Source organism: Rutidosis leptorrhynchoides, chromosome 5, assembly GCF_046630445.1.
Source record: "Rutidosis leptorrhynchoides isolate AG116_Rl617_1_P2 chromosome 5, CSIRO_AGI_Rlap_v1, whole genome shotgun sequence".
NCBI classification, from domain to species: Eukaryota; Viridiplantae; Streptophyta; class Magnoliopsida; order Asterales; family Asteraceae; genus Rutidosis; species Rutidosis leptorrhynchoides.
The window spans coordinates 414,137,361-414,209,449 of record NC_092337.1 but is presented as its reverse complement, the minus strand read 5'-3'; the positions used below and the strand labels follow the sequence as shown (position 1 = coordinate 414,209,449).

The 72,089-nt window shown below is 34.8% G+C and overlaps 3 protein-coding genes and 1 pseudogene across 3 annotated transcripts; 2 read left to right on the top strand and 2 right to left on the bottom strand.

The window, feature by feature from the left end:
- Positions 1-34,940: 34,940 nt before the first annotated feature.
- LOC139849947 (uncharacterized) lies at positions 34,941-35,516 on the bottom strand. The gene has a single exon (XM_071839556.1). It carries the CDS (start codon positions 35,514-35,516, stop codon positions 34,941-34,943), a length of 576 nt encoding a protein of 191 aa, XP_071695657.1.
- A 1,320-nt stretch (positions 35,517-36,836) lies between these two features.
- LOC139848112 (uncharacterized) lies at positions 36,837-40,970 on the top strand. The gene is made up of 10 exons (XM_071837843.1): positions 36,837-36,990; positions 38,307-38,661; positions 38,788-38,821; positions 38,954-39,181; positions 39,288-39,377; positions 39,474-39,539; positions 39,657-39,748; positions 39,861-39,908; positions 40,331-40,478; positions 40,761-40,970. The coding sequence occupies exons 2-9, from the start codon at positions 38,333-38,335 to the stop codon at positions 40,437-40,439; spliced, it is 996 nt and encodes a 331-aa protein (XP_071693944.1). The 5' UTR covers positions 36,837-36,990; positions 38,307-38,332; the 3' UTR covers positions 40,440-40,478; positions 40,761-40,970.
- A 184-nt stretch (positions 40,971-41,154) lies between these two features.
- LOC139849946 (uncharacterized) lies at positions 41,155-41,954 on the bottom strand. The gene is made up of 2 exons (XM_071839555.1): positions 41,780-41,954; positions 41,155-41,666 (listed from the first exon to the last, which is right to left on the bottom strand). Exons 1-2 carry the CDS (start codon positions 41,952-41,954, stop codon positions 41,155-41,157), a joined length of 687 nt encoding a protein of 228 aa, XP_071695656.1.
- Positions 41,955-42,051: 97 nt separating this feature from the next.
- Positions 42,052-46,335, top strand: LOC139849945 (ATP-citrate synthase alpha chain protein 2-like; annotated as a pseudogene).
- Positions 46,336-72,089: the final 25,754 nt, after the last annotated feature.

The following is a 72,089-nucleotide window of genomic DNA, read 5'->3' as shown; positions in this document are numbered from 1 at the left end:
GTATGATTAAATGTGTTAATTTCTGTGATTGAAGATTTGCATATTTGAAAATTATACAAAATGTACTTCATCTTTCATGTAGACATCATAGGCTAATTGTATCTAGATCTTCGGATAATCGTATGCGAATGTGACTAACGAAATGGGAATCGAATCTGTAAATTGAACACGGTTTTGTACTTTGTGAATTTTGTATATTGATTGAGCATGTATGCTTCTGGAAAATGAAACTTAACATGATATGTGACTTATTGTTAGTTTATGTCAATCTCTGAAACCTTATGCATTGGGCACAATAGATCCATACTTCATGTGAATTCTGGTTTGAGTTGAAAACTGAATGATCAAATTTCACGAATAAACTGTACAAATTGGCTAAACAAAAGTGGCTAGATTTTGGATATGTGTTACCTTGATTTGTCCTTGAACTATGGCCACTGGTCTTGTATCAATTTCATGTTCCTAACTCCGGTTATAGCCAAAATGAAATCAGTGCGCGGTCAGAAACTGACTTGGCAAACCTCAAATGTATCCCTTCTGATTCCTGACTTTTATTTGTCATATGAGTCCCTGGATGGACTTTTTGGAATCGATTTTAAGTCTAATTATGATCTGGAGTTTTTAATATTTACTTGAATTTTGTACTATGAGATAATGTGCTAAGTATGCTACGTGTTCATAAACTTTGTGCATAACGATAAACTGAAATTGTTAAAATGATCATTCATGACCTGAAATGTATTGTTTGATTTAGGTTTGAATTATTGATCAATATTTGATATGAACCTACTGATTTTGACTTTAGTTGACTACTTTGACCAAGTTTGACTTTCGATTTGACTTCGGTTGACTTTGTTTGACTTGCATGATATAGTTGACTTTTACTTTAAAACGCGTCGAGTCGAGCAATAAGACAACGTACACTATGAAGCCACACTTATTTAAGATACATATATTGACCAACCTACATACATATACTTAGGTTACATTACTCGGGTCTAAACCGTACAAGTCATTTGTCTTTCATTCCGAGCTTATTCGAAGGTGAGTCTACAGTCCCGCTTTTTACATGTTTTCAGGGATGAGAATACACGCTGTTATATTTACATTTTCAATTACTTTTATATTGACATGAGTACTACACATATGCATAATGAGTTTTTTCAAAAAGCCTCTAGCTTGAATACTTTTAATACCATCGGTGTAAGCACAATTTAGATGGACGGATCCATTAGGTTGACAACCTCACCCACTATAAAAGCAGTGGTGCATTTATTTTGAACATTAAATACATTTGAACAAGTGTATAACATTTTACGAGGTAAGGTCGGGTGTAGTGGTTTCTATACTCGGGTTAATGCTAGTATTCAGATGCTCGGTGTATGCAGCGATAGAATCTCGTGGTCAAGGAAATTAAACTATTTTTCTGATAGCTGTTTTTCAGATACTGTTACATTATTTTAAACCTGTAGATTCACCAACATTATTTGTTGACCTGTTTTTGCGTGTTGTTATTCTCAGGTCCTTAAGAGGTATGCTTCCGCTGTGTTTGCTGCATGTCTGGCCGTGGAGTCAGCATTTAATTTTAAAGAACATTATTTACTTTCGCATTTAAAACTTTTATACTGTTTAAATACTGTTGGCTTGTGGTTACGATCACAACAGTGTTTCTATTTTGGGATTTCTGACTTTTGTTTTTGAAAGTTATTAATTTAAATAAAATTAAATGCGATTGCTTTAAACGTCTCATATAGAGGGCGTAACTGTTAACTGTGGGACCGGAATTAACACGCCGTCAGATGGTATTTTGGCGGGGTGTTATATACACTTTGAATGATATAGTTTATTGATAATTTAAGACTATATTTTGACAAAGGTACGAGCTACAAAACGTAAATTGCGAGTTTTCTAAGCGTACGAAAATGCGTTCGAGAAACCGGAACCGGGACATAAGTCGAGTGACAATGTACGAGTCATCGGAATGAAAATTACAAGTCAACTATGCACATGAATTTAATATAATATATAATTAATTATTTAAATTATATATATTATATATATTATATTTAATTATGTCGACAAACAAGAAAACAAAAACATTTTGAGCTGAATCAGGCGGCCATGCGATCGCATGGAAAATACACTAAAAATCCATGCGATCGCATGGGCATCAGATTCCAAAAAGTTGCCTATAAAAGTCCAGTTTCTGCTCGAGTTCTTTTACACATATATTACTCTGTAAGTATTTATTTATTATAATTATTATTATTATTATTATTATTATTATTATTATTATTATTATTATTATTATTATTATTATTATTATTATTAAGATTATTATTATTATTAATCTTAATATTTTTAGTAATATTATACATAAAATATTACGACGAGGTCATGAGCGTGTCACTTTCAAAACAAGCTTCAAACGGGATAGAACTAAGGAAATTATGGGTTATAGCTATGGAGGTTATGGGTAATGTTCATGGGTATTGTTCGTAAGTCAAACCTAGTATTTATCATCTCTGTTGCGTCTACGTACTTTCCTGCAATATTGAATCTCAATATTGATACGTGAGCATTCATATCTTATCTTTTATATATTAATAGTGTATACATGTCTAGTGCTCGAGTATATATTTATACATGCTTGTATGCTAAATTTTGTCGTTAAACAGTTTATAATGAATCACGAATTAAATACATATATTACTGGTAAAAGGTATATGATATACATGTTTTCGGAAAGCTGGCGAAAAATCAATAACTTTTCATTTAGAAATCGCGTAATTTCGATGAACGAATCAAAATATATGGTCAACTGAATTATAATTGACGTTAATAGGAATTGCTTTTGAATCTGCAATTAATATTTAAACAACCTGTTTATGAGATTGATAAAATACTACTAGCCAAGTAAATGAATCCTTATATAAGGCACGTCTCGTTTTGTTGAACAATTGTCAAAATTGACTTTTTGAAATGACTTTTGATAACTTTTGTATGTCGATCTTGAGCATTAGGATTGTGATACACTATAACCCAACCTAGTTTATTAGACATGTATTGACCAACATATGTTCTCTAGGTTGAGATCTACGGTTAATCTTAAATTCCGAGTTACGGTCACTTTTTGATGAATGACCTTATGTGCTGCTAAGGTGAGTTTCATTTGCTCCCTTTTTAATTGCTTTTGCAATCTATATTTTTGGGCTGAGAATACATGCACTTTATTTTAAACAATGGACACAAGTACATACTAAATTCTATACTGAGTTTGAACCGAAAATCCCTTAGCTTTGGTAACTAGTAACTGCCGGTTATAAGAACTGGTGGGCGCGAGTAGTAGTATATGGATCCATAGGGCTTGATATCCCTGTTCGAGCTAGAGCGCTAGCCTTTTAACGGATGTATGCTATTTGAGAAGCGTACACGTTGGTTTGCGTGTATTATTAAGATGATTATACAAAGGGTATAAAATATATATACGTTAAGTTTAGTTACCAGGGTGCTCAATTTCGTAGAATATTTTGATAAACTTTTCTGGATGAAACAACTGAAAACTTGTGATTCACCTTTATATACAGATTATGCGCAACATTAAAACTATGAACTCACCAACCTTTGTGTTGACACTTTTAAGCATGTTTATTCTCAGGTTTCTAGAAGTCTTCCGCTGTTTGCTTATATGTGATACAAGCTATGTGCATGGAGTCATACATGCTTTATTCAAGAAAACTTTGCATTCACAAAATCATCACCGTGTATCTTATTTTGTCTTTATTGTCAACGGATGTATTATGGTAAACTATTATTTATGTTGATTGTCTATATGTAGAAATCATCAAACGTTGAAAACCTTAGAAATTGATATTCATTTATTGTGTACCTTTTGAAAAGAATGCAATGTTTACAAAACGTATCATATAGAGGTCAAATACCTCGCAATGAAATCAATGAATGACGTGTTCGTCCATATGGATTTGGAGCGATCGTCACAGTATCCGTTGTATAGCCGTTTGACTCAAATTTGAACACCACATTTTAGCACCTTTACTCCATCTAGCACCTGCAAAAGAAACTCAACATCCTATACAAGTACTATATGCATTAAGTGTGTGAGATTTGGTCTTATTGAGTGAAAGTAACATAACACTCCAATAGTGGTAAACTCAACATTCTTGGAGAAGTGTCTTGATTGATATTTTGGGAAATCTCAGTTTGGTCAAGACTTAGTTAGTCACATTAATGCATTTGGTTCAATTCTAAAGACTAGTCAATATGTCATTAACTTTCTAGTTTCAATTAATCACAAGTCATGTTCATTTTAAGATTAGGTAGAGATTAATTGAATGATGTCTTTCTAAGATAATCATTAAGTGTGTAGAGACATCAAAGTTAAGTCATACTTGAATAAGCAATCATAACTTGTTACTTAGAAAAGACCAAATAAACAATTGACCATAATACCATTGTGAACCTTTTTACACTTAATTTATTGAAGTAGGCTAGTTACTTGAATCCTAACTAGTAAGCACATAGCAAGCATATTAATTAAGTTGACAAATTTATAAGTATTAAATATATTAGCAAATAGCAAGTAATACTCACACATAGCAAGAGATAGTTACTCTAAGATCAATTATATAGATATTTGCACAAGTTATAATTTAAGCTTTTAGCAAGCTTACTTGCAATATAACATATTGCATGATTAACGTGTAAGCACACATTAATGTCCAACACATGCACAAGGGAAGATCAATCTCTAGTTGGGACTTGGTGACCATCCTAAATGTATCTAAGTATATTTTAGGATTACAAGTGTTTTACTAGTTATACTTGAAAGCATTGTTATTCATTTAGTCTTAATTAATCACTAAGTCATCTTTAATAGTAATTATTGTTCTATTGATATTGGCTTAAGTGTGTTGGTACTTGATGATCATACTAAGGATGTCTAGATAAGATTTAAGATCACAAGTTGTTGTTTAACACTTATGTGTTATGCCTAATTTTAGTTAATTTGTCATTACGATGTCATTAGGTGTAATTAACCATGATTAGTGTTTTTATGACCAAAACTCAATTAAGTATGGAGAGGGCATCTATTCTAAGCATGTTGAGAAAGGTTTCATGAATTATAGATGTTGGAAACTAATCAAACTTAATTTGGTCAAAATTGGTGACAGAGAAAACTGCGATCGCACTGCGGTTGACCGTGGTGGCGACAGTGCAACTTGTTTTCATAAAACTGCGTTGCAATTCAGTTTGGGGTTATACGGCTGGATATAAGGTCGACCGTACCTTAACCGTGTATTCTGCTGATCTTTAATTCCATTCTTTAAGCTATGTTTGACTTGGTCATTTACAAGATAAAGTATGGATTAGTGACCTTGCATATTTTATGTTAAGATGTCAGTCATCACTTATGCATATGTATGTGTCATCATCAAAACATATTCTTTGGTTAATCATCATACTTAACTTTGTCGTTTAGTTCATTAACCAACATTCAACCAACAGCACCATAACAAACCTCCCCTCAAACCCAAGTTCAACTCGGCATCCCCCAATGATAGTCAAGATCCAACCTTCTTTAGTACCTGCCGCAACCTTGGAACACAACTTGAATGGGACCACATCAAGTCTACTTACGGTACAAGGCTCCAAGATCAACTCATCCACTAAGGGTGCACAACCGCGTGTGCCAACCAAGGGGTTAAGCCAACCGTTGACATGCTGCAAATGTCACGTTGCGCTATCCACACATCCAGACTACAACCCGCAAGTATCCAAACTTTCACGATAACTCCCACTATCGATTTCCAAACGAATGTCCCACTGTTTGCTACCTTACCGCCCAAACCTGAGAGAAACCATTAAGCACACATATGTTTCTTCCTCATATTCGATGTATGACTTTGGTTTGCACCATAACAAACCTCCCCTCAAACCTAAGTCCATATGGACCTCCCTTCCAACGATAGTTCGGACCCAAACTTTACCGCCGCCAAACAGAACTCTTAAACTGTCTGTGTGCGGACCAGTGAGATTTCGATACAAGACTTCAGGATCAACTCAACGTTACCAAGGAAACGCACGCACGCTGAGAGGTGCGTCCATAGCGCCATCCATCACATCCGGAATATATTTTGGCTCCCGTAATAAAGCTACATCTCTGAATAATCACAGCCTTTATCGCCCGAATATTCGCAAAACATATCGTCTCGCCACTCGCAACATCAAAACCAAAACTCTCTCATAAAACTGCCACGACTTAAAAAATCGTATCTTAAGATCCAACGGTCCGATTATCACCAAAATTTTACCACTCTTAGATCAGCACTTCTAGAACCTACAGTCGAAGTTTCACGCCAATCCAACAGTAGATGAACTCTCTAATGATTTTTCTCTCACAGCAGCTCCAAACCCGAACAACTACAACTTCGAATAAACATAACTCCAGATCTAACGGTCTGATCACTGTCAAACTTTTACCATGACTAGATCTATACGTCTTTTACTTACAGTAAAATTTTCAAGGCGATCCGACGGTTAACGAACCCGTAGTGATTTTTTATCTCTAACAGCTCCGTAACAAAACTTTGAACAGAAGCATTCGAAAAATCATATCTTGAAATCTAACAGTCCGATCATCCTCAAATTTTTACGGTCACGAGTACTATGTATCTAGCACCTTAGATAAAAATTTCAAACCAATCCAACGGTTAACGAACGTGTTACGATTTTTCTCCTCCAGCTGCGCAGTAGAATCCGAATTTTTAAAGTTCATCATTCCCTCGAAAGAGACCGCAAGGAATGATAACTTAGATCCGATACCCGAATCTTCCCGAAAATCTCTCAGCAACAAGACTCACCGATCCGATCATCGACCCTGTTGACTGATCCCATGATCATGATACATGTTGCATCACATCATATACCCGTCGTTCATCATACTTTCAATTCGCCATCGTGCCCATACTCGAACCTTGAGCTCTGATACCACTTGTTAGGAATTCGGAAGGCCCTAACAAGACAAGCAATTGATCTCAATCACTAACCCACAAACGACAAACGAATTAAAATGAAAAATAAAGTACAAACAACACGGGTATTTAACGTGGTTATATCCCAACTCCCTCCACGGGAGCAAACCATAGATTTTCTACTATTAATTTTGTGCACACATTACAATGAGGCTAGGGGTTACAATTTATAGGAAGAGTTAAACTTGTCCACCATGTTAAACTTATTCTTCAAGCAAAAGACATTCCATAAATATCTATTACTTGCTCCATACTCCATTCTTACTAGAAGATTTAATTAAGGCAACAGAATCTCTACGACTTGTTCACCAAGTCAAGCTCCCTACGACTTGTTCACTAAGTCAAGCGTCTTGTTCATCAAGTCACGTCTTGTTCCTTTGATTAAATTCTTCACACCTTCAACAGGTAGCTAGTAGTTTTTAGAAGTCAAAGTGTCAACTTACCACTATATGAGTATCACTACAAGAAAATCAAAGTGTCAAGGAAAATCAAAGTTTTTTAGAAGTCAAGGATATGTATCACTACATATCAAAGTGTCAACTTCCAGAAAAAGATATGTGACTGGACGTTGTGGTTACACTCTCCTTTGTATTCTTTGTAATTTCATTCTTTTATTCTAATACTTTGTTTGGAATTTTTTTTAGCTTCTCGTTAGATTTTTATATAATTTCTGCCGTTCGGAAAAAAAAAACAAGAAAATCATCAAATCCGGGACACTTTTTCGAACTACATTAAGTCACTAAACGACCAAAAAAATCTGCTTTTTCGTTATCTGTTCTGAAAAGTTTGACATGATTCTTCCGGAAAGGTCATCTGGAACGACATATCGTCTGGAAAAGACAAAAATTATCGTCCCGAAAAATACTCTTTCATATAGTGCATCTTATTGTTTAATTGGGATGGTTTATACTTCTTGATCAATGTTTTCATCGTCAATGCCCTGTAAACCAAATGATCGACCAACTCTGATCAACGTAACAAGGGGTTATGATATCCTTGCAGGAAATTTTCATGTTCAAATCGTGCTAGCTAGCAATATATATCTTGAAGTGGCCTAGAAACATAAACCTTAGGTCGTGTACATCATCATCCTCCGGTAGCCTAAACACACACAAAAAAACTTAACCTTATTCGTTTTACGTGTAATTAATACGGAGTAAGCATTTGTTAAACTCTAGCATATAAAAAACCTTGCAAGAATATTGACACCAAGAAAGCTATATATATACAGTATATTATTATTATTATCAAACCTAAAATTCACTTCAGTTTATTCGTTTTTACATGTTTAGTTCACCATAGATTCAAGGTATCATAAGTATCATCAATCTATATATTCAAATAGATAATAGATAATAGTTAGCATGTTACATAGTTAGATGGACCACATGAATTAGAGTCATCAACCAGTATGATCATTTATTTCATCTTTGGATTCTTCTCAAAGCAGATCAAGTTTCCATCTTTATTGTAACATATATCATAAAAATAAGTTAAATGTCGTATTTTTACAATCTTATAATTAGATTAAAATGAAGTTCTTATATTAAAATTCATTGATTACCATGGGGTATAAATGTATAATACATAATTGTATATTGATGGTGGGAAAATGACAGAGCGGGAACCATTCAAGCTTGCCTGAGTGGCCACCGAGTTGCCCAATGAAGCACACCACTCGGGTTCAATTTCTGGTCATGCCAAATTGTTCAAAAAAGGGAGTGTGACTTGAGAGTGCGCATAATGCGCAATTCACCCGTTACCAGGTCTCGCGCTCGGGGGGCTTGATTACCCGAGGTTTTACCTTCTATGGGGGAGCCAATGTGCTCGTTCATAGGAGGGTTTCCTCGCTTACCCAAAAAAAAAAAAAAAGAGAGAGCGGGAGTGGGAAGTGTTTGTGAGTTTTACTTTATTTTATTGTTGTAATTGTTGTCATGTAATGTAATGTAATTGTAGATACACTACTTAATATTTTCAAATAATTATAAATATGAATATGAATTATGATTATGAATATGTTATTATTATTATTATTATTATTATTATTATTATTATTATTATTATTATTATTATTATTATTATTATTATTATTATTATTATTATTATTATAATAGTAAACTTAAAAGTTTTAAAACTTACAAAAAATTAGTGGGAAGCCTAGAGACAATCTGGGCCCCCACACCTCTAGCAATAGCAAAACCTATCCTAGTAAAAATATGAGCAGCAGCACCGGCACCAATATCTTGCGCCATCGAACTCTTCTGAACCCGCTTAAGCAAAGAAATAGCCTCCTTCTCTAATTCCCCAAGGGAAGAAAATTAGAAAGGAATGAAACCATAACCAATCGCCTGACAGCAAGATTCGTACTTGACCCACTTCCGACGAGCCGCCTCAACCACAGCACGTCCAGGGACAAAGTCAGAAAGCCCAGACTGTGTCAAAGGAGAAGACCCTATTATTATTATTATTATTATTATTATTATTATTATTATTATTATTATTATTATTATTATTATTATTATTATTATTATTATTATTATTATTATTATTATTATTATTATTATTTTGATTTGATATACGATTTTAATTGTAATATTTCAATAGGTTTTGTGATAGTTACTGATTGGGCTCACTAACAAAAAAAACTAAGCCCAATAATAAGTCCAATTAAAAAATATATTTCCCTGATTCCCTTTATCCTTAAAACCATAACATATTAACATCCACCGTATAACCTCAATTCCTTTAACAATGTCGATAATAACCCTAGAATCTTCTTTTCTCAATTACATTAATGGCAAGTATCAAGCAAAGAGAGAACAAAAAGTAGGAATCAGAGAAAAAAAAATAGGAATAGATGTCTCTGGTCGGAACTTAACACTCAACCCCCACTCCTTATGCTATATGATATATGATATGTTGATAATATAATAGGAGTAACTTATTTTAATACACAATTGGAATAACTTAGTTTTTTGAAAGTTAACCTCATTGTTGTTTGGGTGATAAATATGTTTTTGTTTTGTTATTGCTTATTTCTGTCTTCTTCATAAAATAAAAGTAACTTAGTAAATAAAAGAATTTAATGTTGAAAACAAAAGTAACATGGATTTGGATGTAGTAAATGTTAGAAAGATAGTTAAGGTAAGTTGTTCATGTGATGTCATTTAGTGTGTCTTTCAAATGCCATCACTTTCTCACTAACAATTACTGTATATTAATTTTTGCTCCATTTTTTAATGCTCATTTCACCCACTTTAACTGTGAAACCAACTTCAGTCGTCCATGTGCCCACACGTGACTTTTAACTCCCTTTTAAACTAGTTTTACTACTACGTACTTACTAGTAGTAGATATATATGTTGACTTTGACCAATTCATATTTTGTCGTTGGCTACATGAAAACGGGTCAAAGTGATTGAGAGCCGCTCAACGATTATTAATTTGAAGTTTAGTTATGTTGTTATTGTATTGTATATGTATATGTATGTATATATGTATATGTATATCAGTATATGTAAAAATATGTATATGACTTATTAGTTATTAACATTTATGTTGTTATTTTGTTCATTAGTAAGAACTAGTTATTGAACTCTCGCTTCGCGCCGGGGGTTCGATTTTTAATGTATTTTATTGCGTTTAGTAAAATTATTTTGTGGCTAACGATGATGTCGTTGAAGCGCAACTCGAGTCGAACTAAAAGGTATAACCCGTGAGAGATTTAAATGTTATTTTAAATTAACAATATATGTGCATCTCCGCGTTTTGCTATGGAATTGTCGACTTTTAAAAATTTTACGCAAAATCAACGTGTATGAAAAGTACCCCAAATATTTAACGTTTTTTAAAAAGCGTCCGTTTTGCGTATAGCTAGTGACATTGTGTTCCTAAAATTATTTCGAGTTTAATGATGGTGTCGGAAAAATTTAACTCGTTGCGAGCGAGAAGATATGACCCGTTGAATATTTGAGTGGGGTTTATTTAAGATTTTTTTTATGAAAATGGTTATATGACACTTTACCCCCTGTTTGGGGGGTCGATTTGAATTTTTTCAAAAAATTGTGAGGGCCTTTGTTGTTAAAATAAAATTTAATTAAAATTAAAAAAAAAGGTGAAAAGTCGAAAATGACCCTGGTACTATTCATAACGTTTGTGTGTTAGTTAATATGTAAATGACCGAGTATATACCGGCGAAAGGTGTATTTGCTTTTAAAATTTATGTCAACGGGTCAACACAATGTTGTTATTGTGGCCTCTCTTTTGTTGGTTCTTATCGAATAACTTCTTGTGGCATTTCATAACTCAATAACTAATCTGAAATTTTATAAGATGTCATTAAAATTAGTTTATAGACCATATAATATGTTGGTTTAAACTTTAAACATGGATTTGAATTAAGGCACTGTTTTTTTATTTATCATTAATATAAGTGTTATGTTATTGATGTGCAGAATTAAATAAAAGTTTAAGTGTGTTAAGATTTAAGAAGCATGCCAATTGTGTAATTAAGTGTAAAACCTAATTATCCCTTTTTCTAAACATAAAGTTCGTGAACAATAATTCATTTTGTGACATAAAATATCTGTACGGCATGCTTATAAATTTGTACCATCAACAACAAATACTAAAAATTGTCAGTTTAATTGATGGGCAACTTTCTAAAAGGAAAAATGCAAAGGTAACTTTTTCATTTAATAGAAAATCCACCAACTAAAATTCACCTAAATTTTTTACAGAATTTATCTTTTTGCTCGGTTAGAGTTATGTTTCACCGTCATAACCAGTAAACTCAAAATAATTTTACGAACTAAACACAACAAATTATATTCGAAATGGAGCTTCCATGCACTAACAACGGAGCTTTATTTTTGAGAAACAAAATGAAAGTGAATTACTTTTACACTTTAAGTCCCTACATCGTTTATGAACATACAAATATAAATAGCATAATATTAAATATACATGATCAGTTCCCGAAATACCCTTATGTTGCTGAAATGACTAATAACTTTGCTAAAGTTAAACTTGAGGAATCAATTGAGAAATTAAACTATCAAAAACTCACGAATTCGGCGCGTAGCCAGGACGTTACACTAGTTCATACTAAAATTCAAAGTACTTTTATTTATATAACATATTACGTATACATATTTAAGACTGAAGTTTAAATTTTTGTCAACCGGTATGTTAGCTATTAACATATGGAATTATCATATTGTGGCATAGATTTTTTAATTTGTTGATTCCTTTTGTAAGTGGTTGTCTTCTTTAGGGCTGATGATTCACGATACGGCTTGAAACCCGTGTTGAAAATAAACAGGTTTTTGTCAAGATTTATGACAATTTTACCCATTCAACCTCTTAACCTTCTTAGACAAAATTGACTTGTTTAAACAGTAACCTAGCAGTTTACCCGAAATTGTCCTGCCAACCGAGTTGACCCTGTTGGCTAATTACGTTACGTGCTTTGGGTTCGGGTTAGTAGTTTAGCGACCAGTCTTGATATTTTCAACTTGTCTGTTAATCTGGTTGGGTTAGGGTTGATTAATTTTTACCAACCAATCAACCCGAACCTGTCAGCCAAACATGACCCGACCCGAATTGACATCCTTTATCTTCTTAGTTGTAATTTTTCTACGCAATAATTGGTTTGAATATGACTCGTTGTTTATTAGGTTCACTCAAATAACATTATTATTGTAGTTCAAACATTGATGTTTCTTGGTAAAATTTCATAACTCAAATAACTTTCTCCATCTTCCTTCATATATATATATATATATATATATATATATATATATATATATATATATATATATATATATATATATATATATATATATATATAATCTAATAAATCTTCATTATTATGATGTCAATAATAAGAATTATCTAAGCTAAAAAAAATTAAAAATACAGAGAAAAATTATAAGGCTCATGATGATGTCATTAAAATAATTAATTATATTTAATAAAAATATTAACATGTTAATTGTATAATATATGAAGCATTATGTACAACATTATGATAAAACACCACATGATCATATGTACAATATTTGAAGCATTATGTACAACATTATGGTATAACACTCTCATGATCATATGTACAATATTTGAAGCATTATGTACAACCTTATGATAACACCCTCATGACCAATGTACAGACTTTAAAACAATTTGTACAATCTTTTACAAAACACTCCATAAGCACATGTACAAACTTTGAAGCATATTGTACAACCTTCATATAATAATTGAATTTTAATAAAAAAATTCAAAAAAAATTTGTTATTACTAATAATTATTATTAAAAATATAAATATTCAATTTTTAAGCAAACATCATTATTATTATTATTTATTATTATTATATTTATAGTTATTATTATGTTATTATTATTCAAATATGAGTTCTCTTTACGGGATTAATTACGTTACATATATATGCGAAATACATGTCTCAATAAAATGTTGTAAGGACTCCGTGGGTTTTTATGCAAAGGAAAATAGTAATTGTGATAAAAATTGAAAGGGGTGGTGGGAGAATAAATGACAAAGTTAAATAAATCAATATGTTTGTAAAAATAACAATAAGTTTCTTAGTCGGTGAAATGTCCCGTTCTTATTGATTAAAAACGTTCCATATTAATTGATTTCGTTGTGAGGTTTTGACCTCTATATGAGATATTTTTCAAAGACTGCATTCATTTTTAAAACAAACCATAACCTTTATTTCATAAATAAAGGTTTAAAAATCTTTACGTAGATTATCAAATAATGATAATCTAAAATATCCTGTTTACACACGACCATTACATAATGGTTTACAATACAAATATGTTACATCGAAATCAGTTTCTTGAATGCAGTTTTTACACAATATCATACAAACATGGACTCCAAATCTTGTCCTTATTTTAGTATGCAACAGCGGAAGCTCTTAGTATTCACCTGAGAATAAACATGCTTTAAACGTCAACAAAAATGTTGGTGAGTTATAGGTTTAACCTATATATATCAAATCGTAACAATAGACCACAAGATTTCATATTTCAATACACATCCCATACATAGAGATAAAAATCATTCATATGGTGAACACCTGGTAACCGACATTAACAAGATGCATATATAAGAATATCCCCATCATTCCGGGACACCCTTCGGATATGATATAAATTTCGAAGTACTAAAGCATCCGGTACTTTGGATGGGGTTTGTTAGGCCCAATAGATCTATCTTTAGAGTTCGCGTCAATTAGGGTGTCTGTTCCCTAATTCTTAGATTACCAGACTTAATAAAAAAGGGCATATTCGATTTCGATCATTCAACCATATAATGTAGTTTCAATTACTTGTGTCTATTTCGTAAAACAGTTATAATAACAGCGCATGTATTCTCAGTCCCAAAAATATATATTGCAAAAGCATTTAAAAAGGGATTAATGTGTAGTGACCCGAACTTTTCCATGTTTATATATATTAATTGAGATTGATATTTACATGATTAAATGTTTCCAACATGTTAAGCAATCAAAATTGTTAAGACTTGATTAATTGAAATATGTTTCATATAGACAATTGACCACCCAAGTTGACCGGTGATTCACGAAAGTTAAAACTTGTAAAAAACTATATGATGACATATATATGGATATATATATAGTTAACATGATACTATGATAAGTAAACATATCATTAAGTATATTAACAATGAACTACATATGTAAAAACAAGACTACTAACTTAATGATTTTTAAACGAGACATATATGTAACGATTATCGTTGTAAAGACATTTAATGTATATATATATCATATTAAGAGATATTTATACATGATAATATCATGATAATATAATAATTTAAAATCTCATTTGATATTATAAACATTGGGTTAACAACATTTAACAAGGTCGTTAACCTAAAGGTTTCAAAACAACACTTACATGTAACGACTAACGATGACTTAACGACTCAGTTAAAATGTATATACATGTAGTGTTTTAATATGTATTTATACACTTTTGAAAGACTTCAATACACTTATCAAAATACTTCTACTTAACAAAAATTCTTACAATTACATCCTCGTTCAGTTTCATCAACAATTCTACTCGTATGCACCCGTATTCGTACTCGTACAATACACAGCTTTTAGATGTATATACTATTGGTATATACACTCCAATGATCAGCTCTTAGCAGCCCATGTGAGTCACCTAACACATGTGGGAACCATCATTTGGCAACTAGCATGAAATATCTCATAAAATTACAAAAATATGAGTAATCATTCATGACTTATTTACATGAAAACAAAATTACATATCCTTTATATCTAATCCATACACCAACAACCAAAAACACCTACAAACACTTTCATTCTTCAATTTTCTTCATCTAATTGATCTCTCTCAAGTTCTATCTTCAAGTTCTAAGTGTTCTTCATATATTCACCAAGTTCTAGTTACATAAAATCAAGAATACTTTCAAGTTTGCTAGCTCACTTCCAATCTTGTAAGGTGATCATCCAACCTCAAGAAATCTTTGTTTCTTACAGTAGGTTATCATTCTAATACAAGGTAATAATCATATTCAAACTTTGGTTCAATTTCTATAACTATAACAATCTTATTTCAAGTGATGATCTTACTTGAACTTGTTTTCGTGTCATGATTCTGCTTCAAGAACTTCGAGCCATCCAAGGATCCGTTGAAGCTAGATCCATTTTTTTCTTTTCCAGTAGGTTTATCCAAGGAACTTAAGGTAGTAATGATGTTCATAACATCATTCGATTCATATATATAAAACTATCTTATTCGAAGGTTTAAACTCGTAATCACTAGAACATAGTTTAGTTAATTCTAAACTTGTTCGCAAACAAAAGTTAATCCTTCTAACTTGACTTTTAAAATTAACTAAACACATGTTCTATATCTATATGATATGCTAACTTATTGATTTAAAACCTGAAAACACGAAGAACACCGTAAAACCGGATTTACGCCGTCGTAGTAACACCGTGGGCTGTTTTGGGTTAGTTAATTAAAAACTATGATAAACTTTGATTTAAAAGTTGTTATTCTGAGAAAATGATTTTTATTATGAACATGAAACTATATCCAAAAATTATGCTTAAACTCAAAGTGGAAGTATGTTTTCTAAAATGGTCATCTAGACATCGTTCTTTCGACTGAAATGACTACCTTTACAAAAACGACTTGTAACTTATTTTTCCGACTATAAACCTATACTTTTCTGTTTAGATTCATAAAATAGAGTTCAATATGAAACCATAGCAATTTGATTCACTCAAAACGGATTTAAAATGAAGAAGTTATGGGTAAAACAAGATTGGATAATTTTTCTCATTTTAGCTACGTGAAAATTGGTAACAAATCTATTCCAACCATAACTTAATCAACTTGTATTATATATTATGTAATCTTGAGATACCATAGACACGTATACAATGTTTCAACCTATCATGTCGACACATCTATATATATTTCGGAACAACCATAGACACTCTATATGTGAATGTTGGAGTTAGCTATACAGGGTTGAGGTTGATTCCAAAATATATATAGTTTGAGTTGTGATCAATACTGAGATACGTATACACTGGGTCGTGGATTGATTCAAGATAATATTTATCGATTTATTTCTGTACATCTAACTGTGGACAACTAGTTGTAGGTTACTAACGAGGACAGCTGACTTAATAAACTTAAAACATCAAAATATATTAAAAGTGTTGTAAATATATTTTGAGCATACTTTGATATATATGTATATATTGTTATAGGTTCGTGAATCAACCAGTGGCCAAGTCTTACTTCCCGACGAAGTAAAAATCTGTGAAAGTGAGTTATAGTCCCACTTTTAAAATCTAATATTTTTGGGATGAGAATACATGCAGGTTTTATAAATGATTTACAAAATAGACACAAGTACGTGAAACTACATTCTATGATTGAATTATCGAAATCGAATATGCCCCTTTTTATTATGTCTGGTAATCTAAGAATTAGGGAACAGACACCCTAATTGACGCGAATCGTAAAGATAGATCTATTGGGCCTAACAAACCCCATCCAAAGTACCGGATGCTTTAGTACTTCGAAATTTATATCATATCCGAAGGGTGTCCCGGAATGATGGGGATATTCTTATATATGCATCTTGTTAATGTCGGTTACCAGGTGTTCACCATATGAATGATTTTTATCTCTATGAATGGGATGTGTATTGAAATATGAAATCTTGTGGTCTATTATTATGATTAGATATATATAGGTTAAACCTATAACTCACCAACATTTTTGTTGATGTTTTAAGCATGTTTATTCTCAGGTGATTATTAAGAGCTTCCGCTGTCGCATACTTAAATAAGGACGAGATTTGGAGTCCATGCTTGTATGATATTGTGTAAAAACTGCATTCAAGAAACTTATTTTGTTGTAACATATTTGTATTGTAAACCATTATGTAATGGTCGTGTGTAAATAGGATATTTTAGATTATCATTATTTGATAATCTACGTAAAGCTTTTAAACCTTTATTGATGAAATAAAGGTTATGGTTTGTTTTAAAATGAATGCAGTCTTTGAAAAACGTCTCATATAGAGGTCAAAACCTCGCAACGAAATCAATTAATATGGAACGTTTTTAATCAATAAGAACGGGACATTTCAGTTGGTATCCGAGCGTTGGTCTTAGAGAACCAGAATTTTGCATTAGTGTGTCTTATCGAGTTTGTTAGGATGCATTAGTAAGTCTGGACTTCGACCGTGTTTACTTGAAAAATGATTGATTAACAAATTTTGTTGGAAACTATATATTTTTAACATGTGAATATTATGTGATATATTAATCTCTTAACGCGTTTGATATTATGTGATAGATGTCTACCTCTAGAACAAGTCCCATTGACTCACCTAATAATAATGAAGAGTCAAATGTAAATTGGAATGATTCGTGGACTGATTCACAAGTTCCCGAAGAGGAACTGGAAGAAGAGTCGGAACCGGAAGAAGAATCGGAACCGGATGAAGAAATAGAACCGGTGGGGGAAATAATAAAACGGTTAAGTAAAAGAAAATCCTCAACCAACCGACCAAGGTTAATTATGGTCAATGGTGTTTCCGCCAAGGAAGCAAAATATTGGGAGGATTACCAATTCTCCGATGAATCGGATTCCGACGAGAATTCCGATGATGTTATAGAAATTACCCCAACTGAATTTAAAAAGGCAAAAGAAAATAATAAGGGAAAGGGCATAAAAATAGAGAAATCTAATTCCAACCCCGATGAACTTTATATGTATCGTCAACCCCCGAAGTCCTTAAGTTGTAACAATGACCCGGGAACCTCTAAACCACCAGGTTTTTCTAAACCGTTGTGGAAAACGACAGTTAGTATTAGGGGAACATCATATATCCCTAGAAACTTGGCAAAACGAACCAAAACCGAAGAAGAAGAAATGAGCGAGTCGGAATAAGATAGTTGTATTCGTGTGGTGTAATATATGTAATATAGTGTGCTTATGCTTTATGATATATGTAAAAATTGCTTGTATTAATAAGTATTTTTTTATGAATCTAACTCTTGTCTATTTTACAGTTTAAAAACACAAAATGGATAGACAACCCAATATTTTAAGAGACCTATCCGGAGACATGATTGATGAAATCTTGTCTAGAGTCGGTCAGAATTCCTCGGCACAACTATTTAAGGCGAGATCAGTTTGTAAGACATTCGAAGAACGTTCCAAGAATGTCTTGGTTTATAAGAGACTTTCGTTTGAAAGATGGGGGATATCACATTGGGAAACCCATAAGTTACGATGTGTTTACTTTGACGCATATATTGCGGGGAACCCAAATGCTATTTTACGCAACGGGTTAAGAAATTATTTTGACTCAATATATTCGAATATTGGACTTCGTGATTTAGAAAAAGCGGCTAACATGTAACATAAAGAAGCATGTTATGCTTACGGATTAGTAATGTTCGCTTCTCACCAAAGTGAGAACAAGAACATCGGGCTACAACTATTAAACAAAATGTTCCCACAAGTGACGGAGTCGGTAATTGGGGTAAGAAATGAGGTTTTTAGATTGTTACGGGACTGTTGGACATTACGTAACCCTTGCCCCTTTGACGACGTTACAACACGCTGTCTTATCAACGGCCATAACGGTTATGTTCCACAAGACCAAGGATGGGAAGTAATCCTAGTAAAACCAGAATGCATGACTTGTTTCTGGACGTATGAATTACGCGTTTTATTGCCTTTGCTGAACGACTTGTGTACTAGCTAGAATTATCTTCACAACCATCTTGTATCAAATTTATTGTATGCTATATTTCATGCTATATGTAAAATAAGCGGTATTGTAAGCTTGTAAAATATTGTGTAAAAGTTTGAACGCGAAATATTATTATAATCAGTTTTTTATATAGAATTGTAGTAGTTGAATTGTATATTAGCTACTAAGTATGAACTTAACGGGTAGGTACTACCCGAATTTAAACTTATAAAATGCTAATATGAAGAAAAAGCTTTTATAAATGAGTTCATATTATGCTACGAAATACTATTAACTACTCTTAATATTCTGTATGATTAACTTGTTCCATTTGACTATTTTGAAGAAAATGGCACCGACTACTCGACACACCGTGAATATGAATGAAGAGGAATTCTGTACTTTTCTAGCTTCAAACATAGCCGCAGTACAGGCTGCGCTACATACCAACAATAACCTTGGATCTAGCAGTACCGGAAATCGTGTAGGATGCACCTACAAAGAATTCACTGCCTGCAAACCTTTGGAATTTGATGGAACCGAAGGACCGATCGGATTGAAACGGTGGACCGAGAAGGTCGAATCGGTGTTTGCAATAAGTAAGTGTACTGAAGAGGACAAAGTGAAGTACGCTACGCATACATTCACAGGTTCTGCGTTAACATGGTGGAATACCTATCTAGAGCAAGTGGGACAAGACGATGCGTACGCACTACCGTGGTCAGCATTCAAGCACTTGATGAACGAGAAGTACCGTCCCAGAACTGAGGTCAATAAGCTCAAGACAGAACTTAGAGGGTTACGAACCCAAGGATTTGATATTACCACGTACGAAAGACGATTCACAGAATTGTGCCTATTGTGTCCGGGAGCATTCGAAGATGAGGAAGAGAAGATCGACGCGTTTGTGAAAGGATTACCGGAAAGAATCCAAGAAGATATAAGTTCACACGAGCCCGCCTCCATACAACAGGCATGTAGAATGGCTCACAAACTAGTGAACCAGATTGAAGAAAGAATTAAAGAACAGACTACTGAAGAGGCCAATGTGAAGCAAGTTAAAAGAAAGTGGGAGGAAAACGGTGATAAGAATCACCAATACAACAACAACAGCAATTACAACAATAATCGCAACAATTATCCCAACAATCGCAACATCAATCGCAACTACAACAAACGGCCCAACAACAACAACAACAACAACAACAGCAACAGCAACTACAACAATCATCCCAACAACAATAATAACCGCAACAACAACAACAATTAGAAGCAGCTATGCCAAAGGCGTGAAAAGTATCACTCGGGGTTCTGCACCAAATTTTGCAACAAGTGTAAAAGAAATGGTCATAGCACGGCGAAGTGTGAGGTCTACGGACCAGGGGTTAATAGAACGAAAGGAACAAATGGTGTCGGAACAAGTAATGGCGGAGCAAGTAGTGTCGGAGCAAGTTATGCCAATGTAGTTTGTTATAAATGTGGAAAACCGGGCCACATTATTAGAAATTGCCCGAACCAGGAGAACCCGAATGGACAAGGCCGCAGAAGAGTTTTCAATATTAATGCGGCAGAGGCACAGGAAGACCCGGAGCTTGTTACGGGTACGTTTCTTATTGACAATAAATCTGCTTACGTTTTATTTGATTCGGGTGCGGATAGAAGCTATATGAGTAGAGATTTTTGTGCTAAATTAAGTTGTCCATTGACGCCTTTGGATAGTAAATTTTTACTCGAATTAGCAAATGGTAAATTAATTTCAGCAGATAATATATGTCGAAATCGAGAAATTAAACTGGTTAGCGAAACATTTAAGATTGATTTGATACCAGTAGAGTTAGGGAGTTTTGATGTGATAATCGGTATGGATTGGTTGAAAGAAGTGAAAGCAGAGATCGTTTGTTACAAAAATGCAATTCGCATTATACGAGAAAAAGGAAAACCCTTAATGGTGTACGGAGAAAAGGGCAACACGAAGCTACATCTTATTAGTAATTTGAAGGCACAAAAACTAATAAGAAAAGGTTGCTATGCTATTCTAGCACACGTCGAGAAAGTACAAACTGAAGAAAAGAGCATCAATGATGTTCCCATTGCAAAAGAATTTCCTGATGTATTTCCGAAATAATTACCGGGATTACCCCCACATCGATCCGTTGAATTTCAAATAGATCTTGTACCAGGAGCTGCACCAATAGCTCGTGCTCCTTACAGACTCGCACCCAGCGAGATGAAAGAACTGCAAAGCCAATTACAAGAACTTTTAGAGCGTGGTTTCATTCGACCAAGCACATCACCGTGGGGAGCTCCTGTTTTGTTTGTCAAGAAGAAAGATGGTACATTCAGGTTGTGTATCGACTACCGAGAGTTGAACAAACTTACCATCAAGAACCGCTACCCACTACCGAGAATCGATGACTTATTTGATCAACTACAAGGCTCGTCTGTTTATTCAAAGATTGACTTACGTTCCGGGTATCATCAAATGCGGGTGAAAGAAGATGATATTCCAAAGACTGCTTTCAGAACACGTTACGGTCATTACGAGTTTATGGTCATGCCATTTGGTTTAACTAATGCACCAGCTGTGTTCATGGACCTTATGAACCGAGTGTGTGGACCATACCTTGACAAGTTTGTCATTGTTTTCATTGATGACATACTTATTTACTCAAAGAATGACCAAGAACACGGTGAACATTTGAGAAAGGTGTTAGAAGTATTGAGGAAGGAAGAGTTGTACGCTAAGTTTTCAAAGTGTGCATTTTGGTTGGAAGAAGTTCAATTCCTCGGTCACATAGTGAACAAAGAAGGTATTAAGGTGGATCCGGCAAAGATAGAAACTGTTGAAAAGTGGGAAACCCCGAAAACTCCGAAACACATACGCCAGTTTTTAGGACTAGCTGGTTACTACAGAAGGTTCATCCAAGACTTTTCCAGAATAGCAAAACCCTTGACTACATTAACGCATAAAGGGAAGAAATTTGAATGGAAGGATGAACAAGAGAAAGCGTTTCAGTTATTAAAGAAAAAGCTAACTACGGCACCTATATTGTCATTGCCTGAAGGGAATGATGTTTTTGTGATTTATTGTGACGCATCAAAGCAAGGTCTCGGTTGTGTATTAATGCAACGAACGAAGGTGATTGCTTATGCCTCTAGACAATTGAAGATTCACGAACAAAATTATACGACGCATGATTTGGAATTAGGCGCGGTTGTTTTTGCATTAAAGACTTGGAGGCACTACTTATATGGGGTCAAAAGTATTATATATACCGACCACAAAAGTCTTCAACACATATTTAATCAGAAACAACTGAATATGAGGCAGCGTAGGCGGATTGAATTGTTGAATGATTATGACTTTGAGATTCGTTACCACCCGGGAAAGGCAAATGTGGTAGCCGATGCCTTGAGCAGGAAGGACAGAGAACCCATTCGAGTAAAATCTATGAATATAATGATTCATAATAACCTTACTACTCAAATAAAGGAGGCACAACAAGGAGTTTTAAAAGAGGGAAATTTAAAGGATGAAATACCCAAAGGATCGGAGAAGCATCTTAATATTCGGGAAGACGGAACCCGGTATAGGGCTGAAAGGATTTGGGTACCAAAATTTGGAGATATGAGAGAAATGGTACTTAGAGAAGCTCATAAAACCAGATACTCAATACATCCTGGAATGGGGAAGATGTACAAGGATCTCAAGAAACATTTTTGGTGGCCGGGTATGAAAGCCGATGTTGGTAAATATGTAGGAGAATGTTTGACGTGTTCTAAGGTCAAAGCTGAGCATCAGAAACCATCAGGTCTACTTCAACAACCCGAAATCCCGGAATGGAAATGGGAAAACATTACCATGGATTTCATCACTAAATTGCCAAGGACTGCAAGTGGTTTTGATACTATTTGGGTAATAGTTGATCGTCTCACCAAATCAGCACACTTCCTGCCAATAAGAGAAGATGATAAGATGGAGAAGTTAGCATGACTATATTTGAAGGAAGTCATCTCCAGACATGGAATACCAATCTCTATTATCTCTGATAGGGATGGCAGATTTATTTCAAGATTCTGGCAGACATTACAGCAAGCATTAGGAACTCGTCTAGACATGAGTACTGCCTATCATCCACAAACTGATGGGCAGAGCGAAAGGACGATACAAACGCTTGAAGACATGCTACGAGCATGTGTTATTAATTTCGGAAACAGTTGGGATCGACATCTACCGTTAGCAGAATTTTCCTACAACAACAGCTACCATTCAAGCATTGAGATGGCGCCGTTTGAAGCACTTTATGGTATAAAGTGCAGGTCTTCGATTTGTTGGAGTGAAGTGGGGGATAGACAGATTACGGGTCCGGATATTATACAAGAAACTACCGAGAAGATCATCCAAATTCAACAACGGTTGAAAACCTCCCAAAGTCGACAAAAGAGCTACGCTGACATTAAAAGAAAAGATATAGAATTTGAAATTGGAGAGATGGTCATGCTTAAAGTTGCACCTTGGAAAGGCGTTGTTCGATTTGGTAAACGAGGGAAATTAAATCCAAGGTATATTGGACCATTCAAGATTATTGATCATGTCGGACCAGTAGCTTACCGACTTGAGTTACCTCAACAACTCGCGGCTGTACATAACACTTTCCACGTCTCGAATTTGAAGAAATATTTTGCTAAAGAAGATCTCACTATTCCGTTAGATGAAATCCAAATCAACGAAAAACTTCAATTCATCGAAGAACCCGTCGAAATAATGGATCGTGAGGTTAAAAGACTTAAGCAAAACAAGATACCAATTGTTAAGGTTCGATGGAATGCTCGTAGAGGACCCGAGTTCACCTGGGAGCGTGAAGATCAGATGAAGAAGAAATACCCGCATCTATTTCCAGAAGATTCGTCAACACCTTCAACAGCTTAAAATTTCGGGACGAAATTTATTTAACGGGTAGGTACTGTAGTGACCCGAACTTTTCCATGTTTATATATATTAATATATATAAACATGGAAAAGTTCGGGTCACTACAGTACCTACCCGTTAAATAAATTTCGTCCCGAAATTTTAAGCTGTTGAAGGTGTTGACGAATCTTCTGGAAATAGATGCGGGTATTTCTTCTTCATCTGATCTTCACGCTCCCAGGTGAACTCGGGTCCTCTACGAGCATTCCATCGAACCTTAACAATTGATATCTTGTTTTGCTTAAGTCTTTTAGCCTCACGATCCATTATTTCGACGGGTTCTTCGATGAATTGAAGTTTTTCGTTGATTTGGATTTCATCTAATGGAATAGTGAGATCTTCTTTAGCAAAACATTTCTTCAAATTCGAGACGTGGAAAGTGTTATGTACATCCACGAGTTGTTGAGGTAACTCAAGTCGGTAAGCTACTGGTCCGACACGATCAATAAATTTGAATGGTCCAATATACCTTGGATTTAATTTCCCTCGTTTACCAAATCGAACAACGCCTTTCCAAGGTGCAACTTTAAGCATGACTATCTCTCCAATTTCAAATTCTATATCTTTTCTTTTAATGTCAGCGTAGCTCTTTTGTCGACTTTGGGCGGTTTTCAACCGTTGTTGAATTTGGATGATCTTCTCGGTAGTTTCTTGTATAATCTCCGGACCCGTAATCTGTCTATCCCCCACTTCACTCCAACAAATCGGAGACCTGCACTTTCTACCATAAAGTGCTTCAAACGGCGCCATCTCAATGCTTGAATGGTAGCTGTTGTTGTAGGAAAATTCTGCTAACGGTAGATGTCGATCCCAACTGTTTCCGAAATCAATAACACATGCTCGTAGCATGTCTTCAAGCGTTTGTATCGTCCTTTCGCTCTGCCCATCAGTTTGTGGATGATAGGCAGTACTCATGTCTAGACGAGTTCCTAATGCTTGCTGTAATGTCTGCCAGAATCTTGAAATAAATCTGCCATCCCTATCAGAGATAATAGAGATTGGTATTCCATGTCTGGAGACGACTTCCTTCAAATACAGTCGTGCTAACTTCTCCATCTTGTCATCTTCTCTTATTGGCAGGAAGTGTGCTGATTTGGTGAGACGATCAACTATTACCCAAATAGTATCAAAACCACTTGCAGTCCTTGGTAATTTAGTGATGAAATCCATGGTAATGTTTTCCCATTTCCATTCCGGGATTTCGGGTTGTTGAAGTAGACCTGATGGTTTCTGATGCTCAGCTTTGACCTTAGAACACGTCAAACATTCTCCTACATATTTAGCAACATCGGCTTTCATACCCGGCCACCAAAAATGTTTCTTGAGATCCTTGTACATCTTCCCCGTTCCAGGATGTATTGAGTATCTGGTTTTATGAGCTTCTCTAAGTACCATTTCTCTCATATCTCCAAATTTTGGTACCCAAATCCTTTCAGCCCTATACCGGGTTCCGTCTTCCCGAATATTAAGATGCTTCTCCGATCCCTTGGGTATTTCATCCTTTAAATCTCCCTCTTTTAAAACTCCTTGTTGCGCCTCCTTTATTTGAGTAGTAAGGTTATTATGAATCATTATATTCATAGATTTTACTCGAATGGGTTCTCTGTCCTTCCTGCTCAAGGCATCGGCTACCACATTTGCCTTTCCCGGGTGGTAACGAATCTCAAAGTCGTAATCATTCAACAATTCAATCCACCTACGCTGCCTCATATTCAGTTGTTTCTGATTAAATATGTGTTGAAGACTTTTGTGGTCGGTATATATAATACTTTTGACCCCATATAAGTAGTGCCTCCAAGTCTTTAATGCAAAAACAACCGCGCCTAATTCCAAATCATGCGTCGTATAATTTTGTTCGTGAATCTTCAATTGTCTAGAGGCATAAGCAATCACCTTCGTTCGTTGCATTAATACACAACCGAGACCTTGCTTTGATGCGTCACAATAAATCACAAAATCATCATTCCCTTCAGGCAATGACAATATAGGTGCCGTAGTTAGCTTTTTCTTTAATAACTGAAACGCTTTCTCTTGTTCATCCTTCCATTCAAATTTCTTCCCTTTATGCGTTAATGCAGTCAAGGGTTTTGCTATTCTGGAAAAGTCTTGGATGAACCTTCTGTAGTAACCAGCTAGTCCTAAAAACTGGCGTATGTGTTTCGGAGTTTTCGGGGTTTCCCACTTTTCAACAGTTTCTATCTTTGCCGGATCCACCTTAATACCTTCTTTGTTCACTATGTGACCGAGGAATTGAACTTCTTCCAACCAAAATGCACACTTTGAAAACTTAGCGTACAATTCTTACTTCCTCAATACTTCTAACACCTTTCTCAAATGTTCACCGTGTTCTTGGTCATTCTTTGAGTAAATAAGTATGTCATCAATGAAAACAATGACAAACTTGTCAAGGTATGGTCCACACACTCGGTTCATAAGGTCCATGAACACAGCTGGTGCATTAGTTAAACCAAATGGCATGACCATAAACTCGTAATGACCGTAACGTGTTCTGAAAGCAGTCTTTGGAATATCATCTTCTTTCACCCGCATTTGATGATACCCGGAACGTAAGTCAATCTTTGAATAAACAGACGAGCCTTGTAGTTGATCAAATAAGTCGTCGATTCTCGGTAGTGGGTAGCGGTTCTTGATGGTAAGTTTGTTCAACTCTCGGTAGTCGATACACAACCTGAATGTACCATCTTTCTTCTTGACAAACAAAACAGGAGCTCCCCACGGTGATGTGCTTGGTCGAATGAAACCACGATCTAAAAGTTCTTGTAATTGGCTTTGCAGTTCTTTCATCTCGCTGGGTGCGAGTCTGTAAGGAGCACGAGCTATTGGTGCAGCTCATGGTACAAGATCTATTTGAAATTCAACGGATCGATGTGGGGGTAATCCCGGTAATTCTTTCGGAAATACATCAGGAAATTCTTTTGCAATGGGAACATCATTGATGCTCTTTTCTTCAGTTTGTACTTTCTCGACGTGTGCTAGAACAGCATAGCAACCTTTTCTTATTAGTTTTTGTGCCTTCAAATTACTAATAAGATGTAGCTTCGTGTTGCCCTTTTCTCCGTACACCATTAAGGGTTTTCCTTTTTCTCGTATAATGCGAATTGCATTTTTGTAACAAACGATCTCTGCTTTCACTTCTTTCAACCAATCCATACCGATTATCACATCAAAACTCCCTAACTCTACTGGTATCAAATCAATCTTAAATGTTTCGCTAACCAGTTTAATTTCTCGATTCCGACATATATTATCTGCTGAAATTAATTTACCATTTGCTAATTCGAGTAAAAATTTACTATCCAAAGGCGTCAATGGACAACTTAATTTAGCACAAAAATCTCTACTCATATAGCTTCTATCCGCACCCGAATCAAATAAAACGTAAGCAGATTTATTGTCAATAAGAAACGTACCCGTAACAAGCTCCGGGTCTTCCTGTGCCTCTGCCGCATTAATATTGAAAACTCTTCCGCGGCCTTTTCCATTCGTGTTCTCCTGGTTCGGGCAATTTCTAATAATGCGGCCCGGTTTTCCACATTTATAACAAACTACATTGGCATAACTTGCTCCGACACTACTTGCTCCGCCATTACTTGTTCCGACACCATTTGTTCCTTTCGTTCTATTAACCCCTGGTCCGTAGACCTCACACTTCGCCGCGCTATGACCATTTCTTTTACACTTGTTGCAAAATTTGGTGCAGAACCCCGAGTGATACTTTTCACACCTTTGGCATAGCTGCTTCTAATTGTTGTTGTTGTTGCGGTTATTATTGTTGTTGGGATGATTGTTGTAGTTGCTGTTGCTGTTGTTGTTGTTGTTGTTGGGCCGTTTGTTGTAGTTGCGATTGATGTTGCGATTGTTTGGATAATTGTTGCGATTATTGTTGTAATTGTTGTTGTTGTTGTATTGGTGATTCTTATCACCGTTTTCCTCCCACTTTCTTTTAACTTGCTTCACATTGGCCTCTTCAGTAGTCTGTTCTTTAATTCTTTCTTCAATCTGGTTCACTAGTTTGTGAGCCATTCTACATGCCTGTTGTATGGAGGCGGGCTCGTGTGAACTTATATCTTCTTGGATTCTTTCCGGTAATCCTTTCACAAACGCTTCGATCTTCTCTTCCTCATCTTCGAATGCTCCCGGACACAATAGGCACAATTCTGTGAATCGTCTTTCGTACGTGGTAATATCAAATCCTTGGGTTCGTAACTCTCTAAGTTCTGTCTTGAGCTTATTGACCTCGGTTCTGGGACGGTACTTCTCGTTCATCAAGTGCTTGAATGCTGACCATGGTAGTGCGTACGCATCGTCTTGTCCCACTTGCTCTAGATAGGTATTCCACCATGTTAACGCAGAACCTGTGAATGTATGCGTAGCGTACTTCACTTTGTCCTCTTCAGTACACTTACTTATGGCAAACACTGATTCGACCTTCTCGGTCCACCGTTTCAATCCGATCGGTCCTTCGGTTCCATCAAATTCAAAAGGTTTGCAGGCAGTGAATTCTTTGTAGGTGCATCCTACACGATTTCCTGTACTGCTAGATCCAAGGTTATTGTTGGTATGTAGCGCAGCCTGTACTGCGGCTATGTTTGAAGCTAGAAAAGTACGGAATTCCTCTTCATTCATATTCATGGTGTGTCGAGTAGTCGGTGCCATTTCCTTCAAAATAGTCAAATGGAACAAGTTAATCATACAGAATATTAAGAGTAGTTAATAGTATTTCGTAGCATAATATGAACTCATTTATAAAAGCTTTTTCTTCATATTAGTGTTTTATAAGTTTAAATTCGGGTAGTACCTACCCGTTAAGTTCATACTTAGTAGCTAATATACAATTAAACTACTACAATTCTATATGAAAAACTGATTATAATAATATTTCGCGTTCAAAGTTTTACACAATATTTTACAAACTTACAATACCGCTTATTTTACATATAGCATGAAATATAGCACACAATAAATTTGATACAAGATGGTTGTGAAGATAATTCTAGCTAGTACACAAGTCGTTCAGCAAAGGCAATAAAGACACGTAATTCATACGTCCAGAAACAAGTCATGCATTCTGGTTTTACTAGGATTACTTCCCATCCTTGGTCTTGTGGAACATAACCATTATGGCCGTTGATAAGACAGCGTGTTGTAACGTCGTCAAAGGGACGAGGGTTACGTAATGTCCAACAGTCCCGTAACAATCTAAAAACCTCATTTCTTACCGCAATTACCGACTCCGTCACTTGTGGGAACATTTTGTTTAATAGTTGTAGCCCGATGTTCTTGTTCTCACTTTGGTGAGAAGCGAACATTACTAATCCGTAAGCATAACATGCTTCTTTATGTTGCATGTTAGCCGCTTTTTCTAAATTACGAAGTCCAATATTCGGATATATTGAGTCAAAATAATTTCTTAACCCATTGCATAAAATAGCATTTGGGTTCCCCGCAATATATGCGTCAAAGTAAACACATCGTAACTTATGGATTTCCCAATGTGATATCCCCCATCTTTCGAACGAAAGCCTTTTATAAACCAAGGCATTCTTGGAACGTTCTTCGAATGTCTTACAAACTGATCTCGCCTTAAATAGTTGTGCCGAAGAATTCTGACCGACTCTAGACAAGATTTCATCAATCATGTCTCCGGGTAGGTCTCTTAAAATATTGGGTTGTCTATCCATTTTGTGTTTTTATACTGTAAAATAGACAAGAGTTAGATTCATAAAAAAAATACTTATTAATACAAGCAATTTTTACATATATCATATAGCATAAGCACACTATATTACATATATTACACCACACGAATACAACTATCTTATTCCGACTCGCTTGTTTCTTCTTCTTCGGTTTTGGTTCGTTTTGCCAAGTTTCTAGGGATATATGATGTTCCCTTAATACAAGCCGTCGTTTTCCACATTGGTTTAGAAAAACCTGGTGGTTTAGAGGTTCCCGGGTCATTGTTACAACTTAAGGACTTCGGGGGTTGACGATACATATAAAGTTCATCGGGGTTGGAATTAGATTTCTCTATTTTTATGCCCTTTCCCTTATTATTTTCTTTTGCCTTTTTAAATTCAGTTGGGGTAATTTCTATAACATCATCGGAATTCTCGTCGGAATCCGATTCATCGGAGAATTGGTAATCCTCCCAATATTTTGCTTCCTTGGCGGAAACACCATTGACCATAATTAACCTTGGTCGGTTGGTTGAGGATTTTCTTTTACTTAACCGTTTTATTATTTCCCCCACCGGTTCTATTTCTTCATCCGGTTCCGATTCTTCTTCCGGTTCCGATTCTTCTTCCGGTTCCGATTCTTCTTCCGGTTCTGACTCTTCTTCCGGTTCCTCTTCTGGAACTTGTGAATCAGTCCACGAATCATTCCAATTTACATTTGACTCTTCATTATTATTAGGTGAGTCAATGGGACTTGTTCTAGAGGTAGACATCTATCACATAATATCAAACGCGTTAAGAGATTAATATATCACATAATATTCACATGTTAAAAATATATAGTTTCCAACAAAATTTGTTAAGCAATCATTTTTAAAGAAAACACGGTCGAAGTCCAGACTCACTAATGCATCCTAACAAACTCGATAAGACACAGTAATGCAAATTTTCTGGTTCTCTAAGACCAATGCTCTGATACCAACTGAAATGTCCCGTTCTTATTGATTAAAAACGTTCCATATTAATTGATTTCGTTGTGAGGTTTTGACCTCTATATGAGATATTTTTCAAAGACTGCATTCATTTTTAAAACAAAAACCATAACCTTTATTTCATAAATAAAGGTTTAAAAAGCTTTACGTAGATTATCAAATAATGATAATCTAAAATATCCTGTTTACACACGACCATTACATAATGGTTTACAATACAAATATGTTACATCGAAATCAGTTTCTTGAATGCAGTTTTTACACAATATCATACAAACATGGACTCCAAATCTTGTCCTTATTTTAGTATGCAACAGCGGAAGCTCTTAGTATTCACATGAGAATAAACATGCTTTAAACGTCAACAAAAATGTTGGTGAGTTATAGGTTTAACCTATATATATCAAATCGTAACAATAGACCACAAGATTTCATATTTCAATACACATCCCATACATAGAGATAAAAATCATTCATATGGTGAACACCTGGTAACCGACATTAACAAGATGCATATATAAGAATATCCCCATCATTCCGGGACACCCTTCGGATATGATATAAATTTCGAAGTACTAAAGCATCCGGTACTTTGGATGGGGTTTGTTAGGCCCAATAGATCTATCTTTAGAGTTCGCGTCAATTAGGGTGTCTGTTCCCTAATTCTTAGATTACCAGACTTAATAAAAAGGGGCATATTCGATTTCGATCATTCAACCATATAATGTAGTTTCAATTACTTGTGTCTATTTCGTAAAACAGTTATAATAACAGCGCATGTATTCTCAGTCCCAAAAATATATATTGCAAAAGCATTTAAAAAGGGATTAATGAAACTCACGCATATAAATATTGTAAAACAGTTAATAAAGCATTTGCATGTATTCTCAGCCCAAAAATGTAATGAGTAAAAAGGGAGAAAATGAAACTCACGCATATAAATATTATAAAACAGTTAATAAAGCATTTGCATGTATTCTCAGCCCAAAAATGTAATGAGTAAAAAGGGAGAAAATGAAACTCACTTTCACAGATTTTACTTCGTCGGGAAGTAAGACTTGGCCACTGGTTGATTCACGAACCTATAACAATATATATATATATATATATATATATATATATATATATATATATATATATATATATATATATATATATATATCAAAGTATGTTCAAAATATATTTACAACACTTTTAATATATTTTGATGTTTTAAGTTTATTAAGTCAGCTGTCCTCGTTAGTAACCTACAACTAGTTGTCCACAGTTAGATGTACAGAAATAAATCGATAAATATTATCTTGAATCAATCCACGACCCAGTGTATACGTATCTCAGTATTGATCACAACTCAAACTATATATATTTTGGAATCAACCTCAACCCTGTATAGCTAACTCCAACATTCACATATAGAGTGTCTATGGTTGTTCCGAAATATATATAGATGTGTCGACATGATATGTCAAAACATTGTATACGTGTCTATGGTATCTCAAGATTACATAATATACAATACAAGTTGATTAAGTTATGGTTGGAATAGATTTGTTACCAATTTTCACGTAGCTAAAATGAGAAAAATTATCCAATCTTGTTTTACCCATAACTTCTTCATTTTAAATCCGTTTTGAGTGAATAAAATTGCTATGGTTTCATATTGAACTCTATTTTATGAATCTAAACAGAAAAAGTATAGGTTTATAGTCGGAAAAATAAGTTACAAGTCGTTTTTGTAAAGGTAGTCATTTCAGTCGAAAGAACGACGTCTAGATGACCATTTTAGAAAACATACTTCCACTTTGAGTTTAACCATAATTTTTGGATATAGTTTCATGTTCATACTAAAAATCATTTTCTCAGAATAACAACTTTTAAATCAAAGTTTATCATAGTTTTTAATTAACTAACCCAAAACAGCCCGCGGTGTTACTACAACGGCGTAAATCCGGTTTTACGGTGTTTTTCGTGTCTCCAGGTTTTAAATCATTAAGTTAGCATATCATATAGATATAGAACATGTGTTTAGTTGATTTTAAAAGTCAAGTTAGAAGGATTAACTTTTGTTTGCGAACAAGTTTAGAATTAACTAAACTATGTTCTAGTGATTACAAGTTTAAACCTTCGAATAAGATAGCTTTATATGTATGAATTGAATGATGTTATGAACATCATTACTACCTTAAGTTCCTTGGATAAACCTACTAGAAAAGAGAAAAATGGATCTAGCTTCAACGGATCCTTGGATGGCTCGAAGTTCTTGAAGCAGAATCATGACACGAAAACAAGTTCAAGTAAGATCATCACTTGAAATAAGATTGTTATATTTATAGAAATTGAACCAAAGTTTGAATATGATTATTACCTTGTATTAGAATGATAACCTACTGTAAGAAACAAAGATTTCTTGAGGTTGGATGATCACCTTACAAGATTGGAAGTGAGCTAGCAAACTTGAAAGTATTCTTGATTTTATGTAACTAGAACTTGTAGAATTTATGAAGAACACTTAGAACTTGAAGATAGAACTTGAGAGAGATCAATTAGATGAAGAAAATTTAAGAATGAAAGTGTTTGTAGGTGTTTTTGGTCGTTGGTGTATGGATTAGATATAAAGGATATGTAATTTTGTTTTCATGTAAATAAGTCATGAATGATTACTCATATTTTTGTAATTTTATGAGATATTTCATGCTAGTTGCCAAATGATGGTTCCCACATGTGTTAGGTGACTCACATGGGCTGCTAAGAGCTGATCATTGGAGTGTATATACCAATAGTACATACATCTAAAAGCTGTGTATTGTACGAGTATGAATACGGGTGCATACGAGTATAATTGTTGATGAAACTGAACGAGGATGTAATTGTAAGCATTTTTGTTAAGTAGAAGTATTTTGATAAGTGTATTGAAGTCTTTCAAAAGTGTATAAATACATATTAAAACACTACATGTATATACATTTTAACTGAGTCGTTAAGTCATCGTTAGTCGTTACATGTAAGTGTTGTTTTGAAACCTTTAGGTTAACGATCTTGTTAAATGTTGTTAACCCAATGTTTATAATATCAAATGAGATTTTAAATTATTATATTATCATGATATTATCATGTATGAATATCTCTTAATATGATATATATACATTAAATGTCTTTACAACGATAATCGTTACATATATGTCTCGTTTAAAAATCATTAAGTTAGTAGTCTTGTTTTTACATATGTAGTTCATTGTTAATATACTTAATGATATGTTTACTTATCATAGTATCATGTTAACTATATATATATCCATATATATGTCATCATATAGTTTTTACAAGTTTTAACGTTCGTGAATCACCGGTCAACTTGGGTGGTCAATTGTCTATTATGAAACATATTTCAATTAATCAAGTCTTAACAAGTTTGATTGCTTAACATGTTGGAAACATTTAATCATGTAAATATCAATCTCAATTAATATATATAAACATGGAAAAGTTCGGGTCACTACAGTCGAAATCCGTACTTTCACTGGTCATTAAACTTAATGACTTTAGCATTTATACTCACTTATACTTAGACCATCTTTAACCCTTCGAGGCGTGTTAGCGTATTGCTGGGTGTGGTGGGATGCTTGATGGGCGTGCTGGTAAATTGCTAGATAATGGGTGGTGTGCTGAGTGGCGTGTTGATGTGTATGGGTGGGGTATTTTAATTTATTTTTAATTTTTCTTTAATTTTTCTTATTTTTCTTTATTTTTTTAATTAGTTATATTATTATTTTGTAAATTATAAAAACAAATAAATTTAATAAATCACACGATATAAAATTAATAATACGATTACAATAATTTAAAAATTCTAAAAAATAAAAGATTACATAAAAATTCATTAAAAAGCATTACTATAATTAAATAGTCCTTAAATTGTGCGGCGGAAATTTGGTGGAAGATTGCATATATGCTCGGTTAAGTCGGCACGAAGTGCATTATGCACATCTTTCTCGCGTATTTCCTTTTCTCGTGTTGCTTGAGAACTATTTCCATTCCTAACAAAAGCAGGTTGGTTTTCTGGCTCTATTAAATACTTATAGTCGAGTGAAGTTATAGCATAACCGTTATCCTCTTGGATCATATTGTGCAATATATAAAATGCGGGACATTTTTTTTTGGCTTTCCAAGCTCGTCCAGGCACACGTAATATATTTAATATACCTTGAAGAACACCGAATGTGTGCTCGACATCCTTTCGTGCACTTTCTTGAAACCGTGTAAACTTTGCAGCTTGGTTGTCAGTTGGGGATGAATATGTTTTAATAAGTGTAGCCCAATCCGGATAAATACCATTAGCGAGATAATAATCATGTGTGTAGTCATGACCATTTACTGTAAATGGTGAAGGTGGAGCAGTACCGTTCTTAATAAAATCAAACAATGGTGATCGGTTTAACACATTGATATCATTGTTGGAACTTGCAACACAAAAAAGGTGTGCCATATCCACATATCATACGAAGCTACAGCTTCGAGAATAAGAGTTGTTTTTTTGTGATGACCACTTGTGAATTGCCCTTGCCATGCAACAGGACAATTCTTTCATTCCCAATGCATGCAATCGATGCTCCCAAGCATCCCCCTAAAACCATGTTTTGGTTCGTGCGATGCGTATATTCGTTGAATATCGTGTGCAGTTGGTTTTCGTAAATACTTTTTTTATACAAATCAGTAACACACAAACAAAAGTTGTCTAAACAGTTTAATGATGTTTGCTCACTCATATGCAAATATTCGTCCCACATATCACCCCCTGTACCGTAGGCCAACTGGCGTAACGCAGATGTGCATTTTTGATAGATACTAAAACTTTGACGACCACAAGCGTCATATTTTTCTTTAAAAAATTCAAAGTGCGCGGGTAAAGGATAGCATTCAAATATACCTGTTATGATACGGATGAATAATTGCGGTTGCATTCAAAATCATCTTTTAAATTTAGTATTAGGAAACATAGGATTATCAGGAAAATAGTCCTTCCATAGACGTTATGTCGCACCTTCGCGATCCCTAGGAAGATACATTCGGGGTGCTTGTGGAGGTCTCTGACTTGAGCCTTCACCAGTTTCTTGGTCTAGCTCTTCGGCGCACAAACGCATAACATTTGATAATATTTCATTGTCCGAAGAATCATCGTCGATAATTCGTAAAAAGACATCCATTTGGAGTAATGTTATGTTTATAAATTAGAAGAGTATAGAGAAATGAAAGTTAAGTTTGAAAGTGTGTTTGTGTTGTATTTTATAGATTAAAAAGGTTTTATTTATTTATTTATATATTTATTTTATAACCGTTGCAAATATACCCGTTTGTATAATATATGTATTTGAATTCAAATGAAATGGGGCAATAACCAACCTACACGTCGACCAAACAGCTCTTGCACGCGGCATTTTACTCCGTGTAGCAATCCAGCACGCCGACCCATGTAGCCACCAACACGCCGCGTTAGCCACGTGTAGGTGGCGTGTTTCTGGCACTTCAGGGGTAACACGCGAACGTTAGAAAAGATGTTAAAACATATTATTAAACTGTTTCAATTAAATAAATCGGTGGTTACACAGGTTATATATATATATATATATATATATATATATATATATATATATATATATATATATATATATATATATATATATATATATATATATATATATATATATATATAATGATAATGATAATGATACAAATAATGATAAAAATTAAAAACAAAAAGAAAAGGTAGATGTTTGTTTGACATTAAATGAGTGGTCGCAGTAGTCGTTGGTTGTACACTTGTAGTTGCGGTTATTTTACTTCTCTAGTTAATGGCGATTTTGTTCTCACAAACCCTAATTTCAATTCCCATTTCTGTTTCTGTTTCTTCCCCATCATCAGAAATCACACCAAAATCATTCTAAACAAAGAATCATCACCAGGTAATTTCACTATGAGCTTCATATATCTATTTGCCATTTCTGTTATACAGTTGTTGTAATCTGATGATTATTATTATGCAATTGTATTTAAAAGCTTGAGTTTGATAGTACTATATGTTACTATCATCATAATTACTCAATTTTGGTTTCAAGCTAAAACTCACCTGATTTCTACTTCATCTAAGCATAACAATAATTAGAATTTTTCTAAGTTATTAACATGCTTAAATTATTTGTACATAACTATTAGTTATTATTTTGTGGTGGCGATTACTTGAATTTGATTGTACAATTGTTTTATACGTGTTTTTAATAGTGCTTAGAAAAAAAAAATTATTGTAGCAATGATTATGATTTCTATATTGTTATTGCTGCAGTTTGAAACATGCATATGGTAGTTATGTTAGTTATAAATTTTACTAAAAAGTTGTAACCAAATATCACAAATTCAATAATGTGCGGTGTTAGAAAACAGGGTTTGGTTTGATGATTATGAGTTGATTCTTAAATCGTGTAATCATTTTCTCAATTAAGTATTTCGACCCCACAAGCCTCGGGTATCAAGAAATCCTAATTGAGATACAAATGTGTATGAGAGAATGAGTATATTTCTATTATGTTCTTATGAAAGAAAATTCTAATTCCCATATATATAGGAAGTGAAAAGGTGCAATTAAATGACACAACCTTTCAATGAAAAAATATAACATATCAACGAAAAGATGCAACTTTTCGTTCACGGCTTTTGAAAGTTAGCTATAATTTAACTAGTTTAATGCCGCAATTTCCATAACATTATCGAGTTATCTCGAACGAGCGTGCACTCCGCACTCTCCAAACTCGCCATTGAGTCTAATTCGATAATCATTTGCTTTCCAGTAAATCCCGATTATCTAGAATGATTGTTGATAACACTAAAATACCAACGTGTGGTACCAAAAACGTTCTAACTCATCAAAAGGAGTGAAAGTTCAATTTATGTTAAACTCTGGAGTTAAAGTTCATATTTCCTTTTTCTTTGCTAGATGAAGGTACCATTTTACCAAATTCAGAATCTTTGTTTGTTTGTTTTTTTTTTTTTTTTTTTTTTTTTTTTTTTTTAATTTATTAGTTTGCTAAAAAGTTGCAACCAAAGATCACAAATTCAATTAGGTGGGGTACCATATTATCGGATTCATAATCTTTGGTTACCTTTCTTGACAATTTCTCTTACTAATTTACTACTTATTGTTACTCCGTCCTAAAATATATGTCCGTTTTTCTATTCTAATTTTTCTTCAAAGTTTTGTAACATAAAGACAAATCTTTGTGAATAGGTGCAGTGAGTTATTGAAACTTACTAATGGCTGATGATACAACCATCCTGAGTTACTGGTTGAACTGGCGGTTCTTCCTCTGTGCATTATGGATGGTCTTTGCTATTATAGTAATAACCACCTTGATAATCAAATACGAAGTTTTTTATAAAAAGACGAGTCGGAAAAAAGAAAACGAGCTTGTTGCAGAACCTATAGGGATTTTGTACGAGGATGAAACTTGGCGGACGTCTTTGAAAGCAGTTCATCCTGCTTGGCTGCTTGTTTACAGATTATTTGCATTTGGTTTGATGTTAGCAATTCTTATTGTTAATTTAGTCGGTGCAGGGGCCGACGTATTTTTCTATTACACTCAGTAAGCTCCTTCGGTCGCTAAATGTTTCATACCCTGCTAGAATCATGAACAATAATAGTATATAATATGTCTGTATTTCGACTTTATTAACATCATCTCTTTTGTGATGTTTCTTATGATTAACAGGTGGACATTTACTTTGGTCACTTTCTATTTTGCGGTATGAAAAAATGTTGCTAATCATATCCACATGTTTTTAAGCATAAATTTCATATTGGTGGTGAACATGTTTCATTTCTGTAAAAAAAGGCTAAAAAGCTGATAAGTTCGATTATTTTTGTTTTATTTGCAGCTTGCTTCTTCATTCTCAATTTATGGGTGTTACCAATATTGGAATGAACTTAGTAATGTTAATATCAATAATGCAATTTTAGACCCCGAACGAGGGACCTACGTGGCTCCCGCAACCGAAGAGGGCTCGAACTCCCACAGTGTGCCCATTAACCCAAGCAATCATGGAGAAACTCATGTTAGGAAGACTGCTGGGATATTGGGCTATTTTTTTCAAATAGTCTTTCAGGCAAGCTTTTTTATTAATATAGATTTCTATTGATATTAGTTTTTTTTTATTCCACCGAGTTTTGTTATACTTATAATTAATCGTCGGTTTCTCTCCTAATGAACAGGTTTGCTCTGGCGCTGTAGGTCTCACTGATAGTGTGTTTTGGTTCATAATTTATCCGTTTCTTACTCCTCCCGAGTACAATTTAAATTTCGTAAGCTTTTCTCGTCGTCTTTATTTTCTGTTGGCTTATACATCGAATCTCTCTTTGAAATTATTTTGAGGGGTACTTTTGTTGTTTGCATTCTAGATGGATGTTAGCATGCATTCAGTCAATGCCATTCTACTCCTTGTTGATCTTATTCTTAATCGCTTGGTAAGTTGCACACTACCTAGCGTCTTCTGTCTCAACATCTGCTTTTTTTTTTTTTTTTTGGTGTGTGTGTGGCATGTCCTGTTTAAACCTCTTGACTCTTTTTTTTTAATTTATCAGCGGTTCCCTTTCTTTCGTTTGGCTTATTTTGGTCTATGGACATTGATATATGTCATTTTCCAGTGGGTCGTCCATGCGTGTGTATTCATGTGGTAAGCTGATATTATTATTTAATAAACAATGATCTCCGTACCTCATACAAATACATCCCCGTATCATTTATTTTGTCCTATATTATTATTTACATGGTTCTTGATATTGCAGGTGGCCATATTCCTTCCTCGATTTATCATCTCCATATGCTCCCATTTGGTATGTTACTATGTGAATTTGGATTTGAATGTGAGCAGTCAGCTTACCATATAACCATAATGACATACTATATCTGTCGCAAAGTAAATAAATAAATATGTTCATGAATCGGTAAACAAAACATAAGTACCCATACACACACACCCCTAATATGACCCATTTATAGCTAATCAGATATGTCAATATTGCTTCCACTAGGCACTGTGTAAATCTGAAGTTGTACAATCTTGAACCAAGTTATCTCTAATGCATTATTCCCTCACTGCGATACACGTTTCTGTACAATCTTGAACTAAGTTTAGCAAGCATTTTATAAAACATAGTTATCCATCCATATGTACATAAATTCATGTAGCTGTTATTTGTGTTCCTTTGGACATATATTAAGTGCTTAATCTAATGGGATTAGTGATTATTTGCAGGTATTTAGGAGTGGGATTAATTCATCTCCCTGCATACGGCATCTTTGCACTCATAGTTAGGGGCAAGCAACTTCTACTGTCAAGATACTCTGAGACACATGGAGCATGATGTAGCAGAAACTCATCTATTTTTACTAATAAAACTAAGGTATTAGCTTCAAGATTCTAATTAGATTCTGCTATCTTCGATAACTCTAACTGTATACCGATTTAGTGACTTGTACATGATAAAAAAAAAAAAAAAAAAAAAAAAGTTTAAAGAGGGATACGTTCAAGCATTTATATTTTCGTGCATTTAAGGGTATGCAAACAACAAAACTGAGAAAAGGCACATGTCGTATCCAGTTTGGTTGTAGTTTATAAGAATCTGATTCTTGATTTGTTCTGTGTTGCTCATTTGCTACATTTGCTTTTCTTCTTGTTATTGCAGGAGTTTGGCATTATGGAAAAGATGCAGACTGATTTATATATATAATGTAAATAAAAATATATTTGAGTTATATAATTGTATTTCCAGTATATGTTTAAATCAGAAAAACTCTTAGAAATTTATTGTGCATGTTATATATGTAAACACCTCTATTTGTAAGTAATTCTATTTCATGTTGTATGTTTGTATCATGAAAAACATTGAAGCTCATTTCAAATGAGACATTTAAGTAATTCTATGTTTGTGTTGTTCTCGGGCTTCTCGAGAATTTCACATCGTTTCCAGTGGCGGATCCAGGATTTTAAGTCACCGGGGGCAAAAAAAAGTCAACAAAAGCTTAATTTTTTTTTTTCCCACCAAATGTAACAAAAAACGGCACGAAATATACTAAAAACTAGATTTTTCCTCTACGTAAACGCATATTATTAAAACGCTCCATTACATCTTCATCTTTAACTTCGACTAGAGCTTCTCTTTCGACCGCACAAATTACACAAGCATTGAGAAACTCCTCTCCAATACGGTTGCGTAGGTTCGACTTTATAATTTTCATTGATGAAAAACATCGCTCAACTGTTGCGGTCGCAACGGGTAACACCAATGCTAGCTTTAATAACCGGTAAAGCAACGGATAAGTTCTATTCTTCCTTGTTTCCACCATCACTCTAGCAAGGTCGGCAATACCATTCAAGTCCTTAAATTTTGGATCATTTAGGACACTTTGATGGTATATTTCAAGTTCATTCTCAAATTCAATCATATCCGTACTATTAAAATCTTTTGGATAAAACTCACACAACCTTATTAGTTTTGACAAATCAAACATCGAGAATGAATCGCGTGGATTCAACGCCCACATACAAGAAAGTAACTCGGTACTAGCTTCACTAAAACGATCACCAAACTCTTGAATTTGCATATCCAAAACGGTGTTAAAACACTCTATCTCATAATAATGTTGATTGGTGATTTTCTCCCTTTGACAAAACGTCTACCATTTGTAGTAGGAAATGAACAACCTTTCGGTTGATAAGGTCCTCTAAGCCAATATTGTCTTCTTATCTCGTCTCTTTGATTGGCATCATATTCTAAAATTCTTGGTCTATCAACCGGATCCGATGGAAGATTCTCCATATCAACAACATTAATAGGAGTCGAAGGAGATGGTTTCATTCTTTTATAATAAGCCTCCATATCATTAACAATTAACAATCTGTTAACAAATTAACTATCTATTAACAAATTAACAATTACAATCAAATTACTTAATTACATAAACACAATTTTCACTATGGCAGTAGGTAGTAGCACTAACAATTACAACAGTCAAATAAAGACAGTAGCACTAACAAGTAGCAACATAATTAACAAATTAACAATTACAATTATAAATTTACAATCTATAAAAAGTGTACAGAGGACAGCGAATTTTGTGATAGCAGCAAAAATAATTACCTTAATTTTGTAATAGTGTACAGAGGAGAAAAAGGGTTGAGCGATTTTTGCAGATGGGCAGTTAATTTTGTGACTCAGATGTTTTTTTTTTCCTTCTTCTTCGTCGTCCGTATACAGAGATGAGAGATGAGAGATGAGATAAGGGTAAGGGTTTCAACTATCGGGAGGGATAGGGAAAATGGGAAATAAGAAGTGGGCTTGATTTTTTTATTGTTTAATTGGCTCCAATTCTTTATTAAATAGATCAAGATTTTGGATTTGGGGCAAAAACAAAATTTATTGAATCATGACTTTTGAGTTTGGGGCAAATGTCTTTTGGGTTTGGGGCAAATGGCTTTTAAGTTTGAGGCAAAATAAAAAAATCCAAATTTTTACACTAAAATTTCGAAATCCACCGGGGGCGGGCGCCCCACCCCCTTACACTATGAATCCGCCTCTGATCGTTTCTCTTGGTTTGGGCCTTGGGGTGACTACTTCCGGACTTAGGGATGGCAATGGATACCCGATCCAGTGGATATTCTTCCGATCCACCCGATTATTCGTGGATATGGACGATCTAAATGGATATGGATGTGGATGTGGATGTGGATGAAAAAATTTTATCCATGAATGAACTCGCTTTTACCCGAAATAACTAAATATATAAATTTATCACTCAAATTAGTATCATTTATGTAGTGATATTTTATTAATTATAGACAAAATTACGCGCGTCGTCCCTGAACTTGTTTCCAGCCTTCTCATGTCATCCTGATTCTTTTTTTTTTGCTTGCGTCATCCCTGTTCTTGTAAAATATAACATAGGTCGTCCTTCTGTATACATTCCGTCCAATATCTCCGTTAAAGTCAATCATGTGCGAATCATGTGAGGGTATTTCAGTCTTTTAGTAACTTGAGGGATGACGCGCGTAATTTTGTCTAATAATAATAATTTGAGGGACGACGCACGTAATTTTATTTAATAATAATAATAATTATAATAATAATAATAATAATAATAATTGTTATTATCTAATTATTATTATTATTATTATTATTATTATTATAATAATTGTTTTTCGACACGCAATTTCGACGCGCGATTTCGACGCGAGTTTTACAGGTGTGTTTTTCGACACGCGATTTCGACGCGCGTTTTCGACACGCGATTTTCAGGCGTGTTTTTCGACGCGCGATTTCGACGCGAGTTTTAGAGGTGTGTTTTTCGACACGCGATTTCGACGCGCGTTTTCGACACGCGATTTTCAGGCGTGTTTTTCGACGCGCGATTTCGACGCGAGTTTTAGAGCTGTGTTTTTCGACACGCGATTTCGACGCGCGTTTTCGACACGCGATTTTCAGGCGTGTTTTTCGACGCGCGATTTCGACGCGAGTTTTAGAGGTGTGTTTTTCGACACGCGATTTCGACGCGCGTTTTCGACACGCGATTTTCAGGCGTGTTTTTCGACGCGCGATTTCGACGCGAGTTTTAGAGCTGTGTTTTTCGACACGCGATTTCGACGCGCGTTTTCGACACGCGATTTTCAGGCGTGTTTTTCGACGCGCGATTTCGACGCGAGTTTTAGAGCTGTGTTTTTCGACACGCGATTTCGACGCGCGTTTTCGACACGCGATTTTCAGGCGTGTTTTTCGACGCGCGATTTCGACGCGAGTTTTAGAGCTGTGTTTTTCGACACGCGATTTCGACGCGCGTTTTCGACACGCGATTTTCAGGCGTGTTTTTCGACGCGCGATTTCGACGCGAGTTTTAGAGGTGTGTTTTTCGACACGCGATTTCGACGCGCGTTTTCGACACGCGATTTTCAGGCGTGTTTTTCGACGCGCGATTTCGACGCGAGTTTTAGAGCTGTGTTTTTCGACACGCGATTTCGACGCGCGTTTTCGAGGCGTGTTTTTCTACACGCGATTTCGACGTGCGTTTTCTACACTCTGAAAAACACGCCTCGAAAACGCGCGTCGAAATCGCGTGTCGAAAAACACAGCTCTAAAACTCGCGTCGAAATCGCGCGTCGAAAAACACGCCTGAAAATCGCGTGTCGAAAACGCGCGTCGAAATCGCGTGTCGAAAAACACAGCTCTAAAACTCGCGTCGAAATCGCGCGTCGAAAAACACGCCTGAAAATCGCGTGTCGAAAACGCGCGTCGAAATCGCGTGTCGAAAAACACACCTCTAAAACTCGCGTCGAAATCGCGCGTCGAAAAACACGCCTGAAAATCGCGTGTCGAAAACGCGCGTCGAAATCGCGTGTCGAAAAACACAGCTCTAAAACTCGCGTCGAAATCGCGCGTCGAAAAACACGCCTGAAAATCGCGTGTCGAAAACGCGCGTCGAAATCGCGTGTCGAAAAACACACCTCTAAAACTCGCGTCGAAATCGCGCGTCGAAAAACACGCCTGAAAATCGCGTGTCGAAAACGCGCGTCGAAATCGCGTGTCGAAAAACACACCTCTAAAACTCGCGTCGAAATCGCGCGTCGAAATTGCGTGTCGAAAAACAATTATTATAATAATAATAATAATAATAATAATAATAATATAATAACAATTATTATTATTATTATTATTATTATAATTATTATTATTAAATAAAATTACGTGCGTCGTCCCTCAAATTATTATTATTAGACAAAATTACGCGCGTCATCCCTCAAGTTACTAAAAGACTGAAATACCCTCACATGATTCGCACATGATTGACTTTAACGGAGATATTGGACGGAATGTATACAGAAGGACGACCTATGTTATATTTTACAAGAACAGGGATGACGCAAGCAAAAAAAAAAGAATCAGGATGACATGAGAAGGCTGGAAACAAGTTCAGGGACGACGCGCGTAATTTTGTCTTAATTATATTCATATTCATCTTTCTTTATATTTTCTCTAAAAATATAACTTGCTTCTAACAATTTGTTTTGTTTAAATAATCAAATGTATTTATCGTACTTTGGTGGTTCAAACGTGATTCCATGTAACTAAAAGTAAGCAACTTACATGTCGATATCTTTACACGTTTAATAGGTTATCTATTGAATATTTGTTATATAGATTAGTAAAATGTGACTTTCGATCGCATAAACTATTAAAAATATTACTTTTGATCGTATATAGTGAACCACCGCTTATAATTGTTAAAAATAAAATAAATTTAAACGGATATGGATAATTATCCATTAACCCGCTTCACCCGACGGATATGGATATGGATGGATGAAAAGTAAAAAAAAATAAATGGATATGGATATGGATACGGCCTCACCCGATCCATATCCGATCCATTGCCATCCCTACGTTCCGGTGTGTTTGTTGACCTGTTTTACATGAAGACTCAAAAATTTAATGGTTTCAATAGGATTGATTAAATGGTTGTGTTTTGTTTCAAAAAATTTGTGTTTTGTTTGTTCAATTACCATGCGTTCAGTTTGTGGATCATTGGATCATTCAAGCATGCTTAGTAAAGTCTCCATCAATTGTATTTGTAACTTATGCAACCTTCTAACCATTTTTTCCACACAACAAAGAATTTTATATCAACATTGTTTCTGAGTGGTTACGGTGTAGCATTAGCTTTTCAGATTGTGGAGGAATTGATATCGAAAAGGTATGTATTAGATTCGCATTTCGTTTCTTGATACAATTTCAGTGTGCAACTGCTGATCCTGATTGTTAAAGGAGGGCACTTGTTAGTGGTGGAATTGCAAACTTTACTGATGTTGCAGCCACTTTCAATGGCATCATTCGTGCAATGATGGAGAAGGTGATTTGTTTACTCATTACCAATGATCCAAAATCTCCCCTTTTTTAAACCGAAACTCAGTTTTGGTTGTTGATGTTATGTAGGTATCTAAGTTGAAAGCTGCAAACATGCACATTTATGTGCGACGACCAGGTCCAAATTACCAAAGAGGGCTTCAAAGAATGTGTGCACTAGGAGATGAATTTGATATTCCTATTGAGGTATACGATACTAGATTTCTCTTTGCATTGTACTTTTTTGGGTGAGTTTTTGAATCATTAATTAGTCAAGTAACTGTAACTTTTGTTGCAGGTATATGGTCCTGAGGCCAGAATGACCGGAATATGCAAACAAGCAATTCAGTGAATCACGGTTGCAGCTTAGATAAGGTGGCACATTATTGAACTCTTTCCGTGTATATTTTTTTATAGTGTGTTTTTTTATACATACCGAGTATTAAATAAATGAATCAGGTTTTCTTTGTTTAGACTACTCGCTGAGTGGAGTATTTTTTTTCAATCAGATGTATACGGTCTAACCAAGTTATCGCGTGACCGTTTCTTCATTCATAGTTTGATACTACCTGGTATTTTGTTTTATGTGGGTTCAATGTATCATGATGCATTTGCAGATATGAAATTGTTCTTTTGATTTGTAGGTAGTAAAGTAAAAGTTTGTGGGTAGATTATAACAATATTTTCTTTATAATCGGAAAATATAAATATAATATTATTGAATTAGTTAAACATTATACCCCCAACCTTAATATAGTTTGGTCTATTAGAAATATCTAAACTGAATATTCTTTCTTAAATGTTTTATATTTCCTTGAAGTACTATTTAGAAGTACTCCATTAAATGGTAAAATTCAAAATAGGACTGCAAGCTACTCTGTAGTTGATGAAGGTGAATGTGTGAATTGATTCTCTAGATTGGCCCTACAAGCCCAGCCATCATAGTAATAGCCCATCAATATGGGCCTTGTCAGGTTATCAATCACCATCTTTGACTAGAAATGCTGCTAATTTATAATTTCGAACTTATTAGTTTTATTATGGTAAACTTTTCTAAAAGAATAAAATCAAATAAAAAAGTGATAATATAATTTAAGATGAATAGTCATTTTTTTAAAGCTAAAACTAGAAACTTATATATAATAAAGCTTTTTCATCAAAAGTAGAAGTGCCCTTCAAAAAAAACAAGATTAGAAACCAACTCAAAACTGCCGTACATTCAGAAAGCAAAACAAAGCAAACCTACCACAAAAAAAAACGAGCAAACTGTTGGAGCTATTTGGATATTGGATCGAAGGTTTTCGTGAATCGTTGACGTTGGGATAGAATTAGTCGAACCGGATCGTTTTGGATCGGATTAGAACGATGCCCTAGAGTCTTGATTTGATTTGGTGGGTTTTTGGGATTGCTATGATTAGAGGAAAACAACCAGGAAACCAAAATGAGTGATTAACCCTAAATTGTGAAGATCAACTTGTGGTTGATCCGAACTCTGGCCTTTATGCACCAACACAAACTAAACTAACTATAGGTGACTCGGGACCAGTGGCGAATCTAGGATTGGTAGTCACTGTTGTCACCGGTTAAAATCCCCCAAAAAAATTCTATAAAGATGAATTATTTCAATGGGGTTACTCAAAAAAATTTACACTATCCACTAATATTACTAGTCAAAAACCCAAAAAAAAAAAAAAAAAAAAATCACTATATCGCGTATTTGTGTCCCGTGCAACCACTCGGCACACTCTACATCCTCCCCTGCTCGGGACACATACAATACTTACAGAGACCAAGCAATCGGACAAATACAGACACAAAGCAACAACATAAAGTAAGGAAACAAATTAAAACCAATAACCTAAGAAACAAAAGCAGGGGGCACGAACCGGAAACCACAATCGAGCAATGGAGTCAACCACCGGCTTCAACATTTTCTTGCTTCTTTTATCCGGTTTGAGGAATTTACTTTCGACTTGCGCATAAGAAACTACATTTTTCCGTTCTTGACTTAGAATAACAAGACAAATTTGATGAATCAATAGCAACCTTGGAGGAACCCGAAACATGCTCATCAAAAGAGGCTCGAATAGACCCTAATCCAACTCGTAAATCATCAACAACTACATCTTTATCTAACGATCCGAATACAATTTGCTCGTCCTCGTAGTAAGGTAAAAATAAACCATCACACTCGGGCTTCTTCTTCTTAGCTTTAAAGTAGACTTTATTTATTATACATTTTAAGTAGAGTTGTAACTTGTAATTGTGAATCCATGTTAACTTTAACAATACTTTCACTCACATGTAAATCTCATTATTAGCATATATATAATGAGGAAAAGAATTGAACATGATCATATGATTACTCCATATGATTGCCCGATAAAGTTGTGCACATTTGAGAAAAATAATCCTCTTCCTCATGATTCAAACATGAAAAAATTTATCCGTTTACAAGTAATTGTAATGTACGTTTAAATAAAACGTGGATATGGTGTAGTGAATGACTTAGTGTTGTTGACACAACTCGATTATATCAATGAGCTTAAAGATATTTAATACTCCGTATTATATAAATGTACGTTTACAATTGACTGGTTATCAAAATTTTGCATTTTTCATACCATTCGCAAATTCCTTCCTTCTATGTACCGAATGTGGTAGTTTCACATTCTTCTTTTAACGGGTTATAGTCACATTACTTTCATTCACAAACCTTCGTTCATTCACAAAGCTCCTAACGACTAGGATCCTTGTGCTTTTCTTTAGAAGTTCAGAAATAACATTGTGTTTTAAACTACTCGGATAAAGAAAAATGTTTTATTTGATTACATTCGTAGTGTTTCATTCTTTTAGATAGATATAGGTAAGTGTTGGAGTGCGAAAATCGAGTAAAATAAGTCGAATATTGGTGTAGCTGATGATTTTCCCGTATAGGGAGAAAGTTTCTCGCATATGGAGGTGGCTCCCATATAGGGAGAATTAGGTAGAGTTGGTCATAACTACTTACCGTATAGTGAGAAAGTCTCTTGTATCGGGAGAATGATATGGGCTGAAATTGAATTTTTACTAGGACTCCTCGTTGTATCGCAATTCAAACTCGTTTTAGGCTATAAATACCCGCATATGTAACATGTAATTTGTACCTACGAATTTTATTAATAAAAAAACTCTTTCGTTGGTCGTGTATTTAAGTAATCACTTATAACCACGTTATATATATATATATATATATATATATATATATATATATATATATATATATATATATATATATATATATATATATATATATATATATTTTACGTTTTTACATTCGTTTTTCGTGTTCATCAAGTTTAATCCGTTTATTGTCAGTGGTTTTGATAACTTGAGGTTATCAAGTCTCGTAACGGCTCACATGTTTATTCCTAAAAGTAAGTTTAATGCTTGCTATAATTTTTAGCTCATTAAATCGTTGTAATTGTTTTGGGATTTCCCTCTTAATTTATTTATGAGAAATGTTAAATGTGTTTCTTAAAACAACGTTTAAGCTTACTTTTTTTAATTTAACAACTCTGTTGAATTAATTATAAAGTATAAGTATTACTTTCTAAACTTCCATATTTAACTTTGATATTAGTAAGCATTTTCCTTTATTGTTATATATTGTTTTATGTATTTGCCGCTAAAAAAAGCATATACATATTTTCGTAAGTATAAACACTATTATCTATATCTATAGATTCATTTAGAAAAGGGAAGAAGACAAAAAAAAAATGACACTGTTCATTTATCCTAAAATTATAATTAAATTCACTTTGAGGCCTAAAGTCCCACCCACCAAATTTGACCTTCATTGTTTTTATCCGATAAATACTAAATGATGTAGCATTTAACAATAAAAACATTGGGAGTCCGGTGGTCAGGCATCACCAAAATTCCAACTTTTAATAAATGGAATGTACATCTCAACAAATCATTCATTAATTCATAAATTTGAGAACTAATGGTTTATAACAAGTATATATTGATTTATTGGACAGTAAACATGGTTTCTGAAATGTCCCGTTCATATTGATTATAAACGTTCCATATTAATTGATTTCTTCGCGATGTTTTGACCTCTATATGAAACGTTTTTCAAAGACTGCATTCATTTTTAAAACAACCATAACCTTTATTTTATCGATAAAGGTTTAAAAAATATTACGTAGATTATCAAATAATGATAATCTAAAATATACCGTTTACACACGACCATTACATAATGGTTTACAATAAGAATATATTACATCAAAAATAAGTTTCTTGAATGCAGTTTTTACATAATATCATACAAACATGGACTACAAATCTTGTCCTTATTTTAGTATGCAACAGCGGAAGCTCTTAATAATCACCTGAGAATAAACATGCTTAAAACGTCAACAAAAATGTTGGTGAGTTATAGGTTTAACCTATATATTATCAAATCATAATAATAGACCACAAGATTTCATATTTCAATATACATCCCATATATAGAGATAAAATTCATTCATATGGTGAACACCTGGTAACCGACATTAACAAAATGCATATAAGAATATCCCCTACCATTCCGGGAAATCCTTCGGACATGATATAAACGAATTCGAAGTACTAAAGCATCCGGTACTTTGGATGGGGTTCGTTAGGCCCAATAGATCTATCTTTAGGATTCGCGTCAATTAGTAGATCGGTTTACTAATTCTTAGGCTACCAAGTAAAAGGGGCATATTCGGCTTCGATCATTCACCCATATAATGTAGTTTCATTTACTTGTGTCTATTTCGTAAAACATTTATAAAACTGCATGTATTCTCATCCCAAAATATTAGATTTTAAAAGTGGGACTATAACTCACTTTCACAGATTTTTACTTCGTCGGGAAGTAAGACTTGACCACTGGTCGATTCACGAACCTATAACAAATATGTACATATATATCAAAGTATGTTCAAAATATATTTATAACATTTTTAATACGTTTTACTGTTTTAAATTTATTAAGTCAGCTGTCCTCATTAGTAACCTACAACTAGTTGTCCAAAGTTAGATGTACAGAAAAAAATTGATATATATTATCTTGAATCAATCCACAACCCAGTGTATACACGTCTCAGGCTAGATCACAACTCAAAGTATATATATTTTTGGAATCAACCTCAACCTTGTATAACTAACTCCCACATTACTGCATATAGAATGTCTATGATTGTTCCAAATAATATATATACATGGGTCGATATGATATGTCAAAACATTTGCATACGTGTCTATGGTATCCCAAGATTATATAATATATTATAATACATGTATAATACAATATATGTTAGCTAGGATATGATTTGTATAGATTTGTTAAACATTTCCCGTAGCTAAAATAATCAAAAAATATCCAATCTTGTTTTACCCATAGCTTCTTCATTTTACATCCGTTTTGAGTGAATCAAATTGCTATGGTTTCATATTGAACTCTAACTTAAGAATCTAAACAGAAAAAGTATAGGTTTATAGTCGAAAATTTAAGTTACATGTCAATTACTAAAGAGGTAGTCATTTCCGTCGAAAAAACGACATCTTGATGACCATTTTGGAAAACATACTTTCACTTTGAGTTTAACCATAATTTTTGGATATAGTTTCATGTTCATAAGAAAAATTATTTTTCCAGAAGAACAACTTTTAAATCAAAGTTTATCATAGTTTTTAATTAACTAACCCAAAACAGCCCGCGGTGTTACTACGACGGCGTATGTCCGGTTTTACGGTGTTCTTCGTGTTTCCAGGTTTTAAATCATTAAGTTAGCATATTATATAGATATAGAACATGTGTTTAGTTGATTTTAAAAGTCAAGTGTAAGACCCGAATATTTATCTTGTATACTTGTGTATTATGGTGTTCAAGGGTGTGGGTTTTATTGTATATAAATTAAAATGCAAAAGAAACTGTTTCAGTAGGATCGCGCGCCGCGCGAGTTTGGGGCGCGCCACGCCATTTGGCGCTGACAGAATCCTTTGTTTTAATTGGTTTAAATGAAGGGTAATTGGGTAATTTCACTTGGGGCCGGATTTGTGAGCCATATTAGCTGGTCTGGATCAGTTTTGGATCATTTTCACATCCATTCATCACTCCCAACTATCTAGAGAGAGAGAGAGAGATTCTAGAGAGAGATTTGGGGTTTTGGAGAAGAAGGAGGCCGTTTGGATCAAAAGCTCGGGTTCTAAAGTTGTTTCTCTCGTTGTTGACTCTTTTTATAGATTGCATGCGGATGGTGGCTCGGGTAAGCGCGAGGATTAGAGGACTTGCATAGTTTGCGTAGAAGGCTTGCTTTTGGATTTATTAGGATTGGGTAGCGTATCCCCAATCGCCATGCTCGGCTTTGTTTTGTATTAAAAGTCTTATGGTCGAAAATTGTATTTTGATACTTAAAGGGTAATTTGGGTCAATGTGGGCCCCGCTTCGTAAACTAAATTTTATTAATGGAACGCGCTAGTTTTTATATATTGAACATGCGGTTAAAAGCGTTTTGTCTAAACACGTCGGGAACTAGTCAAACATTTTCGCATTTAAAGACTTTCCGGACAGTCAGGTTTGGCGCGCCGCGCGGCCTATATGGCGCGCCGAGCCAGGTGGCAGTTCAGCAAAAAAAAAAATTTATTTTGTATTTTCACGTGGTTTGTTCGCGGGTTGGTTTGGGTTGTTACAAGTGGTATCAGAGCATGGTCTAAGGGATTTAGGTGACTTGAGATAGGTGCCTAGACTTAGACTTGTGTGTGCTTAAATTGTTGCGGGACTTGTAGGATTACGGGTCGGAATGGGTTTGGTTAGTGCCTTGGCTATAGGTTGACTAACGTTTATATTAGTAATGCGGATATTATTAATATGCTGTTGTGTTGTGATAATAATTCTCGCGTGTGTTTGTACCGCGTAGAATTTTGGTTGTGTTTGTGTATATCATCGAGCGAGACGGTCGTTGTACTAACGAGTCGATGCGGCATGTGTGCGTAATAAGAACTTGCAAACCTTATTACGGGTGCAAATCGTGTCTAACAAGTGATGTACGATGAGTGTTTAGCAAGATGGGGCTGTGTCGTGCGTACGGTTTTACACGTTCGTGGAATAATCGTTTTGCATTCTTTAGAATGACGACGCGAAACGAGACCGAGGCGAATGACGCGGAGTTTAACACTAGGGTTGCGGCCGCCGTTGCGGAGCAAATGGGTGCGTTAGAAGAAAGAATAGAAAGGAGGTATTCCGAACTTCAAAGTAGTGGTGAAATGGAGCGTTATCTTAAGAGCTTCATGAGGACTAAACCCCCGATGTATGACGGAAAGCCGGATCCTTTGGTAAGCACAACTTGGATTTCGGACGTCGAAGGGTGTTTCCGTACTATTGATTGCCCTCCCGAGAGAAAGACGAGACTCGCTACGAGTTTGTTGCGGGGTAGGGCAAGGGATTGGTTGGATGGTAAGATTGATCTTGTCGGTGGCGAGACGTTTATGGCTTTATCGTGGGACGACTTTAAGGAGGAATTCTTCGTGGAGTTCCGGACTTCGGCCGATTTGTGGGAATTGCGTAATGAGTTGCGAAATTTGCGACAAGGATCTATGGATTTGAGTACTCTCAAGACGACCTTTATGACGAAGGCTCATTTTTGTCCAGAGTATTTGGGGAATGATCGTTTGTTGATGGGAGATTTCTATCGGACCTTGAATGATGACTTGAAAAGTAAAATTAGCCGGGGTCAAGCGAAATCGTTTTCGGAATTATTCGACTTGGCTAGAGGTTTCGAGTCGTATTCACGATCGAAAAAGGGTGAACCTTCAAGTGAGCGAAGGGTCGTTTCTTATGGTGCTCCGAGTAAGAGGGCTAAGGGTCCGAGTGTGAGCACGGGTGGTACGCGAATGGGTATGTCGGATTCTAGTGCGGCTAGATGTTACAATTGTGGCGTGAGGGGTCACAAGTCTTGGGAATGTTCGGTACCAAAGGGTGATGGTATGGCGTGCTTCAATTGCCAAAAAGAAGGACATCGTAAGTCGGAATGTCCCAAGTTAGCGGGGACGGGTGCGGCCAGGAGACGTTAAGGTACGTTTAATTTTGATAAATATGTCTTTTGATTATTTATTAAATGTCGTTTGAGTTTGAGTTGCGTGCCTTTGTTGTGCATGTTATGCTATGGGTGACGTTCCTAATGGAAGTACCCTATGTTGATGTTTGATTGACGGGCGAAGGGCGTAAGACTTGGTGCAACCAAGCATTCCTTAGTATTTGGGAAACGTTTCTACCAAGCCACAGAAATGGTTTTGGTGTTTGGTTGTTAAGCGCGTGTTCGCTTTTATGTTGAAGTGACGAATCATGAGGTTCGTTGGAACCCTTGAGATCGAGTGTTTTAAATCTCGATGTGTATTGGTAATGGAGACTTTATGACGCGACATTAGGTGCCTCTTTTATACCTACTAGCGTGGTGTTCGACTCCGATTGTGTTGCGGTACACTTTTCGTTCAAAGTGTTTAAGGGTTGGTTAAAATCCTTCGTGTGCTCAAGGTTGGAGCAAGATGTGGATATGGAACGTGGTTCTAAGTGGGGGAGTTACACTCCCGCACGAGGAAGTTTTAGTGTGAGATTTCGGATGATGCTATTGGTAGATTCGGAAAATGTTGTCGAGACCTGGTTGGGTCGATTTGTGGTAGAGTACAATCTCGGATAAATTGTACTTATGGTTTGGATTTGAATCATCACCGAGGTGGTAACGTGGTAAATCTCGTTGAGAGATAATGGACGTGTTTGGCGAGCAAGGTGAAATCCTCCGGTTAAGGGAGGTGTGTGTCGGGTTCTCTTGTGGTGAATTATTGTTTGGTACCTATGTTTGGTATAGGTGGTTCTTGCTCGATTATGGTATGTTTGTTTGATGAAGCATGATCTTTAGGGTCCGCTGACTTCATCATGGGAATACGTGATTGGTGGAGCATGACCTTCGGGGTCCGCTGACTTCATCATGAGCGTGGTGTTATATCGGTGAAGCATGATCTTCGGGTCCGCTGACTTCATCCGGTGTTGTGATTGGTGGAGCATGACCTTCGGGGTCCGCTGACTTCATCAAGGGAGTAGTGTTATGTCGGTATGGTGTAACACTATCGGGAAATGCTAGTACCGGTGGGAAATGCGAGTACCATTCCTATGTTGAGATTGTGGATCGCGTGTGTTTTCGGATTCACGATGACGCGTGTAGTTCGGTCATCTTATTGGAATGAATCTCGTGTAGTTCGGATTCATGGTGACTCGTGTAGTTCGGTCATCTTATTGAGGTAGTAATCTCGTGTGGTTTCGGATTACTAAGGCTCGTGTAGTTCGGCCAACCTCGATGTTGTGGAAGTGAATCTCGTGTAGTTCGGATTCACAAATGACTCGTGTGGTTTCGGTCATTGTATTGAGGAGTGAATCTCGTGTAGTTCGGATTCACAATTGACTCGTGTAGTTCGGTCATTCCTCCGGGATTGTGACTCTCGTGTAGTTCGGATTCACTATGGCGAGTGTGGTTCGGCCATTCCCGATTGTTGTTGTGGTGAAGGTAGTGAGTCGCGTGTAGTTCGGATTCACTAGGACGCGTGTGTTTTCGGCCAGCCTTCGTGTCGTGTGATCTATTGGTTGTTAGATACACCAATGGTAGGGTCGTAAGGACCATGTTGCGGGAACTATCGGTCGTTTTATACGTCGATGGTGGGGTTGTGAGGACCATGTTGTGGGATTAGTGAGGCGATAGCCGTGTTTCGCCCACATGTTTGTTACGGGTGTGACGATGGTTGATTTCGTACACCTTGGGTTTTGCGTTTCCATAGTCATTTTGGGCGCTATCGGTTCTAGCCGTTGGATTATGATGTTACGGTGGTTGCGTATTGGTCGTATGGCGCACTACAAAGGATGTTTAGTGATGGGTGTAATCCGTAAGGGTTCGTTTGGTTCGGTCTTCATGTTTCGGATTGTTGACTTTAGGAATTAAACTTGGTTGCTTTTAGCATTGTACTTGGTAATGTTACGCTAGAGGGTTGATATCTCGGTTCGAGATTGGTTGAGTTTCCCGATGTGAGGGATTGAGCATGGTTTTAGTGCTCGGATTGTGATTTGTTAAATCGCGTGTGACAATTTTGGTTGTTAAAGGTGATTCATTGGGAAGAGTTGCCTAGGAAAGTCGGAGTGGGACGTATGTTTGAGGACCGTGGAGTGTGGTCCGTTTGGTTAAGTGACGAGGATCACGAGGACATGATCGAGTTTAAGTGGGGAAGAGTTGTAAGACCCGAATATTTATCTTGTATACTTGTGTATTATGGTGTTCAAGGGTGTGGGTTTTATTGTATATAAATTAAAATGCAAAAGAAACTGTTTCAGTAGGATCGCGCGCCGCGCGGGTTTGGGGCGCGCCGCGCCATTTGGCGCTGACAGAATCCTTTGTTTTAATTAGTTTAAATGAAGGGTAATTGGGTAATTTCACTTGGGGCCGGATTTGTGAGCCATATTAGCTGGTCTGGATCAGTTTTGGATCATTTTCACATCCATTCATCACTCCCAACTATCTAGAGAGAGAGAGAGATTCTAGAGAGAGATTTGAGGTTTTGGAGAAGAAGGAGGCCGTTTGGATCAAAAGCTCGGGTTCTAAAGTTGTTCCTCTCGTTGTTGACTCTTTTTATAGATTGCATGCGGATGGTGGCTCGGGTAAGCGCGAGGATTAGAGGACTTGCATAGTTTGCGTAGAAGGCTTGCTTTTGGATTTATTAGGATTGGGTAGCGTATCCCCAATCGCCATGCTCGGCTTTGTTTTGTATTAAAAGTCTTATGGTCGAAAATTGTATTTTGATACTTAAAGGGTAATTTGGGTCAATGTGGGCCCCGCTTCGTAAACTAAATTTTATTAATGGATCGCGCTAGTTTTTATATATTGAACATGCGGTTAAAAGCGTTTTGTCTAAATACGTCGGGAACTAGTCAAACATTTTCGCATTTAAAGACTTTCCGGACAGTCAGGTTTGGCGCGCCGCGCGGCCTATATGGCGCGCCGCGCCAGGTGGCAGTTCAGCAAATTTTTTTTTTATTTTGTATTTTCACGTGGTTTGTTCGCGGGTTGGTTTGGGTTGTTACATCAAGTTATAAGGATTAACTTTTGTTTGCGAACAAGTTTAGAATTAACTAAACTATGTTCTAGTGATTACAAGTTTAAACCTTCGAATAAGATAGCTTTATATGTATGAATCGAATGATGTTATGAACATCATTACTACCTCAAATTTTCTGGATAAAGCTACTGGAAATGAGAAAAATGGATCTAGCTTCAAAGGATCCTTGGATGGCTCGAAAGTTCTTGAAGCAGAATCATGACACGAAAACAGTTCAAGTAAGATTTTTCACTCGAAATAAGATTGTTATAGTTGTAGAAATTGAATCAAAGTTTGAATATGAATATTACCTTGAATTAGAAAGATAACCTACTGTAAATAACAAAGGTTCCTTGATCTTAGATGATTACTTGAAATGGATTAGAAAGCTTGGAAGTAGACTTGCAAACTTGGAAGTATTCTTGATTTTTATGAAACTATACTTATGGAATTTATGAAGAACACTTAGAACTTGAAGATGGAACTTGAGAGAGATCAATTAGATGAATAAAATTGAAGAATGAAAGTTTTTTTATGTGTTTTTGGTCGTTGGTATATGGACTAGATATAAAGGATATGTAATTTTGTTTTCATGTAAATAAGTCATGAATGATTACTCATATTTTTGTAATTTTATGAGATATTTCATGCTAGTTGCCAAATTATGGTTCCCACATGTGTTAGGTGACTCGCATGGGCTGCTAAGAGCTGATCATTGGAGTGTATATACCAATAGTACATACATCTAAAAGCTGTGTATTGTACGAGTACGAATACGGGTGCATACGAGTAGAATTGTTGATGAAACTGAACGAGGATGTAATTGTAAGCATTTTTGTTAAGTAGAAGTATTTTGATAAGTGTCTTGAAGTCTTTCAAAAGTGTATGAATACATATTAAAACACTACATGTATATACATTTTAACTGAGTCGTTAAGTCATCGTTAGTCGTTACATGTAAGTGTTGTTTTGAAACCTTTAGGTTAACGATTTTGTTAAATGTTGTTAACCCATTGTTTATTAAATCAAATGAGATGTTAAATTATTACATTATCATTATATCATGATGTATTAATATATCTTAATATGATATATATACATTAAATGTCGTTACAACGATAATCGTTACATATATGTCTCGTTTCAAAATCATTAAGTTAGTAGTCTTGTTTTTACATATGTAGTTCAATGTTAATATACTTAATGATATGTTTACTTATCATAATATCATGTTAACTATATATATATATATATCCATATATATGTCATCATATATTTTTTACAAGTTTTAACGTTCGTGAATCACCGGTCAACTTGGGTGGTCAATTGTCTATATGAAACCTATTTCAATTAATCAAGTCTTAACAAGTTTGATTGCTTAACATGTTGGAAACACTTAATCATGTAAATATCAATTTCATTTAATATATATAAACATGAAAAAGTTCGGGTCACTACAGTACCTACCCGTTAAAGTGCGGGTATTTCTTCTTCATCTGATCTTCTCATTCCCAGGTGAACTCGGGTCCTCTACGAGCATTCCATCGAACCTTAACAATTGGTATCTTGTTTTGTTTAAGTCTTTTAACCTCACGATCCATTATTTCGACGGGTTCTTCGATGAATTGAAGTTTTTCGTTGATTTGGATTTCGTCTAACGGAATAGTGAGATCTTCTTTAGCAAAACATTTCTTCAAATTCGAGACGCGGAAAGTGTTATGTACAGCCGCGAGTTGTTGAGGTAATTCAAGTCGGTAAGCTACTGGTCTGACACGATCAATAATCTTGAATGGTCCAATATATCTTGGATTTAATTTCCCTCGTTTACCAAATCGAACAACACCTTTCCAAGGTGCAACCTTTAGAATGACCATCTCTCCAATTTCAAATTCTATATCTTTTCTTTTAATGTCGGCGTAGCTCTTTTGTCGACTTTGGGCGGTTTTCAACCGTTGTTGAATTTGGATGATCTTCTCGGTAGTTTCTTATATTATCTCCGGACCCGTAATCTGTCTATCCCTCACTTCACTCCAACAAATCGGAGACCTGCACTTTCTACCATAAAGTGCTTCAAACGGAGCCATCTCAATGCTTGAATGGAAGCTATTGTTGTAGGAAAATTCTGCTAACGGTAGATGTCGATCCCAGCTGTTTCCGAAATCAATAACACATGCTCGTAGCATGTCTTCAAGCGTTTGTATCGTCCTTTCACTCTGCCCATCAGTTTGTGGATGATAGGCAGTACTCATGTCTAGACGAGTTCCTAATGCTTGCTGTAATGTCTGCCAGAATCTTGAAATAAATCTGCCATCCCTATCAGAGATAATGGAGATTGGTATTCCATGTCTGGAGACGACTTCCTTCAAATACAGTCGTGCTAACTTCTCCATCTTGTCATCTTCCCTTATTGGTAGAAAGTGTGCTGATTTGGTGAGACGATCAACTATTACCCAAATAGTATCAAAACCACTTGCAGTCCTTGGCAATTTAGTGATGAAATCCATGGTAATGTTTTCCCATTTCCATTCCGAGATTTCGGGTTGTTGAAGTAGACCTGATAGTTTTTGATGCTCAGCTTTGACCTTAGAACACGTCAAACATTCCCCTACGTATTTAGCAACATCGGCTTTCATACCTGGCCACCAAAAATGTTTCTTGAGATCCTTGTACATCTTCCCCGTTCCATGATGTATTGAGTATCTGGTTTTATGAGCTTCTTTAAGTACCATTTCTCTCATATCTCCAAATTTTGGTACCCAAATTCTTTCAGCCCTATACCGGGTTCCGTCTCCCCGAATATTAAGATGCTTATCTGATCCTTTGGGTATTTCATCCTTTAAATTTCCCTCTTTTAAAACTCCTTGTTGCGCCTCCTTTATTTGAGTAGTAAGGTTAGTGTGAATCATTATATTCATAGATTTTACATGAATGGGTTCTCTGTCCTTTCTGCTCAAGGCGTCGGCTACCACATTTGCCTTCCCTGGGTGGTAACGAATCTCAAAGTCGTAATCATTCAACAATTCAATCCACCTGCGCTGCCTCATGTTCAATTGTTTCTGATTAAATATGTGTTGAAGACTTTTGTGGTCGGTATATATAATACTTTTGACCCCATATAAGTAGTGCCTCCAAGTCTTTAATGCAAAAACAACTGCGCCTAATTCCAAATCATGCGTCGTATAATTCTGCTCGTGAATCTTCAATTGTCTAGACGCATAAGCAATTACCTTCGTTCGTTGCATTAATACACAACCGAGACCTTGCTTTGAGGCGTCACAATATATCACAAAATCATCATTCCCTTCAGGTAATGACAATATAGGTGCCGTAGTTAACTTTTTCTTTTACAATTGAAACGCTTTCTCTTGTTCATCTTTCCATTCAAATTTCTTCCCTTTATGCGTTAATGCAGTCAAGGGTTTTGCTATTCTGGAAAAGTCTTGGATGAACCTTCTGTAGTAACCAGCTAGTCCTAAAAACTGGCGTATGTGTTTCGGAGTTTTCGGGGTTTCTCACTTTTCAACGGTTTCAATCTTTGCTGGATCCACCTGAATACCTTCTTTGTTCACTATGTGACCCAGGAATTGAACTTCTTCCAACCAAAATGCACACTTTGAAAACTTAGCGTACAGTTTTTCTTTTCTCAGTGATAATGCTAAAAACGAACATATATTTCATAGCATTATTCCTCAAGAAAGACAAGCTTTTAGTTGCAATTGTTCTATTTACAAGTGATATTCGTTTAAATAATAAAAGGTGAAGACAGAAGACAGATTCGACGATTTGAAGACGCAAACGACCAAAAAGCTCAAAAGAACAAAAGACAATCAAAAAGGTTCCAATTATTGATAAGAAAAGTCTCGAAATCACAAGAGTACAAGATTCAAAACGCAAAGTACAAGATATTAAATTGTACGCAAGGACGTTCGAAAATCCGGAACCGGGACCAGAGTCAACTCTTAACGCTCGACGCAACGGACTAAAAATTACAAGTTAACTATGTATATAAATATAATATAATATATAATTAATTATATTAATTATATATATATTATATATATATATTAAAAACCGTCGGCAGCAAGAAACTCCAAGGGTGTGAGCTGTAAATATATCTCCGCGACTCGCGGAGTTTTAAGGGCATTTTGCCGCGAGTCGCGGAGCCCCAATTTTCAACTCTGGCTATAAAGCCAACCGAATTCTGATCAAATTTATATATATTTTTTCCTTCTTATCATACGATATATATATATATATATAATTTATATTTTAATTTTAATTTTAATTTTAATTCTAATAATAAGGGTATGTTAGCGAATGTTGTAAGGGTGTAAGTCGAAATTCTGTCCGTGTAACGCTACGCTATTTTTAATCATTGTAAGTTATGTTCAACCTTTTTATATTAATGTCTCGTAGCTAAGTTATTATTATGCTTATTTAAAACGAAGTAATCATGATGTTGGGCTAATTACTAAAATTGGGTAATTGGGCTTTGTACCATAATTGGGGTTTGGATAAAAGAACGACACTTGTGGAAACTAGACTATGGGCTATTAATGGGCTTTATATTTGTTTAACTAAATGAAAGTTTGTTAATGTTAATATAAAGATTTACAATTGGGCGTCCCTATAAATTACCATATACACTCGATCGGACACGATGGGCGGGGTAATTATATGTACGAATAATCGTTCATTTAACCGGACACGGGAATGGATTAATAGCCACTAGAATAATTAAAACAGGGGTGAAATTACATTCAAGGGTAATTGGTGTAATTGTTAACAAAGTAGTAAAACCTTGGTTTACACGCAGTCGATAACCTGGTGTATTCATTAAACAAAGTATTAAAACCTTGTTACAATTCGAATCCCCAATTAGTTGGAATATTTAACTTCGGGTATAAGGATAATTTGACGAGGACACTCGCACTTTATATTTATGACTGATGGACTGTTATGGACAAAAACCAGAAGGACATATTGAATAATTCAGGACAAAGGACAATTAACCCATGGGCATAAAACAAAAATCAACACGTCAAACATCATGATTACGGAAGTTTAAATAAGCATAATTCTTTTATTTCATATTTAATTTCCTTTATTTTATATTTAATTGCACTTCTAATTATCGCACTTTTATTTATTTTATTTTATCGCACTTTTAATTATCGTACTTTTTAATTATCGCAATTTTATTTTATCGCATTTTTATTATTCGCAATTTCATTATCGTTATTTACTTTACGCTTTAATTTAAAGTCTTGTATTTATTTTATATTTTACTTTAGGTTTTAACTGCGACTAAAGTTTTAAAATCGACAAACCGGTCATTAAACGGTAAAAACCCCCCTTTATAATAATAATATTACCTATATATATATTTGTATTTTTATAAAAATAAACTAATATAGCGTTGAGCTTTGTTTAAAGATTTCCCTGTGGAACGAACCGGACTTACTAAAAACTACACTACTGTACGATTAGGTACACTGCCTATAAGTGTTGTAGCAAGGTTTAAGTATATCCATTCTATAAATAAATAAATATCTTGTGTAAAATTGTATCGTATTTAATAGTTTTTCCTAGTAAAATATAAGCTATTTTATATACTACCCCGCTGCATATCAAGTATTTTTGGCGCCGCTGCCGGGGACTATCTTAAAAACCGGAAGCGCAACGCTAATATAAAAGAAAAAAAAAAGAGATTTTTATCTACTTTTATTAAAAGTCGTTTTTGTAAAATTACGTTTTAAAAATTCGAAAAATATAAAAAGAAAAACAAAAATATTAGTATTTTTAAGATTTTGTTAAATATTTAAGTTTTATAAGTTTCTTTATTTCTATTTTAGTTTATAAAAATATAAGTTTTATTTTAAAACCTTTTATTTATTTAAAAAAAAAACAGAAAACATAAAATAAAAAAAAAATAAAATAAAGAAAAACGCGTAAAAAAGTGAAACTTGTCAACTGAATTCTGGATCCCCGCGACTCGCGGGGTTTTCTTCTTTATTTGCCGCGACTCGCGGAGGGCATCTGACACACGACAAAAACCCTAATCAAGCATTGATTACGGGTTATTTTTAATTATTATTATTATTAAAACCTAATTATTATTATTATTATTATTAGTTTTAATTTTACTTTTACTTTTTATTTATATATTTTAGTTAAATTAGTTTTATTAAAATTGTAAAATTAATAGTTTAATAAAATAATAATATAAAAATAATATTTTTATAAAAATTGTACTTTTTACAACTTTTTGTATATTTTTATATTTTGTACCTTTTTAATCGTTGTAGCGTAATATTTGTATTTTTAGCTCATATTTAATTTTAAACTTAGTTTTTGCTATAGTTATTTTTTACTCCTAGATTTTTAGGCTCTGCCATAGAATTCCTTAAGTGCTTTTTCTTTAGACTAAGATTTAGGTGCTTTAGAATTTTGCGACACCTTTTTAAGTTTTAGTTTCTTTTTAAGTTATTTCCATTTGGGATTTAGTTTTTCCTGTAAGTTTTAATATTTTTAGACCTTTTACTATGTATCAATTATCATTCCAATTAATAATTTCAATTTACGATTATAATTTTAAGTTAGTTGTAGTAATAAGGTTAGGTTAGTTAAGTATTTTTAAGTTTTTATAAGTTTCTTTTATTTTTCCGTCACCTTTTATTTATTTTTTTTTTCTTCAACCATTTTTCCTTTTTCGACCTTTATCGACGAACTCTTTTTCTCTCTTATTTCTCGCTATTCTAGTTTTAGGACTTAGAATTTTTTCTACTTCTTATCTAAATTTCTTAAAATTACGAAAATTTATTTTAAGTGGTTAAATTAATAGACATCAAAATTTTCTGGTTCGTAGTAATAGTTGGATTTGTACGTGGACCGGGTTATTGGAGCCAAACAGTCCTCAATTATATTGAGACCAAACGAATCCTGCCCCTCTGCTGCATCTTTTGGCTATTCGAAACGTGGGCAAAATCAGAAAAGTCTATTGATTGGATAACTTATTATAATTTTTCTTTCTTTTTTAAAACTAATAGGATATTCAGTGAATGCACCGAGCAAGACGTTCATCACCTTTTGTACGTTCACCACCTGTAACTCGATCAAGACATCGTTTAACAAATATAACCGCCGTTGATTTTTCTTTAGAATCGTCATCCAGTCAACCAAGTACTTCAGTTCAAATTTCCGATAATCCAGTTTTTGAAACAAACCTCACAATTGAGAATCCAGAGAATATTCAGGAACGGTTCGTAGATCCTGAACCATTAAACTTTCCTCCGGAACCACCAATCATTCAAACAGAGATTGTTGAGGAACGAACTATTAAAACAGAATCATCTAGTGATACCGATTCAACAAATTCAATTATGGAGAATCTGGAACCTTTAAGTATGGAAGACCGAATGAGAGCTAAACGCACTGGCCAAGGTCACGCAATTACCCATCCAGACATTAATGCGCCAGATTATGAAATCAAAGGTCAAATTCTACACATGGTGACTAATCAATGCCAATTTAGTGGTGCGCCGAAGGAAGATCCGAATGAACATCTACGTACCTTTAATAGGATCTGCACACTATTTAAAATACGAGAAGTGGAGGATGAACAGATATATCTCATGTTATTTCCCTGGACTTTAAAGGGAGAAGCCAAAGATTGGTTGGAATCGTTACCTGAAGGGGCGATCGATACATGGGACGTTTTAGTTGACAAATTTCTTAAACAATTTTTTCCTGCATCTAAAGCCGTAAGACTTCAAGCAGAAATTGTTACGTTCACACAGAAGCCAAATGAAACTCTATATGAGGCGTGGACAAGATATGGAAAGTTGTTAAGAGGATGTCCGCAACATGGTTTAGATACCTGTCAAATAGTACAAATATTCTACCGAGGATGCGACATCACTACAAGAAAAGACATAGATATAGCAGCTGGTGGTTCTATTATGAAGAAAACCGAAACTGATGCTTACAAAATTATTGATAATACTGCTTCCCACTCACATGAGTGGCACCAAGAAAAAGATATCATTAGATCATCTAAAGCAGCTAGAGCCGATTCTAGCCATGACTTAGATTCCATTTCCGCAAAGATAGATGCTTTCGAGAGACGAATGGAAAAGATGACTAAGGATATTCATGCTATACGAATTAGTTGTGAGCAGTGTGGAGGACCACATTTGACAAAAGATTGTCTCAGTATTGAATTAACAATGGAACAAAGAGAGAATATTTCATACATAAACCAAAGGCCTGGAAATAATTATCAGAATAATTATCAACCGCCAAGACCGATTTACAATCAAAACCAGAATTATAACCGAAATATTCCATACAACAACCAACAAGGTCCTAGCAATCAACAAGTATCCAACAATACTTACAATCAGCAAAGACCGAATTTTCAAAACAAACCACCACAACAAACCGATGATAAAAAGCCGAATTTAGAAGATATGATGACGAAGCTAGTTGAAACTCAAACGCAGTTTTTCACATCTCAGAAACAAACAAATGAACAAAATGCTCAAGCATTTAGAAATCAACAAGCTTCTATTCAAAATCTGGAACAAGAAGTAAGTAACCTAGCAAGGTTAATAGGTGAAAGAAAACCGGGAAGTCTACCAAGCGATACAAATGCTAACCCCCGGAATGAAACAGCTAAAGCTATTACCACAAGAAGTGGAACAACACTTAAACCACCTGAAATACCTGTAACTTCTGATGAAACTATTCCTACTACACAAGAACCACAACCAGATCAAGATAAGGAAAAAGAACCGGTAGTTGAAAAGGTTAATGAAGATAACACAGTTAAGGATAAACCTTATGTTAAACCATACCAACCACCACTTCCTTATCCGAGTAAAATGAAAAAAGAAAAACTTGAAGCCGAGCAATCCAAATTCTTGGATATGTTTAAACAGATAAATGTAAATCTTCCTTTCATTGATGTAATTTCAGGAATGCCAAGATATGCTAAATTCTTGAAAGATCTAATCACGAATAGAAAGAAAATGGAAGAACTCTCGGCTGTTACTATGAATGCTAATTGTTCAGCAGTGCTGTTGAATAAGATACCAGAAAAACTATCTGATCCAGGAAGTTTCACAATTCCATGTTTTCTGGGTAGTCTTAGTTCAATAGAAGCATTGGCAGATTTAGGTGCTAGTATAAATCTAATGCCATATTCACTATACGCTAAACTAGACCTTAGAGAATTGAAACCAACAAGAATAAGCATACAACTAGCCGATAGATCAATAAAATATCCTAGAGGGATAATGGAGAACCTGCTAGTTAAAGTTGGTACTTTAGTATTTCCAGTAGATTTTGTTGTTTTGGACATGGAAGAAGATTCTCAAGTTCCTCTCATATTAGGAAGACCATTCTTAAACACGGCTAAAGCAATGATAGACGTGTTCGGTAAGAAACTGACCCTAAGTATAGAGGATGAGAGTGTTACCTTTTCAGTTGATAGAGCAATGCAACAACCACAATCTGCAGATGATACATGTTATTATATTCAAACTATAGATGCACATGCAGAATTATTAGAAGAATTTCCAGAATTACAAGGAACAGGAGAATGTTCTTTAGGAGAAAGTAATGAACCAATTGATGAAGCTGAAATGTTAGCTACACTTATAGCTAATGGATATGAACCAACAACAGAAGAAATTCAAATGCTAAAAGAAGAAGATAGATATCGATATAAATCATCGATAGAAGAACCTCCGAAATTAGAGTTAAAGCCACTTCCAAACCATTTGGAATACGCTTATTTACATGGTGAATCTGAATTACCTGTAATAATATCGTCTTCTCTTACTGAAAATGAGAAATCACAACTCATTTCTGTGTTGAAAGCTCATAAACCAGCCATTGCATGGAAGATTCATGATATTAAAGGAATAAGTCCTTCGTATTGCACACATAAAATCCTTATGGAAGAAGGTCATAAAACGTATGTGCAACGCCAACGAAGACTAAATCCTAATATGCAAGATGTAGTTAAGAAAGAGATTATTAAACTGCTAGATGCAGGTTTGATATATCCAATTTCTGATAGTCCATGGGTAAGCCCAGTTCAATGCGTACCTAAGAAGGGTGGCATGACTGTTATCACAAATGAGAAAAATGAGCTTATTCCTACTAGGACTGTAACGGGATGGCGTGTATGTATTGATTATAGAAAATTAAATGACGCCACCAGAAAAGATCACTTTCCCTTACCTTTCATAGATCAAATGTTGGAAAGATTAGCCGGAAATAGTTACTATTGTTTTCTAGATGGATTTTCCGGATATTTTCAAATTCCAATAGCACCCGAAGATCAAGAGAAAACCACATTTACGTGCCCTTATGGTACTTTTGCTTACAAACACATGCCATTTGGACTTTGTAACGCCCCTGCAACCTTTCAAAGGTGTATGATGGCGATTTTTCACGACATGATAGAAGAATGCATGGAAGTATTCATGGATGACTTTTCAGTCTTCGGTGATACATTTAAATCATGTCTAGTTAATCTGGAACGAATGCTAATTAGATGCGAAAAATCAAATCTAGTACTTAATTGGGAGAAATGCCATTTCATGGTTAAAGAAGGCATCGTTCTTGGACATAAAATTTCAAAAGAAGGAATCGAAGTGGATAGAGCTAAAGTAGATGTAATTGCTAAACTTCCACATCCCACCAATGTTAGAGGAGTTAGGAGTTTTCTAGGGCATGCCGGTTTTTACCGACGTTTCATAAAAGATTTTTCTAAAATTGCCACTCCTATGAATAAACTCCTAGAAAAGGATGCGCCATTCATCTTTTCAGATGAGTGTATCAAATCTTTTAATATTCTTAAAGAGAAACTCACTAATGCACCGATCATGATAACACCAAATTGGAATCTACCATTTGAACTAATGTGCGATGCAAGTGATTTTGCAATGGGAGCCGTTTTAGGACAAAGGATTGAAAAACGATTTCAACCTATATATTATGCTAGCAAGACATTACAAGGAGCACAAACGAACTATACAACTACTGAAAAAGAACTCCTTGCTATTGTCTTTGCTTTTGACAAATTTCGATCATATCTCGTTCTAGCAAAAACGGTGGTCTATACCGACCATTCTGCTCTTAGATACCTATTTTCAAAACAAGATGCTAAACCAAGATTAATCCGTTGGATCTTACTCTTACAAGAGTTTGATATTGAAATCCGAGATAAAAGAGGAGCAGAAAATCTCGCCGCTGATCATCTTTCTCGTCTTGAAAATCCCGAATTAGAAGTTCTGAATGAATCGGCCATACAAGACAACTTTCCTGATGAATATCTATTGAAGATAGATTATAAAGAAATCCCATGGTTTGCAGACTATGCAAACTACTTAGTTTGTGGATTCCTTGAAAAAGGATTATCGTACCAAAGACGAAAGAAATTCTTCAGTGATATAAAACACTATTTCTGGGAAGATCCACATCTGTTTAAAAGTTGTCCCGATGGAATAATACGCCGATGTGTATTTGGAAATGAAGCTAGTAAAATTTTAAACCATTGTCACACAGGACCAACAGGAGGGCATTATGGGCCTCAACTAACAGCAAGAAAAGTTTATGAAGCTGGATTCTATTGGCCTACAATTTACAAAGAAGCACACCTTCTTTGCAAATCCTGTGATGCATGTCAAAGGGCCGGAAAAATAAGTCAACGTGATGAAATGCCACAAAATGTCATCCAAGTATGTGAAGTATTTGACATTTGGGGTATTGACTTTATGGGTCCATTTCCAAAATCTCATAATAATCTATATATACTCGTAGCCATTGATTATGTATCTAAATGGGCGGAAGCACAAGCTCTCCCAACTAACGATGCACGAGTTGTAGTCAACTTTTTAAAACGTCTTTTTGCAAGGTTTGGAACACCGAAAGCTTTAATAAGTGATCGGGGTACTCATTTTTGTAATAATCAACTTGAGAAAGTTCTTAAAAGATATGGAGTAACTCATAAAATCTCCACCGCATATCATCCACAAACAAGTGGACAAGTTGAAAATACCAACCGAGCTTTAAAACGTATTCTAGAGAAAACCGTAGGATCAAATCCGAAGGAATGGTCCATTAAATTGGAGGATGCACTCTGGGCTTTTAGAACAGCCTACAAAACTCCAATTGGAACCACACCTTTTAGACTTGTTTATGGAAAAGCATGTCATCTTCCAGTAGAAATTGAACACAAAGCATTTTGGGCTTTGAAGACATGTAACCTTGATTTACATGAAGCCGGACGTCTACGATTAAGTCAACTAAACGAATTAGAAGAATTAAGACATGAAGCATACGAGAATTCGTTAATCTATAAAGAAAGAATGAAGAAATGGCATGATAAAAGAATCAGAAGTTCAAAGGAATTTAAAGAAGGAGACAGAGTTCTTCTTTTCAATTCACGATTCAAGCTATTTCCTGGAAAATTGAAATCAAGATGGTCTGGACCATTCATAGTCAAAAGAGTTTTCCCATACGGAACGATAGAATTAATAAATTCAAATGGGATTGAATTTAAAGTTAATGGTCACAGAGTTAAACATTACATACATGGTCCGATGGAAGTCGACAACGAAGTTAATCACAATTTCAATACCACAGCTAACTAAGTGTGGGGAGAATCAAGTCTTTAAAGGATAATATATATTTCTGTTAGAGTTAGATTGTCTGTTTTCGTGTAGTTCTCGAAAATGGAACACGTATGGTCTTTCCCTAGCAGACCCTAAAGAACTAGTCTTCTCCCCCCATTCTGAATTTTTATTTTTTTTAGGTTTTTACAAAATGAAGACTGCCTGTGAACTAAACCATGGTCTAATGCTACACGCTTTGATCACTAAACGTAATAATGACATACTACCGAGTGAAATAGTATCAGTAATCAGAGAAAGAATGGACGGAGTTAGAAAAGGATCCAGATGCGAAGATAATAAGTTACAATTTGGTAAAGGAAAATCAAAATCCGCAGCGAAAAGAAGAGCACGACACCTAGAAAGATGTCACAAATGCGGAAAATGGTCACATGGAGGTAAATGTTCAAATAATCAAACCTATTCAAATACCGAATTTGTTACTTTATGCAGAGACGGACCGTTCATATGTTTAGAAGAAAAGACAATGAATGCTCGAGGTTACGCCTATGCAGCCATGGAAAACCAATTAAACCGACTATCTTATGAATATAATAGATCATATAACTAAGAAATCTATTTCACAGGTATGTCTGTACAGTTTTTATTTTTATTTTTATTTTTAACCTTTTGATAATAAACGCTAATTTGTTCGCTAAAAAGTATTAAATTGGTATTAAATAAAATTAGGTTTGGCGACCGAAATTATTGATATCATTCAACAATTTATTACATCACTGCGAAATTTAACGTTTATTCTTAAGGTATAAATATCTTTAATCAATCAACCCAAAATATTTCAAAAATTCGTCATGAGTTAAATTAGGTCTTGGAACCGAAATTACTTTACCGAAAAGAGGGGCGCATATTTTTGATAATATTTGATTGATTAAAGTGGGATAAAAAGACAAAAAGATTTTTAATTTTATTTTTACCATATTTTAAAAAAAAATAATATTTAAATCTTAAATTAATATTGTAAACTTTGTAAAAACAATATATTTAAATTGTAAATATTTGAAAAATTAATATAAGTTTGGTATGAAATATGAATTTTTAAATTAAGTTTGGTGTGAATTTTTAAAATATTAATTTTTAATTTTATGCATTTTAAATTTTGAGTTTGGTGTGAATTTTTAATATTAATTTTGAATTTTATATTTATGTTGTGTGAATTTAAAAACAAAAATTTACTTTATCTCATTAAGTTAAAAATATGATTTTTAAAATTCGTCGTAAGTTGAAGACTAGGTCTTTGAACCGAAATTGCTTTACCCGAGGGAGGGACGAGAACTTTTATTATCATTATTTTTAATCTTATTGATTTAAAGTATGCCAAAAAAATTAAAAAACCCAAAAATCTTAGCTTTTAAAACAATCGCTACAAAAAGACAAATTTTAAAATTTTGTCGAGGGACGGACTAGGACATCGATCCGAAACGACCTCGTCCTAAATAACAAGGGAAACAAAATTTTAAAATTAATTTCTTAATTGTTTTATAAGTTAAAGATTATAAAAAAAAAAAAAAAAAAAAAAAAGAGAGTAAACTCCGCGACTCGCGGAGTTTGAAGTGCAAACCTCCGCGACTCGCGGAGGGACAAAAACACAGAAAAAAAAATAAAAATAGCTGAACGATCAGTATACTCAAAAACACATAAACACCCAAATACTGCGAAAAAAGAACCCGAAAATCACCTCCAAAAATCTCAATTTTTAACCGTTAATCACCAAATTTTTTGCTAAAATCATGTTGAGAAGGATGATATCTAAGAACTACTCAAGAAAAACGGTAAATTTCTACACCTAAACACCATTTAATTCGAATTTTAGTGTTCTTGAGCTAATTTTTACCCAATTTGATTTTGATGCTTTTTAGTGTAATTAGACTTAAATTGTTTATGTATTATGCTTGTATAACCTAGATTGATGCTGTTTAACATGATTAGAAGCCTTAAACTTCAAATTTTGAATAATCTAGGGTTTGTGTTCTTGAGCAATTTGGGGCTTTTTGATATAAACAGGTTATGGCCGATTTTTGTCATGAATTATTGCTAAATTGAGTAGTGTAACATGTCTAGGTAGTTAAATGATCAAAACTTTGAGCCTAAACATGATTTTGAGAATTAAAGTGGACTTTTTCAAGTCCAAAATTCATGAACTTGATTTTTGAAAAATAATGCCATTTGAGACTTGTTTATTTGCTAGTAATGATTATTTTGACATGTTATTTGAGTTGAATGCTTATGAACTTGGCAAAAATTTTCGTATATGCTTATTTGAAAAAGT

Excerpts from the sequence above, each read along its gene's own strand:
- LOC139849947 (XM_071839556.1), bottom strand. The coding sequence starts at position 35,516 with ATGGCACACCTTTTTTGTGTTGCAAGTTCCAACAATGATATCAATGTG.
- LOC139848112 (XM_071837843.1), top strand. The coding sequence starts at position 38,333 with ATGGCTGATGATACAACCATCCTGAGTTACTGGTTGAACTGGCGGTTC. Across the intron at positions 39,182-39,287 it reads TTTTTCAAATAGTCTTTCAG|GTTTGCTCTGGCGCTGTAGG; the intron begins GCAAGCTTTTTT and ends CCTAATGAACAG. Across the intron at positions 39,909-40,330 it reads TCTCCATATGCTCCCATTTG|GTATTTAGGAGTGGGATTAA; the intron begins GTATGTTACTAT and ends GATTATTTGCAG.
- LOC139849946 (XM_071839555.1), bottom strand. The coding sequence starts at position 41,954 with ATGGAGGCTTATTATAAAAGAATGAAACCATCTCCTTCGACTCCTATT. Across the intron at positions 41,667-41,779 it reads AGGACCTTATCAACCGAAAG|AGTTTGGTGATCGTTTTAGT; the intron begins GTTGTTCATTTC and ends TGCAAATTCAAG.